This window comes from Castor canadensis, chromosome X (genome assembly GCF_047511655.1).
Source record: "Castor canadensis chromosome X, mCasCan1.hap1v2, whole genome shotgun sequence".
Lineage (NCBI taxonomy): Eukaryota > Metazoa > Chordata > Mammalia > Rodentia > Castoridae > Castor > Castor canadensis.
In genome coordinates, this window is record NC_133405.1 from 54784143 (window position 1) to 54856231 (window position 72089).

Genomic DNA, 72089 nt, shown 5'->3' on the forward strand with positions numbered 1-72089 from the left:
AAATACATAAACAAACAAACAAGCAAAATTGTCTCTACTGGAACTGTCCTGGCAAATTCAAAGGCAGATAATATGATTGTTCTACGAAATCTTCTCCTGCAAACTAACAACAAGAACACAAATCACAACTACATCTATAGCTTAACTTTCTTATGGTTTAACCTACATGATATTTGGATAAAAATTGCTTGTAGTCACATCATACTGAATGCCACTTTTAGTGAACTGACTTTTAGTTTTAAAACTTTCTATACTTCTGCATATTAAAATGTGTTTTGACTGAGTATGGATATTCTGTTTTCTATAAAATTTTTGAACCAAAGTGGACACTTTTTTTTAATAAAATTGTTTTTGGAAAATTAGGCAGGTTATAATTGCAATGTTCCCATGACATTTTAAAAATGCTGTTTCACATTGCAGAAACAAAATGTTTGCATTAGAGCATGTGCTTACCACCTGTAAACTGTTCATTGAACCAATGCAGGTGGATATTAAAGAGGACTCCCTCCAAGCCCAAATCATCATTGTTACATCATGAATTTATAGTATTTATGTAAAAACACATGATGAGTCTCCTCTATACCGTCCCCACCCACAATCCCCTACCTCTTTTTCAACATTGTCCTGTAGCCATTGACAGCAGAGAAATGAATTACATCTAAAGATAAATGATTTCCTTTCATAATAGGGCATTATCAGCACAGCTGCACAACTTTGAGGTTCTGTGTCCACACACAGATGGTCAGGCTGGAGGAAAGAGAGCATGCAGATTTCTAGTTTTGTGTTCTCCTGGCTTCTCTGCTGGATTGGCTAGGATGCCCTAACAGCTGTAACTCTGCCAAAATAGCTGAAATTCACTAATCTTTCCAAAGACATGATACTTGAAACATTGGAGCATTCAACATACTTGGGGAAGTTCCAGAATCCAGGTATGAGCCAAGAAAAAAACTCTTGAAATCTTCCCTAATAATGAATTTACTGATCTTTTAATTGCACTTTTTGCTTTCTTTAAAAGCTTTTGCACAGATCACCCTAATAAATCTAATGTATGTGTTAATTCAATTGAGAAAGTTTAGGATTCATTTACACTTTCCAATTATATCCTCAATCTGCAATTCAACACCCTTCCTTTGAATGTTTTGAGTCAGAAAACAAGACCTCATGCTGTCAGCCAGCTTTGCAAGGGAAAGATCAGAGACAGGCAGAGCAGTTCAGACAAATCAGAGAATCCATGGAGCTTTTTGTTTGTTTCAAGAAATGAATCTTGTGGGAGATCGAAGCATGTACAACTTGCCATTCAGCAATAGATAACCATGAACAGGAAAGCTTCATTTCATCTTTCTTTCCAATGTCATGCAGGTTATACATGTGTAAACCTCAAAGCCTTTGTCAATCCTGAGAACAGAATCAATTTTGCATTTGTTTTGTTTCAAAGGACTGAGATAAAAACTTTTCCATGGACTTAATATTAGCAAAGTTTTAATTATCCTCACTTTTTACTTCACCCTACTTTCTGCCTGGGCTTTGGTGCTAGCTCTTTCATCTTGGTTGCATTCCTACTCTGCAATAGAGAAAATAGCAGCCTCTTTCATGTTGAGTAACTGACTACTTGTCAGATCCAAAAGCACATATGTAAATTAATGCATTCTTTCTATACTTCATTGAAAGGCTTTCTTCCATTCTTCCAGCATCATGATGTATAGTGCACAGTTCATGGTGTGGGTCTGTAGAATGGAACTTGGACTGGAAGTATGTTTTGCTCAAGCATGTATCTTTATTAAGCTCCTTCAGTGCTCAGAGTACTGTAGTAGGTATTGAGACATTTAGAAAAACTCTAAGAGACTTAAGCTTGGCCTTCAGAAGTTTTCAAATCAAAGGAGAGACAATAAAATATGCTTGAATAATTTTAATATGAAAGTAATTTAAGGGTCATAAACACCAATAGAAAATGCTCAAAGACAAAACATTAGTTAGGAAGAGACTAATGCAGGGTCCATGGTAAACATCTTGAAACTTAGGTTTGGCTCTAATATAGAAGCTATAAATTGATCGTGTGAATTTATATATGGAAAAATGGCACATTCTATATGCTGTAGTTGTCTCTGGTCATTGCACAAAACTACAATCATCATGACCACCATCACATCATATCCAAGACGCAACAAGGTACTGAGAGTTTAAGACTTCTCAAAAGCAATGTCTGAAATTGGGGCACTGACATGTCTGCTGAGGGAAACAAAAAGAGATGAACATAGAGTATGTAGTCTTGTGGAAAATATCTTTAAGATTCACTCAGTATTTCAGGCAAGTCTTAATTTAGTTTTACAACTAAAGGGAAAAAATCAAATTTGAAGCAAGGTTAGGTAAGTCCATGGCAAGTGATTTCAGTAGTCAAGGAGGAAAAATACTGTGTGAGCCCTCTTTTATATTTAAGTTGCTCCATTGGTGGAACAAGTTTCCTTCCTCTCAAATTACTTTACTTTCCTTTTAAGGAACTCTGATTTTTTTAAAGGACTCATTGAGTGCAGTGTGATATGCATGTGTTAGTCGACAGAATTTTTATCTTGAGTTGCTTAGCATAGCTTTGTCTTGTCAACAATTGATCGCTAGTGCTAGAGCATCCATTTCATCATAAATAGTGAATTTGAACATACTTAAGTCAGCTTTTGCTGTTATCATGAGTCAGGTTCTCACCATATAGCTTAGGTTGGCCTTGAACTTGCTATGTAGCCCCAGACTTGCCTCAAATTTGCAATACCCCTGCCTCTGCTTCCCAAGTGATAGAATTGAAAGTGTGCAGCACTATACTTGCTTATGTTATTTATAATGAAATATACAAATCAAGAATTTCAAGGTATTTATTCCAAAGGGCCATTGATGTATTTTAACTATTTTACTGTAAATACATTTTAAATCATTTTTAAAGTAGTTGCACATTCCTATACACCATCTTTAGCAAGCTTATAAATGTATTATCAGCCCTTTATAACTCTTGGAAAGCCACTCTTTAAAATGAAACATCCCTGTCTCCAGTGTAGCACCTTTTGCTAAATGTAGACCTAGCCTAAGAAGCAAAGTGCAAATTGACAAAAACATTTTTATTTTAAAAAATATGAGGATATGAAAACCCCTTTCATTTCTGGACAAAGCTGTTAGGGAGAAATACTATTCCCGGTGTGCTCAGCAAAGAATAGTTAAGCATTACAGTTCAGAAACTCCAAATATTGGCTATATATATATGTTCCCCATAATTGCTGCAATATTTATATATATATATATCATATATATATGTCATTCTTGTATTTGGAAATTTAAACAAACCCCTTTTCATATACAGTCAATACTCAAATTCTTGTTAGCTCATCTCAGATGATGATCTCAGGAAAGCTCTTCTCATTTAATTATGCAAATGTTTTCCTCTTTGAGAGACTTTTTTCTAAGGACAAAGTTGAAAGTATGTACTAGCAGAAAAGTAAAAACTTAATGTGACACTATATATTTTCTCTTTCACTCTATTTCCTGTATAGTCTCTACACAGACCACAGAATAAATCTTGATCTTTAACTATCATAAAAGAAACTAGCATAATGGAGTTTGGGAGCTAGAACTGGTATTTGAGTATTATGATTCCCTTTATAAGATTATTGTGAGCTTAAATGATATGTTATAGATAACACTGTTGTCATAGTTACTAGCAATAAACAAATAACTTGATAGCTTTATTATATTTCTATTTCATTTGTACTTATCCCCGTACCTGAAGGGTTAAGTAAATAATAGGCCCTAATTCAAAGATCTGGCTAGAACAATATAGGCAATAAGAAAATTTGTTTATTTTTGTGAAGTGTCCAAAAGAACTTCCCAGGAGCAACTAATGTTTGGATAGATGACAGAGTTTTGTTCCAGGTAGAGTTATGACAGCTTGTACAATTTGCAGCCAATGGGTTTATTTTTGAAATCCTTCCACATTGGGTTACATTCAGTTTTATAGCATGTGTTTTACTGATTAAACACTTGAAATTCAACACAGCTTAGCCAAGTCATAAATGCTTCCCTTAAAATAAATAGATCTTGAGGAACCCAAATCAAAATAGTTTTTCTGATCACTTTCAATGGGTCCATTCTGAACAGTAACCTCACACTTGACTTGGTCCCATCATCATTCAGTATCACTGGGTAAAGAGAAAGGCCCAAGCGTTGCTGTAAAGCGCTAATCTTGCATTGCATGGGGAGAAAGCTGTTCAGTCTGCTGCTGCTGCTTCTGCCATTGCAGTGGAATGTAACAAAGTGACATGCTCTCCTTCTGCAGTTAATGAGTGATCTCTCTGGACTTAGAGTTGTAACAAGGGTATAGCTGCTGCTTATACCCTGACTTTAAAGTTTGCAGTCATGAGACGTGTGGTCTAACATTAGAGCTATGGCCCTAACATTAGAGCTATGGCCCTCATGTAAAAAGTATGACTCTCTGGAGTATCCCAGTAAGAGACTCCTCACACTTGTCTCTTTTCTGTCTGTTCTTTTCTTTTTCTTTTTCTTAAATCAACTTCATGAAATTGGGATGTGGCCAGCTTCATCAGAAAAGGCAAAAGAATGAAATTCCCTACAGTGCACAAAAGTCTACTAGAAGCTTAGATATAATTTGTACTGGTTATAATCTTATATGTGGAGCTCAGTCCTCACTCTAAATGGGTGTGTTTAGATTAATTTTTCTCAACTTGCTACACAGTTCTTAAGATTCCATCATTATTTGTCTCATATGTCTTTTTCTTTGCAATTTCCATACTCACATTTTTGCCATCATTGTTTCTAAGAAATGAGAGCATGTCTTGTTCCTCATGTGCTTGTCAAGTAATGCCTTCCTTGTTATCATCAGAGGGAGGCCTCTGGGAAGTAGTATAATATATTTGCTAATAAGCAACCAAACTGTGTTGAAATGGAAAACCAATTTCTTTTTTAAAATCCAATTGATTATAACAGTGCCCAAGTTTCAAGCCTGGCTCCATGCATTAGCATATATGGAATCTTTAGAAAAGAAAAATTAAAACATTAAAAGACATTCATAGAATTATCTTATTTTAGAAAGGAATAAACGAAATAACTTTTAGTCATTTCCAAGATGTCTGCCAGTGTGACTAAATCTTATCATTATTCTTTCTGTGAGACTAATTATACCGCCACTTGCTAATATTTTGCAGGGAATACATTGGGTCCTTACTTATATATCCTCTGGCAAGGAAATGGCTACAGCTTCACATAGTATGATATTTCCCCAGATGAGGGATCTAAAGAAGGAATGACCCTTAAAATTCCTGAATGTTTGTTGTATGTCCTTATGACAGAATAAGGGTGAATGTCAACTTAGCCCAGCATATAGTTTTCCAAGCAATATTCACTTGAAGTTTAGATGTCACAAAACAGCAGAATTTCCCATCATTTTCATACTTCAGGGCTTTTGTAACTGATGGGGGTTGGAGAGAGAGTAAAATGGATCAGGTAGAGCTGTACACAAAGAAACTGATAGGTACAGTTGAAATATATAAGCTAGGTGTCTCAATATGAAGAGAAAAAAATACTACTAAAACACTTTGGCATATTTAATTATTTTTCCAGCTGAAGCATTGAATATGTTTTGGCAAGTCCCTTCTAATGGGGAAAGATTTTTCACTTGATAGAAGTGTAGACAATTGGAAAGTAGAAAGATCATAAACTGTTTTCCTTTTTGATTATTAATTATAAAAAAGATTGGAGAGAGAAAATAATGGACTTATGTTTTTTCTCTGTGTCGCTACCTCAGCCTTCCCTTTTCACATTTTGTCTTTAAAGGAAAAATAAATTGAAAAAGCATATAAGAGGAAGGAAACAGATCAGTTTAAAATGCCTAGAATATCAACTCACTTGAGCCTATGCCCTAATATTGAATTTAACCTAGCAATCCACACTGGAGAATTATTCTAGCACAGCAAAGTTCAGTTTATTTTTTGTTGTTGTTGGTATTGTTTTAACTTGCAAAAGAAATATAGATTAAAGAGAAAAAATAGCTGAAGAATCAGAAATCCTGCGTTCTCTGTTTAAGGATAGAACAAAAAGAATAGGTTCAAAAGGTGGAAGATGAAATTTAATTTAAACATTAGAAGGCCATGAAATTTGGACCATAATCCAAACCAAAGTGACTTTAATTCAATTTCTAACTCCTACCATATCTCTGATACTCAGTTTTCTAGTCTGTTAAGTGGGGTTTATTTTGCCTCATTTATAGGATTTCTGTGAGGATCAGACATGATTATAAAAAGACTGATACATACCAAATATGAATCAATCAAATAATATCCATTATTGCGATCCATAAGTTTATACCTGAAGAATTCATAAAATATTAATATGCCTACTCTCTGGCTCAGGAATTCCCAAAACCCAATCCACATCTAACCAAGAAACACAGTACTGCTGAATGAATCTTTGTCACATTACAGATATCAGCGAAAATAAATTGTAATTTGGAGAGTGATGGGTATTACAAGGTTACATGGAAATAGGTAAGGAAAAAACACTTTCAAACCCCTGAAAGACTAGAAAATGACAGAGGCTCATCTTTTCAAAATATTTTAATGTCTTTTTATCTAATGTTGGTCCCGCTGAGATTTGGTGATATTGCAGCTGCATGTTATTTGCAACTGCAATGTCTTTTGTATTTTCCATAGCACACAACTTAAGAACCTTAAAATAAAGTTGGATGCCAGAATCTGTGGAAAGTCTAGAATCTATGTAGGTGCTGAGAACCTTTATAAGGTCATTTTCAGCCCAGCTGGTTATTTGACTCTACGATTCCTCTCAAAGGTGGATGAGGGAATTTTGCCTCATCATTTCTCTGCTTCCTTGCCTGTAAAATAGAAATAACAATAACTTCCTGATTCTTACTTCATGAAGAAAGTTTTTGTAAATTCTTTTGCAATGAAAATTAGAAGTTAAAATGAAGTCATTAAAATAAAGTCTCAGCTTTCCTATATCAGAAAATATGTGCGGAAATTACATTTTTTAATGGGAGAATTAGTCAAATGAGAGGGATAAGCTCTAGATCAATTTAAGTTTTCTGGTTTCTACTTTGCATTTTGTTATTTCATGGAAATATATATCTAGAAAAACTCAAGCTCTTTGTTATGATTCTGTGTTGTTTTTACCTAATGACAAAGGTGAGATAAATGAGGAAGATGGGAAATGTTTTTTTTTATTCATTTATTCATATGTGAATACATTGTTTAGGCCATGCCTCTCCCTGACCCTCTAATGCCTCCCTCTCCCCCACAACCTCCTTCACTTTCAGGCAGAATCTGTTGTGCCCTTATCTCTAATTTTGTTAAAGAGAAGACATAAGCAATAATAAGAAAGACAAAGTGTTTTTGCTAGTTGAGTTAAGGACAGCTACACAGAGAGATTCTTAGCATTGCTTCCATGTACAAATGTGTTACATTCTAAGTTGATTCATCTCTGTCCTTTTTCCTAGTTCCTGATCCCCTTCTCATATTGACTTCTGTTGCTATAAAGTTTCTGTATTACTTCCTCTGCAGTGGGGACATCAAGTACTATCATGTTTTGTGTTTCTTACGTATCGCCAGTCCTCCTGTGTGTGCTTTCCCCTTATCATGTGTCCCAAGTACAACCACATTGCTGTATTTGCCCTAGATCTAAAGTCCACATATGAGGGAGAACATATGATTTTTAGTTGCTCAGAATGATATTCTCCAGTTCCATCCATTTACTTGCGAATGATAAGATTTCATTCTTCTTCATGGCTGAGTAGAATTCCATTGTGTAAATACCACATTTTCTTGATCCATTCTTCAGTAGTGGGGCATCTTAGCTGTTTCCATAACTTCGCTATTGTGAATAGTGCTGCAATAAACATGGGTGTGCAGGTGCCTCTGGAGTAACCTGTGTCACATTCCTTTGGGTATATCCCCAAGAGTGGAATTGCTGGTAGCACTAGTTTGCATTCCCACCAGCAATGTATGAGGATTCCTTTTTCCCCACATCCTCACCAACACCTGTTGTTGGTAGTGTTTTTAATGATGGCTATTCTAACAGGGTGAGGTGGAATCTTGCATTTCCTTTATGGCTAGAGATGGTGAGCACTTTTTCCTGTGTTTTTCGGCCATTTGAAATTCTGCTTTTGAGAAAGTTTTGTTTAGTTCAGTTGCCCATTTCTTAATTAGTTCGTTGATTTTAGGAGAGTTTAGTTTCTTAAGTTCCCAGTATATTCTGGTTATCAGTCCCTTCTCTGATGTATAACTGGCAAATATTTTCTCCCACTCTGTGGGTGGTCTTTTCAGTTTAGAGAGCATTTCTTTTGTTGTGGAGAAGGTTTTTAGTTTTATTAAGTCCCATTTGTCTATACTTTCTCTTAGTTGCTGAGCTGCTGAGGTTCTGTTGAGGAAGTCCTTGCCTATACCTATTACTTCCAGAGTGTTTCCTGCTATTTCCTGTACCAACTTTAGAGGTTCGGGTCTGATATTAAGGTCCTTGATCCATTTTGAGTTGATACTAGTACAGGGTGATAGACATGGATCTAGTTTCAGTTTTTTACAGATGGTTAACCACTTTTGCCAACAACATTTGTTGAAGAAGCTGTCCTTTCTCCATCTTATATTTTTAGCACCTTTGTCAAAAATGAGGAAGGCATAGTTGTGTGCATTCATATCTGGGTCTAATACTCTGTTCCACTGGTCTTCATGTCTTTTTTGTGCAAGTACCATGCTGCTTTTATTGTTATTGCTTTGTAATATAGTTTGAAGTCGGGTATTGTGATACCTCCAGCATTGCTTTTTTTGTTGAGTATTGCCTTGGCTATTCGCAGTCTCTTGTGTTTCCATATAAATTTTAGGGTAGACTTTTCATTCTCTGTGATGAATGTCATTGGGATCTAGATGGGAATTGCATTAAACATGTAGATTGCTTTTGGTAGTATAGCCATTTTTACTATGTTGAGTCTACCAATCCATGAGCATGGAAGATCTCTCCACCTTCTGTAGTCTTCCTCGATCTCTTTCTTCAGGAGTTTGTAGTTCTCCTTGTAGAGATCATTCACATCTTTTGTTAAGTTTACTCCTAGGTATTTGATTTTTTTTTGAGGCTATTGTAAGTGGAATTGTTTCCATATGTTCTTTCTCAATTTGCTCGTTGTTGGTGTATAGAAAAGCTAATGATTTTTGTAAGTTGATTTTGTATCCTGCCACCTACTGTAGCTGTTAATGGTGACTACTAGTTTTTGGGTAGAGTATTTTGGGTCTTTAAGATATAGGATCATATCATCTGCAAATAGGGATATTTTGACAGTTTCTTTACCTATTTGTATTCCTTGTATTTCTTCTTCTTGACTAATTGCTCTGGCAAGGATTTCCAGTATTATGTTGAATAGGAATGGGATACTGGGCACCCTTGTCTCGTTCCTGATTTTAGGGAAAATGGTTTCAGTTTTTCACCATTAAATATGATGTTGGCTGTAGGTTTGCATATACAGCTTTTATAATATTGAGGAACTTTCCTTCTATTCCTAGTTTTCTTAGAGATTTTATCATGAAGTGGTGTTGGATCTTGTCGAAGGCTTCTTCTGTATCTATTGAGATGATCAAGTGGTTTTTGTCTTTCCTTCTATTAATGTGCTGTATTACATTTATTGATTTACGTATGTTGAACCACCCCTGCATTTTTGGTGCATGATCTTTCTGATATGTTGTTGAATTCAGTTTGCCATTATTTTATTGAGTATTTTTGCATCAATGTTCATTAAGAAGACTGGCCTATGGTTCTCCTTTTTGGAAGTCTCTTTGTCTGGTTTTGGGATGAGTGTAATACTGGCTTCATAAAATGAGTTAGGCTGTTATCATTCCCTTTCTATTTCATGGAACAGTTTAAGGAGGGTTGGTATCAGTTCTTCTTTAAAGGTCTGATAGAATTCAGCAGAGAATCCTTCAGGTCCTGGACTTTTTTTTTTTGGGAGACTCTTGATTGGTGCTTCAATTCCTTTTTGTGCTAGAGATCTATTCAGGTGATTAATGTCCTCTTGGTTCAATTTTCATGGTCAGAAATATCTAGAAATCTGTCCATTTCTTCAAGTTTTTCAAATTTATTAGAATATATGTTCTCAAACTAGTCTCTGATGAGATCCTGGATTTCCATGGTGTTTGTTGTTATTGTCCCTTTTGATATTTTATTTTACTGATTTGGGTTTTTTCTCTCCTCATTTTAGTCAGCTTTGCCAGGGGTCTATCAATCGTGTATTTTTTCAAAGAACCAACTTTTTGTTTCATTGATTCTTTGTATGTTTTTTTTGTTTCTATTTCATTGATTTCAGCTCTTATTTTTATTATTTCTCTCCTTCTGTTTGTTTTGGGATTTGATTGTTCTTGTTTTTCTAGGAGTGTGAGATGTAGCATTAGGTCATTGATTTGAGATCTTTCTTTCCTTTTAATATTTGCATTCATGGCTACAAACTTTCCTCTTAGGATTGCCTTTGTTGTGTCCTATAGATTCCGGTAGGTCATGTTTTCACTTTTATTAACTTCAAGGAACCTTTTAATTTCCTCTTTTATTTCATCAATGACCCATTGGTCATTGAGCAATGAGTTGTTCAGCTTCCAAATCTTTGCATGTTTTTTGCTATTGTTTTTGTTGTTGTGTTCTAGTTTTAGTGCATTGTTATCAAATAGAATGCATGAGATTATTTCCATTTTCTTATATTTGCTGAGGCTTGCTTTGTGCCCTAAGATATGATCAGTTTTGGAGAAGGTTCCATGTGTTGCTTAGCAGAATCTATATTGTGCACAATTTGGATGAAATATTCTGTTGACATCAGTTAGGTCCATTTGATCTATGGTGTGATTTAGATCTAGGATTTCTTTATTGATTTTTTGTTTGGATGACCTATCTATTGGTGATGGGGGGCATTAAATTCTTCCACCACCACCGTGTTGGAGTTTATATATGTTTTTAGGTCCTTCAGAGTATGTTTGATGAAATTGGGTGCATTGACATTAGGTGCATATAGGTTGATAATTGTTATTTCCTTTTGGTGTATTTCCCCTTTTATTAGTATGGAATGTCCTTTTTTATCTTGTTTGATCAATGTAGGTTTGAAGTCTACTTTGTCTGAGATAAGTATTGCTACTCTTGCCTGTTTTCAGGGACCATTGGCTGGTAAATCTTCTTCCAACCTTTCATCCTAAGCCAGTGCTTGTTTCTGTCAATGAGATGGGTCTCCTATAAGCAACAGATGGTTGGATCTTCCACTTTAATCCAGTTTTTCAAATGGTGTCTTCTAGTGGGGGAATTAAGTCCATTTACATTCAATGTTAACATTGATAGTTATGTAGTGATTCCTATCATTTAGTTGTCTTTGTTGTTTAAGGGTTTATTGTGTGCAGCTGAATCAATGTTACTCTCTACTTTCTTGCCCTTTCTTCTCCTGTGGTTTGGTACTGCCTGTCCTTTCATGGTTTTGTATGTTTTCATTTTCTGTGTGCATGATTCTTTGAAGAATATTTTGTAGTGGTTGCTTGGTGGTCATGTATTGTTTTATCTTCTGCTTATCATGGAAGACTTTTATTGCTCCATCTACTTTGAATGATAGTTTTGCTGAGTAGAGTATCATAATGTTGAAGCTATTTTCTCTCCATGCCCAGAAAACCTCACTCCATGCTCTTCTTGCTTTTATTGTTTCCATTGAAAAATCTGCTGTGATTTTGATGGGTTTACCTTTGTATGTTATTTATTTTTTTCTCTCTTACAGCCTTCAATATTCTTTCTTTATTCTCTTTGCTTGTTGTTTTAATGATAATATGTCGGGTAGTTCTATTTTGTTCAATTCTGTTTGGTGTCCTGGAGGCTTCCTGTATCTGACTGGTCATAGTTTTCTCTAGATTTGGGAGATTTTCTGTTATTATTTTGTTGAATATATTATGAATTCCTTTTGCTTGCACCTCTTCTCCTTCTTCAATGTCCATGATTCACAGGTTTGTTCTTTTGATGGAGTTGGTATGTTCTTACATATTCCTTTCACAGGTTTTGAGTTGTTTGAGTAATAATTCTTCAGTTTTATCTTTAATTTCCATTTCATCTTCAAGTTCTGAGATTCTGTCTTCTGCTTGTTCTAGTCTGCTGCAGTGGCCTTCAATTGTGTTTTGTATTTCTGTTTCTTTTTTTTTCTTGAGGTTTTCAATATCATGGGTCTCTTCCTCTTTAATATTGTCAATTTTCATCCTTAATTCACTTATCTCTGTATTTATGTTGTTCTCTGTTTCAGTTTGGTATTTATTTAGGCCTCTATGAGTTCACTTATTTGTTTTTGTGTGTTCTCATATTCTTTGTTTTTATTTTCTTAGAATTTCTTGAGTGCCTCCTGTCTGTTTTGGTTGACCTTGTCTAGTATCATCTCCATGAAATTCTCAGTGATTTCTTCTTTCAGGGTGTCCTTGTGGGCTTTGTTTTGTTCCTTGGGATAGTCTATCTTTGTTTTGTTGGAGTCTTGAACTGGTTATCCATTTTCTTCATTTCCCTCTGACTCCTGTACTAATTTATTTTGGGGAGGAGAATGGTTTCTGCCCTTTTTCTATCTTCCTATGATTCCACTTGTTGCTGTTACTGTCCCTGTTCTATGTGTGATTAGTATTAGCTAGCTTACCATAGTAAAAGTAATGATATCTAGAAGGAAAAATTAATAAGAAAAAGAGAGAAAATAAAGGAAAGAAAAAAGAAAAAATAGATGATCAAAGAAATCAATAGGGAGAGATGGTGTACTAACCAACAGTGAACTAAACAAGCATTTAGAAAGAAAGAGAACAAAGAAAAAAGAAAAATAAATAAAATTTAAATAAAAAATAAAATAATAATAATAAAAAAAAAATCCCAGGTTCAAGAGCAATGAAGTTTCAGTCTTAGTAGTTCTGGTATCAGTCCTTCAGCATCCAGTCCTGGTGTTGATATTTAAACAGTATCTCTGTCAGAGTCTTGCCATGTGGTTGGGTCAGGAGACAGCTTTGTGAACCACTATCTGTCCTGTTTCAGGCAGCAGCTCATCTGCCACCTACTGTCAAATGTCTACTATTTCATGCTTTGTTTACTAAAGTTTCATATGGAGAGAAGCTTGTTCCTCCTTCTCATTTCTCTGGTGGAGGGCAGTGTCTGCCAACTACTACTGCAGGCTTTGTTTACTAAAAGTTCCCAGGGAGAGCAGGTCATTGCCCCTTTCCCCTTCTCTTGGAGGGATGTGCCTGCGGGCTACTATTGCAGGCTTTGTTTATAAAAGCTCCTTTGGAGAGCAGTTTTTTGCCCCTCCCCGCTTCTCCGGTGGAGGGATGTGCCTGAGGGCTACTTCTGCAGGCTGTGTTTACTAAGTTCCTATAGAGAGCAGCTCATTGCTTCTCTTCCTTTCTCTGGTGTAGGGGCATGCCTGCTGGCTACTTCTGTTGGGTTTGTTGACTAAAAGTTCCCATGGAGACAGCTCCTTGCCCTGTCCCCTCTGCTATGTGTCCTTTTCAGTTCCTTGTTTATTATTCAGTTTTTTTTTTTTTTTGCAGGGTGGAGGTCAGTCTGTCCAGGGGGCTATGCTGTTTTATCCCAGGGGTGACTATGGGAGTAATGCATGCTGCTTATTTGCTCACCTGTTGGTCTGCATCTCCAAAGAAGATTTAGAGCCTGTGTCTGGCGGTGTGGGAGCCCTCCTGGTTTCTCAGTGTAATGTGACATGGAGAAGCTTTGTGCAGGCTGGGAGTTCAGGGTGTCAGATTTTTGCTTCTTCTTGGTGGTTTTTTTCTGCCAAATGTGGCTCCAGTGTCTCACAAAATTTTTGATTCACGGAGCTTCCTCCCTCTAGTCACCATCTTGGATCTCCTGGAAAATGGGAAATGAAAGGATATATTTTGGGTGCATCAAGTGTAAATAAGGGTATATTAATGAATTTGATAATGTTTTAAGTATATTTGTAAAAAGGTAATATTGTTTAGTGGTAATGGCATGGACCTTGGTGTCAAATAGTCCTGAATTTGATTATTAGCACTGAGACAATGAGTAAAGTTATTTAAATCTCTCTTTGGTATGCAGTAAACATTTGATGATAAGTCATAGCATTTTAAAAGTCTGTTTCTAGTCTTTACCATTTGTAGCTAACTAGACATTAGAAACAAACCAAGCAAAAGTCATACTGAGGTATTAACTAGATGCTAATCAGACTTTGGAAAAATCTTCCAAGCAGAAGCAATAGTCAAATATAAAAGAAAATTTGCTGGGGGAGTATAGGTGAGGTAACTCTAATTAGGTGATATTATGCAGCAGTTATCCTCAAATGGAAGCAGAAAGACTGGCAGGAAGTACCCACCCACTAAAAGCCCATGAGCAGCATTGGCACCTCCTTGATTGCATGGCTGGCTTTGATCTTTCAGATCTTTACGAATGGCCAGGTTTCCCACTGTTTTTAGAAGTACTGGAGTGCCTTCAGTTAGTCTCTTAAGATATATCTATATAGATATAGATAGATATAGATAGATAGATAGATAGATAGATAGATAGATATAGGTATATATATATACATACATATATTTCCTTCTTAACAACCTTTAATGGAAATTGCAACAAAATCACAAGAAGCTAGCTCCCATGAGGTATCTAGTACTTGGAGATTTGAAGAGTTGAGAAAAAGTTCAAATAAAACTCCGAGTTTTTGAGTTTTGCCCTTTCCTAGAATTCTCTCAACTCATCAAAGCCATGTCAGACTAGTACTCAATTTTAACAAGCTGCAAGTGTAGCAGACTCTTTGACTTTGCTAAAACTTGAATTATCACTGGTGTGGATCAGCACTCTTTGTAATCAAATGCTTTTTTGAATTGGTCCTTTGTTATCCTAAATCAGTTCTGCTGACCAGAGTCTCCAGACACTGCCCTACAGGTTATGTACTTTTCAACTCCAGGGGATGCCAGTCACAGACTGTAAAATTGACCCCCTGGAGTTGTACAATCTACCAATGGTGCTGATATTTATACAACCTACATTTGGGACCAAGGACACAAAGCAAATTTAAAGTAGCCCTTTAGTTTCTTAGTAATATTTTGAAAAATATTTAGAATTAGATCTTTACACTATTTTTTAGTTTCAAAGAGCAAGGGTTAAGCAAAGCTGATGAATAGGATGTTACTTTATCTCCATAAGTACTAATTGGAGGATTTAAAAAAATTGACAGTTGAAATATGAACACAGTAGGAAGGATGTTGACATCTAGTTGCATATGGAATATGCAATATGAAATATTTTGAGCATATTTGGTGTGGCTTCCAGTTTGTTCTCAGAATTACTTCTATAAGTCTTTGATTTGAATTAGATTAGTTTGAAGATAACACTTGTTTGAAGTATATTTCTCTGTGGACCTGTATCTTTAAAGCCTCCCTTTCAGAGATCCATCTGGTGGCATTACAGAAGTACTTGAAGAATGGCATACTTTTCAATTGATATTGTGGAATGAAGGAGGAGATAGTGTTGCACAGAGATTGATATACCAAGAAGATAGAAGGTAGAAACAGGCTGAGATTGGACAAAATGTGAATATTGCAATATCATTAATCTAAATCTTTTATTCTCCAGCAAAGTTTCACTGATCACATGTTATACACAATATACTATGAAAGAAAGAGTTGACTGATTAATGAATTTCAATCATAGAGTCAGTTATTATCATATAGTTGGTAAGTACATCGACTCTAGAGTTAGGTCATTTAATTTTGAATCCACTACTTCCTAAATGTGTAATTTTGGAAAATTTAATTCAGTTCTCTGAACTTCATTTTACTTGGAAATCATAAAAGTAATCACCTTATAAGTTTGTTATGAGCTTTAGGTAATGCAATTCATGTGCAGGACTAATCTCAGTGCCCCACATCTCTCAATAGACAGCCACATTTATTGCTACTATAGTATTGATAATAATTAAAAATCAGCAAGTAGCTGGCTATATGTCAGTAATTCCAGCACTTGGGAGGTAAACACAAGAGGATACTGTGTTCAGTGTCAACCTGGGCTACATAGGGAGTTTCAGGCCAGGCTCAGCAATATGGTGACACTCTGTCTCAAATAAAACAAAACAAAGCAAAACAAAACAAAATGAGTCAAGATGTTAAGAATATGAATTCTGGAGCCAAAATGGATTTGTATGCTAGCTTTACCACTTACTGCTATATGACCCTGTTATTTCAGTTTCCAACTCATGTAGTCATTGTGAGAATTAAATGGGATTATGCATTGAAAGTTATTTTAAAACTGTATTATCAATTATATTCATTCAATAGATAGGAATTGGGATAAAGAAGATGGCGGCTAGAGGGAGGAAGCAGAAAGCGAGCCTCCTATAGTGAAATCTTGGAGAGATGCTGCAGACACACCCTACAGGCAAAACCACCAAGAAGAGGCAAAACTTTGACCCCTCCACCCCTCCAGCCGGCGCAGAGCATCTCCACTTCACGTGAAACGGAGAAACCAGGAGGGCCCCCAGGCTGCCAGTCGCCTGCGCCCAGATGGCTTGGGAAGACGTGGACAAGGTGTGCTTCACGGTACTGCAGTACTCCCACAGACAACCGTGGGCAAGAGCAGCATAGCCCTCTGGACAGACCGACCTCCACCTGGGGAAAAAAGAGAAACTGAGTAATAAGCAATAAGAAAATAAAGACACTCAGGAAAGAGGGTGGGGTGCACTGAGAGCCGAAGATTGGGGGAAGAGAAATCCTTCCTGGAACTGTAAATAAACAAGCCAGGCGGGCCGGAGAGGCTCCGGCAGGAGCGGGGGCATGTGCCCAGCAAACAGGAGTGGGAAAGCTTGTGAGAGTGGCTGAGGGAGGAAAACTCCACAGGAGAGGAGGGAAGACTCACTTCCCATGTGAGCTGTAAACAAACATGGTGGCTGGCAGGAGCAGCAGCACCGCCCAGTAATCAGGAGCGGGAAAGCTTGTAAAAGTGGCGGTGGGAGGAAAACTCCACAGGAGAGGGGGGAAGACCCACTTCCCACATGAACTGTACACAAACACGCAGGCCTGAGAAAGCGGGTGCAGTGCCACCTCCCCCAGTGTGCTTGGAAAGGGGAAAGCTTGTAACAGAGGCTCGCGCACAGGAGAACTCTGAGTAAACAAAGTCTGCAGGGCCAGGTGAGTGTAAGCTAACCCCTGAGATCTGCATAAATAATGCCGCCAGCAACAGCTGGCTGACAGAAGCGGGCAGGCAAGCCACAGTTGCAGATACCATTCACAGGACTGTCTCCAGACTCTTTTTTTTTCTCTCTCCCTACCTTTGATGAGAAAACAACCGAACTACACCTGCATGCTGAAAAACTTACTAAAACTGTATTGCATTTGAACTTGGGACACTTTGTGGGTTTTTTGGGGTTTTTTTTGTGTAGTTTGTTCTACTTTATACATCCCCTTTGATGAGACAACTACAGAACAACATCTGAGTCACCATCTCCAGGACTGGAGACTGAGATGGACACCAAAATTATTAAGACTGAAACTTCATTACATTTGAACTTGGAGGTTTTTTGTTTGTTTCCTTGTTTTTGTTTTTTTTTATTTTTCATTTTCTGTTTTTCATTTTGTTTTATTTTATTTTTATATATGTTACTTTCATTTACTTATTTCTTATTTTCATTCTTATCTTTATTCTTTTTATTTTTTATTTTCAATCTTCTCTCTGTCTCTCTAAGGCCTGTTCAGCTTACTGTCGATTAGTACACTAATACTCCCTGTTCATACCTTTGAAACTGTCTTGTTTGATTCCTTCTTTTGTTTTTTCCTAATTGTCTGTTTTTCCCTTTTCTTTAACTTCTTGCTTTCCATCTCCTCTCACCCCTCCATTCTAAATATTACCATTGTTATTATTGCAAGCTAGAAAATATTTAATTGCACACAGTACAGGGACAGTAACAACACCAAGGACAATGACGGGAAGACAGAAAAAACAGGGAAACCAGTTTCCCCACAGCAAAAAATTAGTACAGGAACCAGAGAGAAATGAAGAAAACAGATACTGAGATCCAGACTCCAACAAAATGAAGATAAACTATGTCAAAGAACCCAATGAAGCCCACAAGGATAATTTAAAAGAAGACATACTACAGGTACTCAATGAGAATTTTATAGAGATGATACTGGATATGGTCAACCAAAATGTACAGGAGACACTCAAGAAATTCCAAGACAACAAAAATAGAGAATTTGAAAAAGTAAAAGAAAAAATAAAGGAAACCATAGAAGCACTGTATAAACACCAAAGTGAAACAGAGACACGATTAATAAACAGATAAATGAACTCAGGACAAAAATAGACAACATTAAAGAGGAAACCACCCAGGATATGGAAAACCTCAGAAAAAAGAATGAAACAGAACTGCAAAACAAAATGGAAGGCCAATCCAGCAGAATAGAACAAACAGAAGACAGAATCTCAGAACTTGAAGATGAAATGGTGATTAAAGGAAAAACCGAAGAACTATTAATTAAACAACTCAAGACCTGTGAAAAAAAATGCAAGAACTCACCAACTCCATCAAAAGACCAACCTTGAGAATCATGGGCATCAAAGAAGGAGAAGAGGTGCAAGCGAAGGGAATTAGTATATTCAACAAAATAATAACAGAAAATTTCCCAAATCTAGAGAAAGATATTCACATACAGATGCAAGAGGCCTCCAGGACACCAAACAGACCATATCAAAATAGAACTACCCCACAACATATCATCATTAAAACAACAAGTTCAGAAACTAAGGAAAGAATATTGAAGGCTGTAAGAGAGAAAAAACAAGTAACATACAAAGGTAAACCCATCAAAATCACAGCAGACTTCTCAACAGAAACATTAAAAGCAAGAAGAGCGTGGGGTGAGATCTTCCGGGCCAGGAATGAAAGCAACTTCAACCCCAGGATACTCTACCCAGCAAAATTATCATTCAAAATAGATGGAGCAATAAAAGTCTTCCATGATAAGCAGAAACTAAAACAATATGTGACCACAAAGCCACTACTTTGATAAGATCCAACATCATTTCATGATAAAAGCTCTAAGAAAACTAGGAATAGAAGGAAAGTACCTCAACATTATAAAACTATATATGAAAAACCTGCAGCCAGCATTATACTTAATGGAGAAAAACTGAAACCATTCCCTCTAAAATCAGAAACGAGACAAGAATGCCCACTATCTCCACTCCTATTCAGCATAGTATTGGAATTCCTAGCCAGAGCAATTAGGCAAGAAGAAGGAATAAAAGGAATACAAATAGGTAAAGAAACTGTCAAAATATCCCTATCTGCAGACGACATGATCCTATACCTTAAAGACCCAAAAAACTCTACTCAGAAGCTTCTAGACATCATCAATAGCTACAGCAAGGTAGCAGGATTTAAAAACAACATAGAAAAATCATTAGCATTTCTATACACTAACAATGAGCAAACCAAAAAGAATGTATGAAAACAATTCCATTTACAATAGCCTCAAAAAAATCAAATACCTAGGTGTAAACCTAACAAAAGATGTGAATGACCTCTGCAAGGAAAACTACAAACTTCTGAAGACAGATTGAGGAAGACTATAGAAAGTAGAGAGATCTCCCATGCTCATGGATTGGTAGAATCAACAGAGTAAAAATGTCGATACTCCCAAAAGTAATCTACATGTTTAATGCAATTCCCATCAAAATTCCAATGACATTCATTAAAGAGATTGAAAAATCTACTGTGAAATTTATATGGAAACACAAGAGGCCACGAATAGCCAAGGCAATACTCAGTCAAAAGAACAATGCTGGAGGTATCAAGATACCTGACTTGAAACTATATTACAAAGCAATAACAATAAAAACAGCATGGTACTGGCACAAAAACAGACATATAGACCAGTGGAACAGAATAGAGGACCCAGATATGAAGCCACACATCTATAACCAACTTGTCTTTGACAAAGGAGCTAAAAATATATAATGGAGAAATAGCAGCCTCTTCAACAAAAACTGCTGGGAAAACTGGTTAGCAGTCTGCAAAAAACTGAAACTAGATCCATGTATATCACCCTATACCAATATTAACTCAAAATGGATCAAGGATCTTAATATCAGACCACAAACTCTAAAGTTGATACAGGAAAGAGTAGGAAATACTCTGGAGTTAGTAGGAAATACTCTGGAGTTAGTAGGTATAGGTAAGAACTTTCTCAACGGAACCCCAGCAGCACAGCAACTAAGATATAGCATAGATAAATGGGACCTCATAAAACTAAAAAGCTTCTGTTCATCAAAAGAAATGGTCTCTAAACTGAAGAGAACACCACAGAGGGGGAAAAAATATTTGCCAGCTACACATCAGACAAAAGACTGATAACCAGAATATATAGGGGACTTAAAAAACTAAATTCTCCCAAAACTAATGAACCAATAAAGAAATGGGCAAGTGAACTAAACAGAACTTTCTCAAAAGAAGAAATTCAAATGGCGAAAAAACACATGGAAAAAATGCTCACCATCTCTAGCAATAAAGGAAATGCAATTTAAAACAACACTAAGATTCCACCTCACCCCTGTTGGAATAGCCATCATTAACACCACCACCAACAACAGGTGTTGGTGAGGATGCAGGGAAAAAGGAACCCTCTTACACTGTTGGTGGGAATGTAAACTAGTACAACCACTCTGGAAAAAAATTTGGAGGCTACTTAAAAAGCTAAACATTGATCTACCATTTGATCCAGCAATACCACTCTTGGGGATATACCCTAAAGACTGTGACAGAGGTTACTCCAGAGGCACCTTCACACCCATGTTTATTGGGGCACTATTCACAATAGCCAAGTTATGGAAACAGCCAAGATGCCCCACCACTGATGAATGGATTAAGAAAATGTGGTATCTATACACAATGGAATTTTATGCAGCCATGAAGAAGAATGAAATATTATCATTAGCCAGTAAATGGATGGAATTGGAGAACATAATTCTGAGTGAGGTTAGCCTGGCCCAAAAGACCAAAAATCGTATGTTCTCCCTCATATGTGGACATTAGATCAAGAGCAAACACAACAAGGGGATTGGACTTTGAGCACATGATAAAAGGGAGAGAACACAAGGGAGGGGTGAGGATAGGTAAGACACATTAAAAAATTAGATAGCATTTGTTGCTTTTAACGTAAAGAAACTAAAGCAGATACCTTAAAAGCAACTGAGGCCAATAGGAGAAGGGGACCAGGAACTAGAGAAAAGGTTAGATCAAAAAGAATTAACCTAGAAGGTAACACACTCGCACAGGAAATTAATGTGAGTCAACTCCCTGTTTGGCTATCCTTATCTCAACCAGCAAAAACACTTGTTCCTTCCTATTATTGCTTATATTCTCTCTTCAACAAAATTAGAGATAAGGGCAAAATAGTTTCTGCTGGGTATTGAGGGGGTGGGGAGGAGAGGAAGTGGGTGGAATGGGTGGTAAGGGAGGGGGTGGAGGCAGGGGGGAGAAATGACCCAAGCCTTGTATGCACATATGAATAATAAAACAATAAAAAAAAACAAATTCATCAAACTCTAAAAAAAAAATATACATATATATATATATATATGAATTGTAATTATTAGATTATATGTGTGTTTCCTCCTGTAGTTGGTTGAATGTGTCCCCACAAAAGATGTCTGTTTCGTAACCTACACCCCCTCACAATGTACATATGATCTTATTTGGAAATAGAGTATAATTAAATCAAGGTTCTTAAGGTGAGATCATCCTAGCTTTAGTGTAGTTCCTAAATCCAATGACTAGTGTTCTTAAAAGAGAAAGAAGAATAAAATTTGAGACACAGGAAAGAAAGAAGATGGAGGCAGATTTTAGACTTATGCTACCACCAACCAAGGAATGTGAGGAGCCAATGGAAGCTGGAACAGGTAAGGAAGATTTCACCCCTAGGGCCTTCCAGAGGAATGATAGACCTGCTGTCATCCTGATTTCTGACTTTTGGTCTCCAGAATTGTGAGAGAATAAATTTCTGTTGTTTCAAACTATAAAATATGAGGCAAATTAGTTGTGGCAGTCCCGGGGGGATAAAAAAAAAAGCTAGGTAACATCACCTTCTATTTTGAGAAATCTACCTTTAAATAGTAGAAAATAGAAAAAATAGCAAACTTTTCAGCAGCATGCTGTATTTTTCAAGTTTGAATTTTTGTGTGTATTCCACATGTTTCCTGATAGAAACAATTGGAAGGCTCTTATACTCTATACAAATGTACTTAAGGATTTAGATTCATCAATTTGTGAATATTCAACATATGTAGCAAACATTTTTGAGTGCCTATTATGTATTAGGCATTTCACAGAAAGCAATGATGTAGTCTTTATTATAAAGGAGCTCTCAATGCAGCAATTTGAGTGAGCAGGATTTTAGCAATATGCCACATGAAGATGATGAGAACTTGGGAGCCGTTTACCTTAGAAGCTTCCTAGAGTTTCATGGGATTCTATTGATATTTGTTTCATGGGATTCTACTGATATTTTTTGGAAAATGCATATTACTATGTCCTCTTGACAGATCTCTTGGGAGTTGTCCAGGCATCTGTAATTTTTAATAACCAGGCATAAGTTCTTGGGCTGACATTTCAGAGTTGCTGGGTTAGTCCAACTCTACTCCCCTGCAGAAATACATCTATAGTATTTCTGTCAAGTTTGTTTTCTTGCCTCTGTTTTAAAACTTCTAACAACAGAATCTCACACTTTGTGAGTCAATTGGATCCTTTGTTAACACAAAGCATTACAAAATTGTTTCATATATTGATCTGTAATCTAGCTTCTCTTGGTTTCTGTACACTGGCTACAGTTCTACCTTATTGAAAAATGATGAATAATCAGTCCCTAAATGTTGATCCCTTAGCACTTATAAGCCTATCCTTTTGCTTATCTAAGCTATATATATCTAGATTCTCCAAATGTTACTCATAGTGACTTCATTTCAGACCCTTCACGTTCTTGGGTAAGGTCTAGTTTATTTATTTCTGTCTTGAAATTTCATTGTGACACTGAACAATGAAAAGTCCAATATGCTTTACATGGAATCTGGACTTAAACGAATATAGCTTATTGCTAACAACTTATTTGTTCTGTTTGTGTTACTCACGTCATCCTATTTATTTAAAGTCAAAACCTCAGGTCACTTTTTTCATAAACACTGCTTATAAGTCAAAATTCCCATCATCTATTCTTTCTCAGTTGAATCATTAAGATCAGGACTTACTTCAAATTTATTGTTATAATTTTATTAGTATGTATTAATTATGCAAAATAATGCAGTTCATTATGTCATTTTTCATTCATGTATATAATGTACAAAGTCACCCTCCATTATTCACTCTTGTCCTCTTCTCAAAAAGCACCCCTTCTACTCATGTTTTCTTTTCCAATCTAGATTCTGCATATGAAAGAAAACATATGATACATCTCTTTCTGAGTTTGGCTTATTTTGTTTAACATGATGATCTCCAGTTTCTCCATTCTTCCTTCAAATGACCTAATTTCATTTTTTTATGCCTAAATAAAACCATTGTGTATTTCGGGTCATCACTCAAAGCTTTGATAATGAAACTTTTAGTTTCAATTTACTTTTTAAAGATTTTTTAAAATCTACAAACCTGGTAAGGAGTTCCTTATTAAGTTAGGTATGAAGAACCATAGCATGAGATTAAGAGAAGGACTTGGGATTTAAATCAATTAAACAAGACACATCATACTGAGCACAGTCTTTCAAATCTATAATCCTAGCTACTGAGAAGGTAGAGATTAGAATTAATGCATTTTGAGACCAGTCCTAGCAAACAGCAAGACCCCATCTCAACCAATAAAAAGCCGGCTATGGTGGCAAGCATTTGTCATTGCAGCTATGAGGGAAGTGTAAGTAGGAGGACCACAGTTTATGCCAGACTGGGCATAAATGCACAACCCTATCTAAAAATGTCCAAATTTAAAAAAAGGTTAGGCACACAGCTCAAATACAACCAAGCATGTGGCCCTGAGTTCAAATTCCACTACAGGTAGCAAAGCGAAAACCAATCAAATAAACAAAAAACGAATACACATCAATATCTGGGAAAATAGTTCTCCTAGGAAGAATTAAGGTCCTTGAAAAGAAAAAAAACTGATTGCAGCAATCAAGGTACATAATGAAGGTCACTGTTAACTATAGCATTGTTAACATGAAAGAGAATAGTACCATGTATTCAGAGAGATAGATAAGGCTAGATCATTTAGGGAATTTTTGTCATTTAGGGAATGGTATGTTTGGATTATATTATAAATGCAATGCAAAGCCATTGGAAGCTTTATATTATTGTTTGAAGTTATCTCTTATTGCTGTGTAGACAATGGATTGTAGATTGCAAAAGCAGAAGCTGAAAGGTCAGTTAGGATGGAAACTTAGAAGACAATTGCTTGGACTAGGGTGGTGGAGAGTGGGTAGATTCATAATTATGTTTTGGAATTATGTTTGGTAGAATTTGCTAATTAAATGAATGTAAGAGATGAAGAAAAGAGGAAACAAGAATGATTTCTGTAAGTGTTCAATTAATGTTAGTATTATTGTGTATGTCTCCATCCTAAGTAATAGATAAGAATATTTGGGATATGATCTGGAGATTCTTTTTCTAGCATGATAAGCATTTTATTCAACACTCTTTAGTCTGAACCATTTTATTCTCCTTTTGAGGCCACTAATTATTACAAACAGATCAAATTGCCTGGTAGAACTCTCTAGTGTCATAGGCGACTATGGGTCTTCTAAAATACTCTTTCCAAATGCAGGTTTTGGCATCAGTGATAGTTCAAGGCAAGGTTATTCCTAGTCTATGGTAACAATTTCTTTTAAAATTACTAAGAGAGAGAGAGACAGAGAGAGAGAGAGAGAAATAGGGTGTTAGGTTCTGTTCTAAGAATTTAACATATTATACTCCTCATAAAATAATATTGTCTCTTTTCTCCTTTTGGAGATGAAGAACCTGAATGAACTGAAAGGTTAGAAAAATTGTCTAATATATACATGTGGCTCTATGTTTGCCATGTGCCCTTTCTCATGACTATCTATTTATTTGATATCTAATTCTTTGATATTTCTTATATTTTAAATGTTCTTTATTTTTAAAATTATTATAGTAATAAATGATTAAATATATGATAATATTCTAAGGTTATGTAGAATCCAGAAATGTAGGTATAACTACTTCAGAAGTCTATTCCAGTCTAGAGCCTCCCTGAGATTTGAGGTTCTGGCTGTAGTATCACTTAGCATTAAAAAGCTTTTTAAACACAAAGTTACTTCTGTGAGCCTTCTGATGGTTCACTCGTGGAATGAGAGACAGTCAGTGTGCCTTCTTGGATGACACACATTTCCACACAGGCTTCCAATTATATTTGCACTTTAATTACAAGTGAATGGCAACTTAAATTTAAGTTTGTTTTTGTCAATTGCAAATTTACCTAGTGGAAGCAGAGATCATGTCAGAAACCTGGGATGGCAGTGACCATAGCAAAAGTCTGTCTCCATTCATCACAGCACTGAGTCAGCAGCAGTAACCAAGCAAAGAATTGCTATTCTAGTAGTCTGGCTGGGGCCAGGCTCAGATTGAAGTGTCCTACTACTCGCAACCCCGCAAACATGGTAGGGCATCTTGTTTTATGCTAATCATGAAGTGTTTTTTTCAGATATGGCTTACTGAACTTCAACAGATTTCGTGGCAAGTGGTTTACTTTAGTGGATAGTGTGGTGGAGGCATGGCTGATGTGGCAATCTACGTCTGACTTCTTATCATGGTCATATATTACTGTCTTTTTTATCCCTTTCCTAGTGGAGTAGCTGCTGCTGCATGTACCACAGGATAATGGCTATTATTTATATAGCAATTTTCATCTTTAGTGTGCATTACAAATACTGACACATTAATCCTCAGAAGTATTATATAGTGCCTTGAGGAAACATCTACCCCTTGCATTTCCAAATGAATTGCATAAGTTCATGAAATACAATCAATGGATCATCAGTAAGTTGGAGCTATATTACACAAAATGATCCACTAGTACAGGAGCTAATGAGTGATGGTCACAGGTTCAGCTTACAGAACATTAACAGAGCCTCTGCAGGGGAGGTATTTACAAACCAATCTTCTGCTTCTAGGTCTCAGAGGACTCCCCTTAATAATGACTGGCATTTCTTCACAGCCTCTAAATGTGTCCAGCTGGCACTGTGCAGAGTTCTCAGGTATAGTGGATTGTTTTACTTTACTCCGTCTGTCAATGTTTCCTGAAAGGGCATATTTTTCTATGAAAATATTTTGATAAAACTAGCAGTGAAGTAATACCATTATCCTGTATTATGTCCAGGTCTCACTCTGTCCTGCCTCACTCACTGTCCACTGTTCACTTACATTGCACACACACACACACACACACACACACACAAAGACTTTCAGAATCTGAGAGAAATGAAGTGCCAAGTACAGTAGCTTTTCATTTTATTCTAAACATCTCCAGGGGCATTTTAAGGGCCCTATTGTTATACAGAACATTCCCTAATTGCATTGTCTCTTTAACTTCATTGCTGTGAGGTGGGAAGGAGCTATTGTTCAAGAGTTTAAATCAAGGTGGAAAAAGTTCAAAGTGAGAGCAAATCTGTAACATGCAATTACATAAAATCTGAATTCACTTGACTGTTGTGTTGATAAACCAAAACATGACTTAGATCATTGTACTTGAAATACTTCCGCTGACTCACTTTTCTGATTAGCATATATCTCACTTCCAGAGAATATGTCATGCTATATGGGAGAATAATCCTGAAAAGGGCTTTCTTTTTTAATCCTCTATAAGAAAAGTTCATCCCTTAAATAACAAACTTCAGAATTTGCACTGGGCACTCTAAACAGTCAAATAATTTATTTAATATTTAATTACACTGTGACACTACCTGAAATGTGTTTTATTTTTTCATTTCAGGTGTATGAATTGTGCCTGTCTTCTTGAAAGCAATAAGAATGAACTTATTGTAGTTATAAGAAATGGTGTCAAGTATTCATAATATTAAAGGAAGCAAAATAGAGGTACAAGTTTCAGAGTCATGGGCCTTATGTTTGTAGGGAGACAATAGTAAAGATTATTAGAAAGCACAAAGTTCTAATAATTTTATTAATGTCCTAAAAACATCTTTCCTATATAAGAATGGATAGAAGTATAAGACCAAGAGCATTAATTTGAAAAGATCTGGAGATCTGGAATTAAAAAAAAAAAACAATCATATTCAACTCTTCCCTGAAAAAAACTGCCTGGATAATTTTGCTGGTCAAAGTTTTCAAGATTTATTGTGGGATAATCTCTCATTGTGCAACATGTTAAAAACTAGCAGTTTTAGATTTGGCTTCAGGTGTGAATCCTCTGTTTTGTTGTTGGACTTGACTTTCAAGCTGCATTTTTGATTAAAGCACATTATCTGGTATGTGAGTCCTTCCATGAGAGAGCGATGTTTATGTAATGAAGATAAAACAGTTGGATAAGCTGCAGACCCAGAAAGAAATGCTGGAACCCTGATGAAGGGAAGTTTGTCAGAAATTCTCTTTCATTTCTTTTCATCACAAATATAAACCAACTGGTACTGTGTCATGTGGTGTTTCCAAATATTATTTATAAGCCAAATATTTGATCAGTTTTTTACATCTACCAAGAGATCTCCTAGAGAAAGCAAGCCTGGGGACAACAATAGAATTGTTTTAGTGCCTAGCAAACCAGAATTTTTATGTCCAAATTCAAAGAGATTAAGCTCTGCAAGTTTCAGAAAGACTTCAAGAGAAAAGGAATTGCTGTGTGAAAGCTCATTACAAAAGTTTACAATAGAACTATTGAAGAGTTCTAGGAAAGACAAAAGATATGTTTTATTTTGTATATGAAATAATTTTACCTCAATTTAGTGACTTCGCTGCTTTAAGAAAAATCACTAGTACAGCAATACCTTTGTATAAACATTATTTACTATCATACCAAACCTGCTTATGCATACATCTGAATAATATTGTAGTTTGAGGGGAGTGGGAATTTTGGGAAAGGGAGTTGACAAGCAAATTTGAACACCTGTATGAGATAAAATGTCAGTTAGCTTTTTAATTTTAACCTAAGCCATTACGTAAACTTCAGCAATATGGTGCCCACTCATTTGACATTTCTAATTCTCCCAATTCATGTATTCAGTTGATTCAATTAAATAAATTATTTTGAGGCAATTTAGTGACATCCATTTGCCTACAAAGATTGTGTCGAAGGTGAAAAATGCATTACTGCCAAGCCTTTGTTTGACTGCTTTTTATGTTTACTTTGTTGTGTATTTTGGAATGAATTAACTTGCATAACATCAATAAATTCTATGTAATATATATTTTTCATCAATTTTAGTAATCACCAAGTACTTATTGACTGTTTAGCCAACCCAGAAGTCTTAGGTCCTAACAAAATGCAAATATGCACACTTTTTTCATTTTTTATTAGCATAAAATATTTGTACAGGGGAGATACATTTTGACATTTACATAAATGCTTATAATGTACCTTAATTCGATTCACCAACTCCATCATTCTCTCTCAACCCCTTTCCCCCTTCTTAGAACAATTTCAACAAGTTCATTGTTCTATTTTCATACACTTATACACAAAATGCAACCACTGTATTCACCCTCCTTCAACCTCTCTGTTTAACCTCCCATTCCCACTGGTACCCACCCTTGGACAGGACCTTTTTTACTTTCTGTCCTTCATTTTTTTAAAGTGTGTAACAATTATTCAAGGGAGATTCACACTGGTATTTCATGCACATACAAATTGTGCTTTAATCAGATTAACCCCCTCATTTAAACATACTTTTTGAAGAGGAAAATGTTGCATACAGAAAATAGAGACCAATGAAGTGCTTCAAAACTACTAATTTTATTAAAAAGAAAAGAGTGAGATAAACATACGACAGGTACTTGGGAAAATTGTTGTGGTAGCACTGGGCCATGAAGTCAGCTTTTAAGAAGGGGTTTGCCATTTCACTATGGATCTGCATATCAAAAACTCATGTTACTTAGTTTAAATAGATACAGTATATAATTTTATATGTCAAGAATGAATAAAAACCCATTCACAAAATAGTGAAAATCATGCATTTGGTTTAGATAGGAAAAATGAGCTGACAACATTCATATAAGGAAGCTAGCACAAGAAACACATAGAAGATAGATAGAGTGCCTTCTAGGGAAGAGTAGAAAATAATTTGGTAGAGAAGGATTAGAATATTCAGGGTCTAAAAATCATCACAAATTTTTAACTTGAATGGCAAGATGTGCCAATTATACATTTGGATTGTAGATTTTCTACTATCAAATATGTCATTACAGGGTGCAAAAAGTACATTGTGTAGTATAAAGAGTGGTAGCAATATAACAATATCCAACTTCCCTGTACCAACTTAAGAAGCAGAAAACCAGCAGCAATTTAGTTCCTCTTTATTTTGTATCCCAATCACATCACACTTACTTTACTGTAGTTGTAAATATAATTCTAAATTTTGTATTAATGACTACCTTGTCTTTCTTTAATATTTTAATTCCTATCTGTATAATCTTAAACAACATATTTACTTTTGCTTGACTTTGAACTTTATGTAAATACTATATTGCCATATACATTATTCTGTGATGTTTGTCTTCTGTATAAAAATATATTTTGAAGATTCATGCTTCATACATACTGATGGCTACAGCTATGGTTCATTAAAATATTTTACTGCTCTATAGTAGTCCATTGTGTGAGTATGAAGCAATTGTTTTATCCTGTAGACTGCTGATTTATTATTGGATTGTATTTAGGTTTTGTTCTCATGATTATTGTTGTTATGAGCATCCTTGTATGTGTTCTTTCTAGTACACCTTGAAAGAAATGTTAGGCAAGCTTTGGGTTATTAGATAATGGCTCACATGTTCAACTTATAGATATGCCAAAATTTTGTTCCACGGAAATTTATTCTTCCACAAGCAGAATATAAAAATATCTACTGCTTTGTATTGTCAATACTTGATATTGTCAAACTTTTCAACTATTACCAAACTGATGAGAACAAACTGTATTTCATCACTGTTAATTTCCTTTATATCAATGATGAATAAGGTTGAGCTTATTCATAGGCCATTTTATTTCCTTTTCTGTGCAATATCTAGTCATTTTTCTCTGCATTTTTCTGGTAAGTGGACATAATTTTTTTATTGATATGTAAACATTTATATAATGTTCTGAGTAATAATTATTTGCCTGATGTATGCAATGCAAATATTTTCAGTGTGGTTTGAGTTTTAGCTCTAAGTATCTTTAGGAACAGATTTATTTTATATTTTTAGTTAAAATTGTCAACCTTTCCCTTTATAGTTTGACATTTGGATTCTGACAAAGAAGTCCTTCTCTACCTCAAGATTATAAAAACATTATCCTATTTTTATTTTTAACATTTTTATAACAATGGTTCTTAAATTGTCATACCCTGATCATCAGCAGCAACATTACCTGGTAATTTGTTAAAGATGCAAATTCCTGGTTCCAACCTCAGACTTAATCAGAATTTCCACATAAAAGGTCCCTAACTCTGTGTTTAAACAACCCCGCTTGGTGATTCTGATGCATGTAAAATTTGAATAGCATTTATATTTTTAGATAACACTTTGGTTCTTGTATATAATGGGAAATAGATACTATCTCATTTTTATATGGATATCCAGTTCTCCAGCATCATTTATTGATACTGTCTTCAATACCACTTCTACATACATCATATTTTTTTACATATGGAACTCTTTAAGGGTTCCAGAAATTGCTTTTGGAATAATCAATATTTAATAATATTGAATATCTATTCCTAAATTTCTTTTTTAGACTATTAATACAGTAGATTCATTGATTAATTACCAAATATTGATTCATTTATTTCACTTTTCCTAGTTTCTTAAGATGGAATGTTGACTTCAGACCTTTCTTTTACTCTAGTATATTATGCATTTCCTACAAAGTACTGCTTGAACTGTATCTCATGAAGTTTGATACAACATATGTTCATTTAATCTAGTTCAAAACATTTTTTTAATTTCCCTTCAGATTTCCACTTTGATCCATGTTATTTAATTTCAAAATATTTGGTGATTTTCCATATCTTTTTAGTTATTAGTTTTTGTTTTGTTCTATTAGCTTAGGGAACCTACTGGTTATGGTTTCAACTCGTATTTTTTTTTTGTGGTACTGGGGCTTGAACTCAGGGCCTAAACCTTGAGCCACTCCACCAGCCCTTTTTTGTTAGATATTTTTGAGATAGGGTCTTGCGAACTATGTGCCTGGGCTAGCTTCGAGCCATAATCCTCCTGATCTCTGCCTCCTGAATGGCTAGGATTACAGGTGTGAGCCATGGGCACCTGGCTAAACTCCTATTTCTCTGAGATGATATAGTATAATTCTAGATAACCTCTTCAGGTCTATCTTCTAGGTCATGAACTTTCTATCTGTATTTAGTACAATGTTGCAGTTTCAAATGCAGCTAACACCCCAAATAGTTGGTTGTCATTTTTTTAATTTTAAAATTTCTAGAAGTTCTGATTATAATTTTCAACTACACTTAGTTGAAAATTACATTACAACTAATTACATTAGTTTTTATATTTTCTTCCTCCTAAATTTAAATTTCTCCTTTGTTTCTTTATATACATCTCACATTTACTTCTGTTTTCCAATATTAGATAAACACAGTGACTTTTGGTTTCATTCTATTGTGCATTTTATCTTTCCCAGTAGTTCAGATTCATGTTGTGATTTATGATTTTTGGACAGTGTAATGATAATTTTATTGTAACTTTATTTGTTAATTTTTTTCCTGAGAATTGGGTTGGAATCACACTCCCTTAAGTGTAATCTTTGGCTTTGTCACTCAATTATGGGCCCTGCCATCACAACACACCTATTAAATTAAATTGCTAGCTTGAAGATTTTGGATAACATAAGTACTTGAATTTGGATTCAGATTGCCTTAAAGGTTTCTGTGTAGATTTGAATTCTCTAAGAGAAAACTTTTTTTATTTAACCAATATCAAATTTGAGGTAGATAATTTCTTTTCTATCCCATTCTGTATGTCAGATTTGCCTTTTATCCTTTTACTTAATGTAAAGTTTAGGGGTCCCAGAATTATGTGGATGTTCTCTTGTTAGTCATCCACTCTTGGACAGGCTATAGATTTCATTTTATGTCCCTCACTTCACACAGCTACTATGACCGAAGCTCAAGTCCTCCTCAGTATCAACAAAACTAAACAAGCAACAGTAGAACACAGAACAAAATATGTCTTTGGTTCCTTTTTCTGCATGGGATTTCTACTTATGCTTTGTATTTCACTTCTGTGACTTTTTCCCTTTTATGGCAATTCCACAGTGTTTGTAAAGTTCTTTTAAAATATTTTTCCTTCAAATTAGCTATCTGAATCAAGAGAGTTGTTAAGAGTATCATGTCCAAAATAATTTAATTAGAAACGTAGTTTTTGACCATGGAAGGAATACCATAAAAATGGCATTTGAGGACTAGTAGGCAGTGGACTATGGGGTAATTAAAGAAAGCCCTTTCTCTAGGTATTTTAAACTAACCAGTTTTTTCTGTATAAAATCATAAAGACCATAATATTTTATATGTTCTAAAAATTGCAACACATGATATCATCATATCCATTCAGTCAGATTATAATTTTAATGGATTTTAGGCCACATTGCTAGACAGTGAATCCTATAAAAGGTCTCATGAGATATTTATTTCATCGCCTTTGTTAGTTTAATGTAGTTTAGTTGATTTACATCTCATTATCTACTTGCATCTAGTGTAATGTAATAAAGATATGACAAATTTTAAGAACTCACTGATGGCTAAAGTAAAAATTAGTGCCTAGAAGTCTATCTAGAAATGACTTTATAGGTGTAATGCCTGGGTGAAAACTACCTTCTTTAAATATTATCCTCTGAATTTGTATCTTATTTTCTTTGTAATCTTAGTGAAACAAGAGTTTATGTTTGCTCATGTAACTCTCCCACTTATGTATCAAGAATAGTATTGTATTCTTTCACCAAGGAGACATCCAATCTGGGAGAGTATAGATCTTTGAAAATTGCTTTTGAAATCTTTCCCATTTTTGCCATATACATTACACTTTTCAAGAATTTGCAGTCCTTATTTAAACATTTGTGTCCTAAAACCCCTTTGAGATAGGTTATTTCCGGTAGTCAATCAGAAGTTCTAAAGAATCCCTCTGAATCTCTTAAGAGGTCAAATGCACATATTTCAAACTGGGAATGAAAGTGCTGGGTATGTAGTTATATGGGTGCCCCTTGACCTTGGCCTTAGTCCCTATATATTGTATTACTTGCTAGAATTAGAAGTTTGATGATATTCTTCTTAAGGAAAAGAGCAATTAAAAGGTTTAAGGAAGGCAAACTTATCTGCTGAGTTAAATATATAATATACAATGACATTATATCAACATGAGAATATGATATGCATGTATGGTAGAAAAGTGTAAAATCTTATAATCATATCAGCAAACTAAAAGAAAGAAAGGAAAGATACAGCTTAAAGAAACTAATGTGATTGCCAATAAAAATAAATAAATAAATAAAAAGAATGTGATCTCAGGTTGCATTCAGGTGAGTGGCAGATCTATTCATACACTACACTGCAATAGGGTTTTTATTTGTAAGTACCAAAACAGACACTAACATAGGAGAAAAAATCCAAGAGAGAGAGGGAAGAATGAGAAAAAGAGAGAAAGAGCAAGAGAGAGAAGCAGGGGATATTGCTCTAGAGAAGCCTAGAAATGGAGTGGGGAAGAGGTGATGAACATGAGTATTGCTTTGAAATATCAGAAGGACTCAGACAGAAACTAATGTGTCTGGTTTTAATGCACTGAAGTGCATTGTAGTGGAAAATGCACTAGATAGGAATGAAAGGAACCAACTTCTACTTCCACCATTGCTCATATTTATACCAGAGTGGTATAAATTGTAAATTGTGCAGATGTAAAATGAGAACATTCATCTTGATGGCTAAGATCACTTTTAGTTTTTATTTTTTATGATATAATAAAAATTGATTGATAAAAGAAAAATTTTCTAGCATGATGCTTTATGGAAAGGAAATGGGCCACTTCTAATAATAGTGAGTTTAGAATCATTGGGAGTATTTAAGGAGAAAGATAGTGTGGAAGGGATTCATAGACTGAGTAAATAGTTGGACTAGATTATCATTAAATATTTATTTATCTTAAGAGATTTTGATGTGGAAGCAAAGGTAAAAATATATTTGGAAGCAGTTTTTAATTAAGAGAACAATGCTGTTAGTTTATTTTTTCAATCAGTTTAACATTTGAATTGGTAGATTGAGTAAAGTAGATTGCCCTCTCCAATGTGGGAGGCTCTCATCCAACCCATTCAAGTCCTGAATAGAACAAAAAGGAAGGATATGGGAGAATTTCCTCTTCTGACTGTCTTTGAGCTGGGGCATCTCTCTTCTCTTTTTTTGGGCTCAGACTAAAACTTGTGCTATTGGTTCCAATGCTTCCCAGGTCTTTGAACTGCAATATAGAAATACAGACTAGAAATATAGCAACAGTTCTCCTGAGTCTCCTGCTTGCAAATTACAGGCCTTAGGATTTCTCAGCAGCTTCCATAATGTAAGCTAATTCTTCTGTTTGTTGGTCTGTCTGCCTATCTATCTATCTATCTATCTATCTATCATCTATCTATATGTATATACATACATAAATATAATACATAGCATGATGGTCCTTTTCCCTGGAGAACCCTGATTAATTCTATAATGAACTTAGATTTATAGGTGATCTTGTAAGGCAGTATGAGAAATCCTATAAACTAGTGCTGTAATATTTACACAATTTATTGATACTTTGTACAAAGAGCAGAAATCTAGGATTAAATACTGACTTTATTATTAACTTTTTCATTATCCATCTTATGTTTTTATATATAAAAATATTCACTTATCAGGGTTTGTGCAGCAAGTTCCCTAGAATATTGCCTTGTACATTATAAGACTCAAAACACAGTAGCTGAAAATATATGTAAAAGTTCAATATCATTAGCCACTGGAGAAACGTAAATCAAAAGTGTGAGGGAATATTACTCACCCCATTTAGAATGGCTATTTTCAAAAAGACAAAAAACAAATGCTGAGGATATGGAGACAAGGGACTATTATCCTCTGTTGGTGAGAATATAAATTAGTACAACAAGTTTTGAGAACATTATGGAGGCTCCTCAAAAAACTAAAAATAGATATACCATAAGATTGATCTATCCTGCCTCTGGATATATACCTAAAAAAATGAAATCAACACACCAAAAAGATACCTGCACAAATGTTTATTGCAACACTGTTAACAATAGCTAAGATATAAAAATCAACCTCAGTGTTCATCAGTGGCTGAATAGATAATGAAAATGTCATACATACAAATAATGAATTATTACTTAGCCAAAAGAAGAATGAAATCCTTTCATTTGGAGCAAAATGGGTGAAACGAGAGGATACCATGTTAAGTGAAATAAGCCAGACATGGAAAAACAAGTATGTGTTTTTTTCATATGTGAAATCTAAAAAAAGTTAATTGGAATATAAAATAATAGTGACTAGAGGGTAGACAGGGTGCAGGGTGGCTAAAAGGAGGTAGATAATGAGCGTGAAAACACCATTAGATAGAAGGAATAAATTCTCACATACTGTACCACAATAACACTATAGTTCACAAGAACCTATTTTACATTTTATGATCAAGATGACAGAAGCTCAAAGGGTCCAAACACAAAGAAATGAAAAGGAAAGTTGGCTGTGTGGTGTGTGCTGTAAGTGGTAGAGTACCTGCATAGCAAGTGTGAGGTCCTGAGTTCAAACCACAGTATTGCTAAAAAAAAAAGAAATGATAAGAGGAAAAAAATGTTAATTACCTTGATTTGACCAGTGCACAGAGTATGTATGTGTTAGAATGTCACACTTGCATTCTGTTAGTATGTACAATCATTAATGTTTTAAAAAATTCATCTTAACTTAAAAAGACTGTAGTGTTTGATTAGAAGACACTTATTTTAGCCATTGTCCATAGTCCTTGTGAGGTCTGACTGGAATCAGATAAAAATGACTTCTCATCTGTCATCTCCCAGGCAATTTATGAAAACACTCCTAGTCTCACCTTCCCCACCCATAAAATAGGGATAAATGATAGCACCTACCTCCTCAAGTTACTATGAGGAATGAATACAATAATACACATAATGTTCTTAGTGAACATTTAGTGTTATTATCATTAATCTACACAACCCCTAAAAGCGTGTCTAATTAGTAACTAATATCTCCATGTTTTAAGATTTTTACACAGCCATCACTTGATTATGCTTGGTAAGGAAAAATATAAATAACAGAAAATAATAGGTGACTTACATACACACACATACATTTGCTTACAATATAGACAGACATGCATATTTTCCATCTTTTCCTCTGTGTATGCCTTCTGTTCCTGCTGCTAGCAGTGCATCAGCCTGCATGAAGAGAGAGGGGGAATTGAAGGGTGACTGTGTGCAGCCAGGGGAATTAAGACCAGAGCAGCAGAAGGGAGAAGAGTAACAAGAACATGGAGGTGAAGAGCTCTGAGACCTCTTGACTTCATCAACATATGTCATTAAAAAGTGTAGATCATTTCATGGCAACGTTTTCAGATACTTTTTTAAAGAATGAAACATTTCCATTCCTACGACTGTATATTTACAAAGATACAGACTAAGAGTATACAAAGAAGGCACAAAAAGAATGCAAAAAGTGATGAAGTTTGTGCATTAACCCTTTCTATCTCCTAGCTCCGCAAAAGTGCCTTCACAATGAAGTTGGCTGAAGAGTCTGTATGTGGGTGGCAGCAGGGGAGGAAAATCTGCCAAAGCTTGAGAAATCAAACATAAATAAAAGACTTTTGCCAATCAATGTTTCTGAAATTTCTTTTTCCATTTAACAGTTACCAACAATCAACAAAACACTTCTGAGTTCAGTTGAGTAGATGAGCTACAAATCCTGTCTCTTTTACACTTGAGTACAGAAAGAACTCTACTCAAAGAGCTGTGACTGCAGCTTGAATAAAAACATGGCCAGAGATAAGGTTGTTTAAGAAAGAAAATCATTTCCAAAAAACAAGAAAACAAGAGAGAATAGAAAGAAAGAAATGGATAAATCCATTAAAGAGAATATAATCAAAACTTAGCAGTCTCTCATAACTTTCACTGTAAAAGAGATAGACTGTGTGAAGCAAGGGACTCATTATCCTTCTCCTGGCTAGTAATTCATAGAGAACAAAAACTGGGAATGGGGTAGTGCTGTCTAAGAGAATTTTAGTCAGATTCATGCCCATTAGTTAGCACCACTTACTGTTTACATAATAGGGAGCCAGTTAAAAGAGTCTCACAGTGTGCTTTAGAAGTCATTCCACAACACTATGCTTAATGTGCAATTGACCACAGTAGAATTTCTTCCATTTCTATACATTTTGCACTTTAGACACTAAAACCAGTAACGTTGACAGAAATCACTCCAGAGAGAAAGGCTCATCATCCCAAATTTAAAAATAAAAGAATAACAGAAAAGCAGCAACAGAAAAGACATGTAACCTTTAAAGCATTTCAAATATTTAAATATAATTGAGATAAACTTGGATTTTTGAGTGATAGAAAACATCACATTAAACTCATTTTTCTAGGAATAAATTCTAAGTCCTGTGTGCAGGTTTCCTTCTCAGTGAAATTATATATATATAAACTTAGGAAAAAGCCACACCAATAATAATAAACCCATGTAATATTTATTGTAATTATTAGCTGTTATTAGACTATATGGAAAGTGTGTATGTAGATATGTGTCTTTGTCCACAATATTCCTGTGAGGTGGCCTTTTCTCCTTGTGTTTGTCAGCTTTAGGTAATTATGAAAAAATGCCTGAGATAATTAACATATGAGCAGGAAAGGTTTAATTTGGCTAATCACTTCAGAGGTTCCATTCCAAGATTGGGTATACACATTGCTTTTTGCTTTGGTAAGAGTGCTGCATGGCAATAGCAAGGAATGCATGACAGAGAAAATTACATCATGAGTCAGAAAGAAAAGACAAAGAATAAGAAACCACAATCCCCTTCAAAGGCATACTCCCAATGACCTAATGACCTCCCACAAGGTCCCACCTCTCAAATATTCCACCACCTTCCAAAAGCACCACCTTAGGGACCAAGCTTTCAACAAATGGGCCTTTTGGGGACCCAAAACTCAACATCCTAAGTATAGTATCTCCTTTTGCAGATGAAGGCACTGAATTAAAAAATAGGTTATTTAACATCCCCCAAATCATGCATTTAAGGAAATGAGAGCCTTTTAATATTAACCCAGATCTTGCTGACTCCAAACACATATACCTTTCCAGCATGGCTGCTGTAGACACCAGTGTTTTCTCATTACTGACCATTGACAACAACTTGTCAGCATATGTGTGGCTCAAATGTTTCATACTTCCAAAGTGTGCTCAGTGATGGAAATGTTTCCTCTTATGCTCTCTTCTCCTATCTGCCAATTCTCACACATTCCTTTTAGTAATCATTTCTAAAGTCAGTCCAATGAGGGAGGGAGGAAGGATTTCATTCACTGTCAAAGGGCAAAGATGATGACACTGTCTATACATACTTCCATTGAATAGGGATCAAAAACCCTGGAAGGATAAATTTGTCTTCTGAATGATTTAATTTGTTCTCACAGAAGAGCTCTAATTTTATCCTATCTTATGCCCTATGTATAATTCTTCAGTAGCTATCATTCTAATCTTACCTACAAGAAGTTTGAATACATTGAGTTCAGGGAATATGTTTATACTTCTTTTATTTTATAGTTCTTAACTAATGCCATAGTGTTGAACAAAGAAAAGAATATTTACTATGGACTTGACTTGATTGATTTAAAAAGAGAATGATAGAAATACCAAATCAGTTGACTTTTATTGGACAAAATCACTATAAAATTTAGTGGCTTAACTCAACAACCATTGATTTAATTTGTGAGTCTGTATGTTGGCAATTTGTGCTGGGCTCATTTGAGCCACTCCTCTGGGCTCAATCATGCCTATGAAATCAACTCTGAGCCAACTAGGCAGTCTGTTTTTGGGGGTTGGTTGTTTGTCATGTTAGGTAGAAAGAGTACAATAAGGATGCCTTAGTTTGTTTTATTTAGCTATAACAGAATGCTCCATACTGGGTAATTTATAATGAACAGAAATTAATTTGGTGTTGGCTTTGATGCCTGGAAAGTTCAATATGAAGGTGCCAGCATGTGATAAGGCCCTTCTTGTTGCATCATCTCACTGCCAAAGGTAGAAAAGCAAGAGAGCATGAGAATGAGGTAGCAAGAGTGAGCTTAACTCACTTTTATAGCAACCCACTTTCACATATAACTAATATACTCCTGCAATAATGACATTAGTCCATCAATGAGGGCATCTCATTAAACCTATCTCTCAACACCATTGAAAAAAGGGTTAATTTTTTGTCACATGAATTTTAGGGGACATATTCACACCATAGCAAGGGGTAACTAGGGTATGTGTTTCTCATTATCCAGAAGATAGGCCTAATATGATTCCAGGAGTGAGAGTGAAAGTATTATAGACTTCTTAAGTCCTAGAGTCAGAACTGGTTTAATATTGTTTTTGTCATATTAACAAACAAAGTCAAAAGGATAGTTCAAGTACCAGAGGTATCTGCTATCTACATATTTATGAGGAAAATCAAAAGGTTTCACAATCTACTACAAATGGTTCAAAATCATTGCACACTTATTTTGTGTAAGCTTTTAAAATTTTATTCATATTAACTCTCATTGGAGGTGTCATGTAACTTGGTCAAAGTCACAAAAGTAAGTGACTGTGAATGTTTATCTTGATGGTTGGCTTAATTGGATTGAGAAGCACCTAGGAGATAGTAAAGCACACTTCTGGAAGTGTCTTTGTGGGCATTTCCAGAGAGCATCATGTAAGGATAGAAGATCAACCCTGAATGTGGGTGGTATCATCCAATACGCTGTGGGTACTAAAAGAGCAAAAAGGGAAGAACGATACCAGACATGTAGCTATTGGATTTAGTGTTTTCCCTGCTGGATTTCAGTTTTCTTTTGCTCTAATTTCTCATTTCTGTGACCTACTCCTCCTTTTGGAAAGGAAATGTTTACCCTGTGCCATTGTATGTTGGAAGTATGTAACAGTTTTTGAAATTTACAAGGATTCATGGCTAAGAGTGTGCTTTGAGTCTCAGAGAAGACTTAGGGCTTGAACTTTAGAGAAATACTGAAACTGTTGGAAGAAGGAATTAGTGTGTTTTTGGTTTTACACAGGATAGACTATGTCACACTAGTTAGAATTATGACATTGTTGTCTTTATTTGGAGACTACTTATGGTATAAAGAGATATATTTGGGTATCCTTGACAAGGGATGAACTCCTGATGTTAATCTTCATTGTCCACTTGATTATATTGAGAAATGCCTAAACAATTAGTAGAGCACACCTCTGAGTGTGTCTGTGAGGATGTTTCCAGAGAGAATTAACTAAGGGGGCAACTTTTCCTGGATGTGAGCAGCACCATTCAATAGGCTTAAGGCCTTGATGGAACAAAAGAGGGAAGAAGGAGAAAGCTTACTAGCACAGGCATGCTCTCTCTCTCTGTTCTCAGTTGTCATAAAATGAGAGTCTCCTTTGTCACCTGATCCCACCACCATGATGTTTTGAGACCTAACAGGCCCAGAAATAATGGAACCAGTCAACCTTGGAATGTAACATCCGAAACTATGAGCCAAAGTAAATCTTTCCTCCTTTTAGTTGTTTTTTTTTTCAGGTATTTTGTCACAGTAACAAAAAAGTCTAACACAGTGACTCAGATCTCTTGAAATCTAAATGCCATACTTTCCCTATTAATTAACACTGTCCCTCAATTAAAGACTGAGAGCAAGAAACTATATCTGAACAAACTTGCTCAAAATGTAATTTAAATATACTTTTTTTGGATACCATAACATAAAACAATGATTTTCCCTTATAACTTTCAATGCATTTTATGTTGCAGATAAACCTAGTCTAAATTCTAGATCCCCACTTACTAGTTCTGAACAAATAATATCTTTGAGTTTCAACATTCTCACCTACAAAATGGGCACAGAAAAAATTCCTATCATAAATATGTGATGATAATTAAATTAATGATTAGGCAATACTCAGCATAGTGTGGCAAGAGCAGAGTACTATATAAATAAATATATATATATATTTATGTGTTATATATGTATATTCTCTGTATGTTTATATATATTTAAGAAATTGCTTCCAAGTAGCATATAATGACTTATTCTTTAATATATCAAAGAAATAGAGTATCTACAAAAGTAAAAATATTAAAGATGAAAACATACAAGAACTATGGTATAGGCTTTTCTATCCCATCAATATAGATCCATCATTTTCAGATTTTGTGGGCCTTTCGCTATTAGAGATGGATTGTAAGAAGGAATGCCAAAAGAAATGGAGGTTTAATTTAAATAGGTGTATTTTCTACTGTGAGTCCAGAAAAATGCGTTGGTGCTGAAACTTTGACATTTGGAGAAACCTGCCTTGTTGAATAAATGTATATGCAATTATCTTCAAAGGAGGGCTCCATTTTTGGAGTATCCTCTAACTTTACAATTGTTTCTATTAGAAAGTAATATATACTAAGAAATTCTCATGACTCCTTCCTCATTTATGAGGTGAATTTTTTCTGGAGTATTTCATTTTTATGGCTGTGTAAATGATTTTTGTTTCCAAATTTAAAGATAAATATTTTAAGTAAATAATTGAAATAAAATTGAAAGGCTCAGAGATCTAAAAAATAGCTACCAAAAATATCATATCCCTTTTTAGAGAAGACATTTCTCAATGTGTTACTGTGTTAGTCTTATTTCCATGTAGCATTTCAACAAGAAACATCCCAGGTTGCCAATATTAATGTTATCTCTTAGTGCTATAATTTCTAAGTAAAAATTTTCTACCATTTTAAAGAGATAATCACTACTTCAAAAGTTTTAACAGTAATATATTAAGAGTTCCACCTGCAATACTCACTATAATTGTCCCCAGTATCTGGGTATCCATTTAAACTCTCTCAGCTTATAATTAATAAGGAGTGTAATAATAGCCTTCAAAACTCTTCTTACCAAGAACCTACTATGGCATAAGGAATGCATACAAAAATTTCAAATGTTAAAATATATTGTTTTAGACATCTTTTAATTATGACTAGCATCCTTCTATACTTCACAAAGAATAATAGCCAAATAAAATGAATGAAAATGATCTCCTGGGATTTCTAAGTACTTTCAGAATAGCTCTGATATCTACTAATTTATTTGATCCTACCTTATGTTGTAGGGAAGACAATTATTGATAAACCTTTATTATCCATATTTATTCACATTAATATAAAGCTTAATATGAAATTTCTGGATCAAAGCCAATGTTTCTTACTTATAATAATGTCATTGGTTCTCCTTTGCCTGAACTATCCCAGGGCAAAATGATGAGAGGCATATGTCTCCCTCTACATAATGGAAATGAACTTTCAAAATTAGAATCTTGGAGCTTTAATATTTTCCCCTCCTCTCCTGAGAGAGACAGACACTTAACCTCCCTAATGTAAACAAATTCTCCGTAGTATGGTGGAGGGCAGACTCTGTGTTCTTAACCTCAGGAATAAAGGTTGAGGGTAGGGAAAAGAAAATTTTCTCAGAGTTGACAAGACTTGTAACTGAATAGAATGTGTTATAGGACTAATTATGTCTAAATCAAAACGTGGTCAGTAATCTGGAATCACTGTGTCCATTCTTGCTTATTCGTAACAAACTCACCCTATATGTCTCTTCTACTCTTCCCAGTATTTTCTACCTATTTTCCTCTTGGTGTTTTTCTATTGATCCATCTTCCAGTTTCCAATCTTCTTTTCTTCTTTAATCTGTTAAACCCAAACACATTTTTAAGTTCAGGTAATACGCATTTTTGATTCTAGAATTTCCATTTGAGTTTTTAAAATTCTTTTAAAAAATTTTTATTAGCATGTAATAGTTGTACAAGGGAATTCACTGTGATATTTACATATGTGCTTACACTATATCTTAGTTATATTTATCCCTTCCATTGTTCTCTCCCTCTTCCTTCCTCACTGCCTTCTTAGAACCACTTCAACAGGTTTCACTCTTCTATTTTCATATATGAATACAAGATATATCTACCATATTCACCTTCATTCACCCTTTCCTTATGCTCACCCACCTCCCACTGGTACCAATACCCAGAAAAGAACTATTTTACCTGTTTACCCTATTTTTTAAAAGTGTACATTGATGGTTCAAGGAGATTTCACCTTGGTACTTCAACCCTGTATATATTGTGCTTTAATCAAATTAATGCCCCATTACCCTTTCAATGACCTGTGGTTCAATATATTATATTATATTCATACAAAACGTCTATTTTTTGAGAGGGTGTTGGTTGACACAGCATCTCTCTATGTAGTTTAGGCAGGCCAGGAATTTGTGATCCCCCTATTTTTGCCTCTCAAGTACTGGAATTACAGGTGTGCACCACCTTTCTTGTTTTCATTTTTAATAGCTTAAAAAACTTTGGAGGAATTTTCCATTTTTTTCATGTATTTTCTCCAACTTTCCCTTTATTTTATCAGATATATTAACCATGATTGCTTTGTGGTCCTTTTTTGATCTTCCCAATAAGTAGATCATCTGTGGGTTTCATTCCATCACTTTTTTAACCTAGATTTTGATGATTTTCCCCTGCACCAGGGCACACCCTTTATGTTTTTACCAAATGTTAGATTTTGAATATAAAAATTTGTATAAGACCTGAATGATATATTTTCCTTTTGAAAGAATTCATTCATTTCTTTCCAATAAATAAAGACTAGAGGCTATGTTGCAGCAAATGCAAGACTGTAACTATTTTTGAGTCAATTATTTTCCAACATAGCCCTTTGGTGATCCAAACAGAGATAAGGGTTGACTGGCAACCCTATCCATCCAGCAGGTATTTGTCTCCACAACACCATAAGATTAACAAAAACTCTGAACTGCTTTTTCAGAAGCATTGTGTTTAGCTTAATAACCTCTTGCCCTTATTTTAGAAATTGGCAAAGGTGAGGCTGATGGTATAGCTTAGTGGTAAAGCACAGTGTGTCATAATCTGAAGCTTTTGGTCCTGACTGAATTGATCAAAACACCTGGATGATATTTATGAATCCATTCTGAAACTAACAATCAGGAATGAGTACACTAGAATATCTCTGATGCCTTTATCAGCTCCAACATTTAACAATTTTATTATAATTTTTATTAGATGACAAATAATGAAGTTTTGGGGATTCTGCTATTTTCAAATTTCACTTTGGATTAGTGAAAACCTCACCTTGTTTATCTAACCCATTCCAAAATGCAAAAACAGTTGTCTTCTTTTGCACTTGATTTTTAAAGTCAAACAAAAATCTATAGAGCATTTGGTTTTATCAGCACTCCTGCTAATACCACAGCCTGCAGGAGTTCTTAGTTTTGTGGTTATTTCCCTTTTATTTACACACAAGTGAGTGAGTGCAATTTTAAAATAATGGCTGAAAAGCAAGAACTCTTCATCAGATTAGCAATTGCTTCAGATTTGGTGACAATACTTCCAGAGTAAGTTCAATTGACACATATAGGTCTCAATTTTGTCTCTATGTATGAAATTTTCCATCAGCAAAAACTTAGGTGATTGAGGTACTATATGGAAAGAAAATTCATCTCCCAGAAGAAACATACATTACTTACATGCCTGTCATAATATAGTGCCTGTCAAACCATCATACACTATTTCTAAAGAAAGGCCTTCAAGTATTTAATGTTTATAGCACAGGAGCCATTTCATAATATGATTCCCCTCCACTGAGTCCTGTAGCCCCAAATAGTTTTAAATTTTAAAAAGATAAGGATACATTTGGACCATTTCTTCAAAAGCAATTATTTTCATGGTCTCAATTTGAAATAAAAATTACCGCTCCAGAACGAAGAACCTAAGACCACAAGTTGAGGTGCTGCAACAAAAGCCTTGTGTCTGTCTGTGAGTGTGTGTGTGTGTGTGTGTATGTGTATAAGAGAGAGATCAAGTTGATACTTAAAATTAACTGTTGTCAATTTGACACCAATACCTATCTCCTTAAAACATATATAATCTCCAAATAAAAACAATAGCACAATTATAATTCTACCTGAAATGAAACATCCATCATATAACTAAAAATGTACTGATCTCTTTTCCAGAAAAGAAGACAAATTCCTTGAGTGATGCTAATTCTTTTCCTGACCTCTTATAACTTAAATACTGTGACATAATATTAACAATATCTAAACCGTGGTATGACGTCAACATTACATAAGAGAATAAAAAGAAATCAAAGATACACAATATATTTATGTATATATAAAATGTATCCATAAAAATGAGGAAATTCTATGACACTACTCTTCTTTCTATAACTGATCATACAGTCTTAGCTGATATTTATTACTGTATTCCACTACCCATTCTTTATTCCCTTTGGGACTTTAGCAAGTACCTCATATTCACAGTTGGTGATGACCCAAACCTCACTCCTAAAGAATCTGAGCTATTCATAGTTCTCCCTGGATTGAATTGCTGTTTTTCCACTGTTCTTAATCACAGAGCATGGTAATACTAAGAAACTGCCTAGTAGATCTCTTGCTTTTGAAACATATATTTTCTTAACTCCATTGCAGAGTTCTAGTCCAAATTTTCCTTGGTCATTTGGATCAGTCACCCCAGCTAACAATGTAATTCCCTTTTTAGCCTGTTTGACTTTGAGTCAAAAGGAGCTTAAAGTGATCTAGTGGCCATTTTAGCCTCAATTTCAAATGAATCATTGTTGTGTCTCTCAATAGAATCATCCCTCTTTCTGGAATCAAGACCTTTAGGTCAGCAGAACATAGGCATGGAAACAAAGCAATATTTTGCTACTGAGTTTGTATAATAGTGAGTAGTACTATTCCCATTTCTACCCCTTGGTTCCTGGACCTATGAATCCTGGCTTTCAGGAAAAACACTATACACTGGATGCTGATTCAGAGCATATACAGAATTCTGGAAAGTCCAAGAGCCTGCAAGTTATTGTAACCTAGCTGGCACCATAACTTAGTCTTTAAAAAACTGTTTCACTGTAATATCAAGCACCTGCTTCAGGATAGAGGAGAACATGTTAAGACCAGAAAATTCCATGGGCATTGGCCATGGAATCGATCCAGTTTTAGTTCTGTGAAGTGAGTTCTTAATCAGAAGCAATATTGTGTGAAATATCATGATGGTGGATAAGACCACCATCTTATAAGTCCATTTCTGTAAGTACAGAGATGGCAATTTTAGCAAAGGCATTGCAGGCAAAGAAGGCAAACCCATATCCAGAGTAAGTAGTTATCTTAGTAAAGACAAAATATTGCACCTTCCATTAAGGAAGCAGTCCAATTTAATCAACCTACCACCATCTAGTTACTTGATCACTAAAGGGAAAAGTGCTATAATCAGGATCTCAGTGTCAGTCTCCACTTTCAGCAGATTAGGCATTTGGCAGTGGCCATATCTAGGTCAATCATGTTGAGTAAGAATCCTTACCTTAACACTTTGTTTACCAGTCCATTGGGTAATGACAGGAGGGACCAGAGAGAGAGGCTTAATGATATCCACAGCACTGGTTATTCTATTTGATTGGTAAAATTCTCCTTTGCTGAAGTCAATTATTTGGTGAGCATTCACATGCAACACACTTATCTTTGTATTTGTGCCTACTCAGAGAAGTTATTGCATGAACTTTTCCAAATTTTTATTACCTATTACAATCATATTTCTTCTTCAAGTCCCTGAATATCCAGCAAAATCATTGGCTGTAGTGCACAAATCAGTGTTTGACCACATGTCTATCCATTTGTCCATCCAAACAAGGTACACAGCCAGGTACAATATGTTCTCTGTATACTGAAGAATTTCCCTTTGGGGATGTGCCAAAAGGGTCTGGTAGTGCTATTAATGTCTGCTTTCTAATAGCGTGTGCTTATCATGCAGAACCATCTTTAAATCAGGCCTAAGTATTCTTTTCATCAGATAATTAACCATAGAGAACTCCCCATGAAGCTATGGATGTAGGCTGGGAGTGGGGATATGTGCATTGAGCCACTTCTTTAAGTTATTTACTTGTGCATTCAGTGTCTGCTCATAACTTATCATGAATATACCATTTGCATTTGATAACCAAATGTAATGCTGTGGTGCATGACCCTTTATGGGTTGGGGGATCACATAACACATAAATCATGATGGGAAACTCAAGATGCAAAGGAACATGGTAATTCATTGTCAAGTATTCAGTCCTTCTAAAGCTCATTAGTCAACCAAGAGTTATATCTCAATAGGGGCATAATTATCTGAGTATGGTGGCAGAGCCTCCTCCAAAATTCTAAAGGGTCGTGGTATGTTTCACCTTTAGAGATCTGAAAATGTCTCCAAATAGCATTCCTATCTGCTACGTACAGTTCAAACTTCACTGGATCCACTGAATCATATAGTCCAAGTGGGAGAACAGCTTGTACAACCTCACTCAAACCTATCAGCTCCATAAGGAATATATTGCCTCCAAGAGGCAGATAGGCTCACAAGTGTTATTACTCTTTCTTGGTTTTGGAAAAGGCCCAATGCCCCAATCTATCCTTCATCTTAGAAGGAATACCCAATGCTAATTCACACCACTGAATATCTAGAAATTTTATTGAAGTGGAGACCTGTAAATTGTAGTCAGATTTATTTATCACCCTCTAACACAAAAATGTCTTAGAATACCTGGTATTCTCACTCATGAGATCTGATCAGCACATTGTCATCAATTTAATGGACCAGTGTGATATTTTGTGGAAGAGAAGTCATCAAGACCACTGAAAACTAAATTATGACATTGGTCTGGATAGTTGATATGCTCCTGAGGCAAGAAAGTCAATGTGTGTTTTCTGTGCCAACTGAAAGCAAACTGCTTCTGGTGGTCCTTATGGACAGGGACGAAGAAGAAGGATTTTGCCAGATCAATAACTGTGTCAGGTTCTAGAAGATGCGTTAATTTGTTAAGGCAGCAAAAAACCCCACATCTATTACAGCAGCTGCATTTAGAATCACCATTTGGTTAAGCTTATGATAATCTACTGTCCTCCAAGATTCATCTGTCTTCTGCACAGGCCAAATAGGACACTAATCTCTGTAAATCCTCCAGGAATACAGCATTGCTTTAGATTTACAATTTTCTTAGGTAAGGGTAGTTCTAATGGCTTCCACTTGATAGATCATGGAACCAAAGAGGGCTTTCTGCAAGCTGCTGAAGCATTTTGGATGCAATGACCTATGGATCCCTTTGAGATATACCTGAGCTAAACTGCATTGATCACCTGGCCTTTATAAGTCTAAACTCGAATTGAAGGGCCACAGTGATGTTTTGGATCACCTGGAATCCATGCCATTATAAAGTTGCTGTCCATTAGTCTCTTAGTTCTCTGATTATTTTATTTTATACAATGCACAATTATCTCAGTAAAAGGCTGAAACAAGATTAACCATACAAATTTTCAGTAGTGTACTAAGTAAGCTCCTTCCTCCATTGGACCTACTTTTCTATTTAAGGGATTCTGGGACTGCAAACCAGCTCAAATCTGACAATTGATCCATAAGTCATGGCTCTGTTTTTGTGATTCAAGTTAGACATTTGTTTACTTGACCTGGAAATTTTCTGCTGATAAACAGTTCACACAATGGAACATCAGTTCTCCCTTTATTACTAAAAATAAAGATGTTAATGTTATTATAGAAACCCCACAGCCAATTCAGAATATAATTCATAAAATTATGTTCCCCTTGAACCAGTCTAGGTACCAAACTCTGTGTTAGGCAGAAGCACCTAGCTTTTTATAATATCCCTAGTGGTCACAATGTACAGTGCTTATAATGTGCTGATGAATTTTGTTTACTCATATGTTGTTGGGGATCTTTGCATCCACATTCATCAAAGATATTGATGTAGAGTTTTCTTGTAATGTCTTTGGCTTTGGTAGTAAGGTATAGCTGACCTCATAAAAGGTGGTTTGAAGCATTCCATCTTCATCAACTTTTTGGAAGAATTTCTTTTTTTTTTAATGTTAATGTTTCATTTATTTGTTCATTTAGATGCATTTAAAAATACAACCAATCAGAAAACACACAAAGAAATAATTTAATTCTCCATAGAAATATTTTTGATTCATTTATTCTCATTATTGTTGTGCTGGGTTGAGGTACATTGTGGCATTTACAAAGGTTCTTACAATATATCAAATATATCATACTTGAGTTCACCCTCTCCACTGCTCTCCTTTAACCCTCCTCCCCAGATTCCTGAAACAGTTTCGACAAGTATAAGTTTTGCATTTTCTTACATGTGTACACATTATTGCCAACACCCTTTTTGGGCAGGACCTGTTCTGCTCTCCTGTTCTCCTATTAAGAATTTCTTAAAGATTGGTTCATTAAAATAGAGTTCTCCAGTGAAGCTATGTTGTCCTGGGTTTTTCTTTGTTAGAAGATTTTAAATTACTGATTCATCTCTTTCTTTATGATTCATTTTTGTTAGGCGGTATGTTTATAAGAATTCATCTGTTTCTATTGGGTTAGTCAATTTGTTGGCATATTAGTTCTTCATAGTAGCTTCTTATAATCCATTTTATTCTTTTTTTTTATTAGTTGTACTCTTTTTTCATTTTGGAACTTATATATTTGAATTTTCTGTTTTTCTTAATTAGCCTCACTAAAGTTTGTTATTTTTGTTAAACTTGTCAAAAAAAACCCCACTCTCGTTTTTGATGATTTCATCTAGCTTTTTTTTTATCCCCTCTTTCATTTACTTTTGTTCTACTCTTTACTAGTTGCCCTTTCTGCTAATTTTAAGCTTAGATTTTTGTTCTTTTCCTAGTTCCTTGAGATGGAAAGTTAGGCTATTTATTTTAGAACCTTCCATTTTTAATGTAGGTATTTACCATTATGAACTTCCCTGATAGTTCTTCCCTGTTAGTTTTGCTCATGTCATTACTTTAGGTATATTGTGTTTACTGTTCCTTTGTCTCAAGATATTTTTTAATTTACTTTTTAGATTCTTTTAACACATTGGTTGTTTATGAATCTATTATTTAACTTCTGCATATTTATAAATTCTCTTACTGTTGATTTCTAATTCCATTCCATCATGGTCAGAAAATATACTTGCATGATTTCAGTCTTCTTAAAAATTCTAAGGCTTGTTTTGTGACCTAACCTGAATTCTCTCAAGAATAGTTTATATTAAGGGAAATGTGTATATATTCTGTTGCTATTGGAATGTATTGTGTTTGCATATTGTGTCCATTTGTTCTAGAGTGTTAAGTCTTCTGTTGCCTTAGTGATTTTACATGGATGTTCTATTCATTATTGTGAATAGGGGATTGAAGTTTCTCAATATTATTGTACTACTATCTATTTCTTTTTTCATTTATATCAATTTTCGCTTGATGTATTCAGATGTTACTATGTTGGGTGCATATATATGTATTTATTATGTATTCTTTGTGAATGAATTCTTTTACTTTTGCATAATGTCTTTATTTGTCTTGCATGAAAATTTTTTACTTAGGGCTTATTTTGTTTGAAATAACCATAGCTACTTCTCTCTTTGGGTTACCATTTATATGAAATATCCTTTGCCATCCCTTTACTTTCAGCCTAATTATGCCCTTAAATGTAAAAGGTTCAGCATTCCACTCCACCCCTACTGTCAGTGTTAGATTACAATTCATTGTGTATGCTTTTTAGTTTTGTTGGGGGAGTTCAACCTGCCCAGGGACTGCACTGGATTATGTTCCCAGGGTGTGGGTAGGGGAGTGGTGTGTGGTGCATGCTGCTCAACTGTTGGGTCTATACAGGTTTATGTAAGAGGCTTTGAAACTGGTTCTTGGGGAGAAATGGCATGCTGCTTTTCTCAAGGTAGACACTTCCTGGGATTGGGTTCAGTGGCATAGAGAGGCTTTCCATGGGTTAGGGGTCCAGGATGTCACAGAGTTTGATTCTGGTTGATGATCTGTCTTCTGCTTATTGAAAAAGAAAAGGGAGAAATGGCCAGGGGGGTTTTCTCCCAGAGCAGATATGCCTTGCTGTCTGTGCAGTGCCAGGATTAAAGGCAATTAAATGCTATTTTAAAGGTCCATCATTTAATTTTATGTGCACCTAGTGTGTTGGCAGTTATTATTTTGGCTAATAGCAATCAGAATTACCCAATTGTAGCTCTCATGTCTTGAGGTAGTTTCTGGAGTCACAGAGCTCAGAAATTCTGATTCCCTATACTAACCACCATCTTGCTTTCCTATATTCATTCATGTATAGAAAATACATCAACCATATTCACCTTCTTAACTTCCTTTTTTTATCCTTCCCTTCTTATATGTGACCTCTTCTTACTGTTACCTGCTTTTCATAATATTTCTGTATTTGTATTAGGTCTATATTCCACATCTGAGAGACAACATGCAACCTTTGGCCTTCTTAACCTGACTAACTTCACTTAAGACGATGTTCTCTAATTCCATACATTTACCTACAAATGACAAAATTTCATTCTTCTTTCTGGCTAAATAAAATTCCATTATATAAAGATATCATATTTTCTTAATCCCATTTTCAGTAGTGAGTCATCTTGGCTATTTCCATAGCTGGGTTATTGTGAATAGTGTTGCAATAAACATGGGTGTGCAGGTGACTTTGGAATAACATGAGTCTTATTCCTTTGGGTATATCCCTAGGAATGGTATTGCTGGATCATATGGCAGATCTATTTGGATTTTTAAGAAGCCTCTATATTGTGTTCCATACTGGTTGCACCAGCTTACATTCCCACCAGCAGTGCATGAGTGTTCCTTTTTCCCCTGCATTCTCACCCCAATATTTGTTGTTGATGGTGTTCTTGATGGTAGCAATTCTGACAGGGGTGAGGTGGAATCTCAACATGGTTGATTTGCATGGCCAGGAATGATGAGCATTTCTATATGTGGTTTTTGACCATTTGGACTTGCTCCTTTGAAAAACCTCTGGTCATTTCATCTGCCCATTTCTTCATTGGGTGATTTGTTTTTGGGAATTTAGTTTTCTGAGCTCTCTGGAAATTCTGGTTATCAATCCCTTGTCAGATGTGTAGCTGGCAAAGATTTTCTCCCATTCTGTGTGTGGTCTCTTCAATATAGAGACCACTTCTTTTGTTGTGCAGAAGTTTTTGAATTTCATGTAGTCTCATTTGTCAATCCTTTCTCTTAGTTGCTGAGCCATCTGAGTTCCACTGAGGAAGTCATTGGCTATGACGATTAATTCCAATGTATTCCCTGCTGTTTCCTTTCAAAGTTTCGGGTCTTATATTAAGGTCCTTAATCCACTTTGAGTTGATACTTATACAGGGTGAAAGACATGGATATAATTTCGGTTTTCTACATATAGATGTCCAGTTTTCTTAGCAACATTTTTTGAAGAGGCAGTCTTTTCTCCATCATATCCAATAGTTATTTTAATACTCTATTTCTTTTACTTTTATATAGGAAGTAAATGTAATCTAAATACCATTATTAGAGTATTTGAGCATTCTGGGATTATTTTTTATATTTTTACCTTTACTAGACAAATTAACATTTTCACAGGGTTTTGTATTGCTTTTTTATTTCTTAAAATTTTCTTTCACATGTATTGAATACATATATTAATGAAGACTAGTGTGATATTCCTATCCATGCATAGTGCATGCATTGATCAAATCCAGCTTCCTTTTAGTCACCACCACCCCCTTTCAATCTTTAGTAAGCACTATTCTGAATTCATATTGACTATATTTTTCTTTAGCCTGATTTTATTTCAACTTGAAGAACTCACTTCAGTATTTATTTCATCTCTTGTTTAGTGGTGATAAACTCCCTCAGCGTTTGCACATCTTGGAAAGTTTTGGTTTATCCTTTGTTTTAGAAAGACAATTTTGCTAGGTATTTTGCTCCTCTTTGACAATTTTATTCTTTCAACAATTTGAATGTATCATCCCATTTCTTTCTACTCTGCAATGTTCTGTTGCAAAATCTGCTGATGGCCTAGTGTAGACCCCCTGGCATATGACAATTCGCTTTTATCACGATGCTTTCAAAATTCCTATTGACTGTTTTTTAACCCGTGTATAGGCCATACTTGCCTGTTTTCTTATTTGTCTCTTAACTTTTGTCAAAATTGGACATTTTGTATAATGTGATATAGCAATTCTGTAAATCAACTCCCTACCACATGTTTCTTTTTCTTGCTGGGTTCTTTGTCTTTTTAGTGTTACTTACATATTTAATGGCTTTTAAATTAATTGTGTAAAGTCTGTATTTCATGTAGTTTGAATCCACTGAAATCTCTGTTCAGTTTGATAACTGGACACCAAATAGTTGGTCAGAAATTTCCTCAAATATCTTATATCAATTGGTCTTATACACTTTCCTGAGAGGGTCTTATACACTTTCCTGAGAGGCTCTGTGATTGTTTTGCTGTGTGACTTCAATACTGGCAAGTAATTTATAGAATTGTTTTGATTTTCTTTTCTTGCTTATTCAGGGCCTCAAGATCAGCCACAGGTAAGATGTCAGGGTGTTCTCAGGTCTTTCCTTGACATGTACACTACTCTGTCCATTTGTATAGCTTTCTAGATTTCCAGAAATAAGTCAGAGCTTTTGAAAACCTGTATGGACATCATGTTACCAGATTTACCTTTTGAATATTTGGCTGGACTCTTGTTTGCCTCAACTAATATCATAGCTTTTAGGTGGCTAAAACATTAAACAATTGTAGCTGCTTGTTTTCTGAAAACACCTTGGGGATAAGCATTTTCCCAGGGAGCAAGCTCTAAGCCATATCAAATAACAAGAATACTCTGTGTATGGGGCTTTTATAGGAAGCTGCAATACAGGTCAAATTGTGACAATGCTCTAGGGATGAGACATTTTGTCAGAATTTCAAACCTTGCTTCCTTCCATCCAGTGACTAAAAGAATACTGTTTTTTACATCTACCATAGAGCTGAGGATAGGTAAATGAGTAAGCCAAATTAAAAATCCCACAAACCTGTGTGGTGGGATGACTCAAGTGGTAGAGTGCCTGCCTAGCGAGTGTGAGGCCCTGCGTTCAAACCCCAGTATTGCCAAAAAAATCCACAAACTCTTCTATTTTCATTGAGTTCCAGTAGTTTTTCTTGTATAAATTCCCTCCAGATCATTATAAAACTTTGGTTAAGTTGTCAAGTTGTGAAAATGTTGATCTTTATAATGCAATCAGTGTTTACATTGCTTTTATAGAGCAATAGATTTCCAAAGGTCTTCATTTCATTATTGCAAAAACCTCTAGGATGATTTTTAAGTCAAAATATTATACTATTTGTTCCATCTTTATATATATATATATATATATATATATATATATATATATATGTATACAAAATTTTTCCAACCTGTTAAATGTTATGTGTTGATTATATTGCATATTAACCTATGCAGTTATATCCTTCCTCAAATTATTTGACTTACATTTTGGAGTTGGAGGTTAAACAATATCTTACAGGGCCCTACTAAAGACCTCCTGATAAAGAATTTTCAGATTTCCATTATTCATTTGCTTCTGGTACCTGCCCTTATCAAACTCTTCTAACCCCTACTGCCGAAGGATAAATATCTAACCATATATCATGTCCTATTTCAGCAAGACAATATTTTATAGGAGACTCTCAATTTACAACCTCATGTTAATATTGGAGTTGCATCTTTTACACACTTAATGGAAGTGGAATTGTATAGTTCCTTATTGCAGAGTTGGGCTAAGAGAATAGAGACAAGGTTGAATAAACAATTAATTCTTGCAATTCTACTCAACAAGCATATGACTTGGAGTGATTGTGAGATGGTACATGTCATTCTGATGCCTTCTGCTAGTCTGAGTTGCAACATACCCTTTTTAATGCAAAACATCTTGCCAGGCTCAATGTGTTTCTTGCTTTTTACCATATGTATTTTTCATGCAATATGGCTCTTACATGCAATATAACTGTTTCATCTGGTGCTCAGTGGAAGACACAGCAATACGTTCCAACTGGAGAGGCAAATTGGCTTTGGTGGACTTACTGGGAGATAGTGTGTAGCTCTTAAATATTGCACTTTCTTAGGATAATTATAAACTATGTTCTATTTATGATTTAAGAGCCAAATTTATAATCTATTTTCATATTCTCAGCTCAGATACATCTATACCATATAACAAAACTTGGTCATTCTAGGAAAATCATGCATTGAACAGTGGCCATAGCCTCTATTTTTATTTTACTTTGTATTTTATTCCTATGTCTTGGTAAGAAAATATAAGCCACCCGAGAGAACTAGCAGGAATTCTGTCTTTTTGAAAATGAAGTTATCTTTCTTCATCAATATGGTGCTCTTTCCTGCAGGTAAATGAGATATCTAGCTCAGTTTTACTAGACAAATTCAAAGCTTTCTAGAATTCTGCCATTAGGTAACAAGCTCATCGTGGTGGGCTCTCATAAAAGTTGATTATAAACTAAGCACAAGTTTAATAAAAACTTGTCTTTCTATAGCACAACATTATTTGAATCCAGAGCCAGAACTGAGCAATAACCTCAGTGCTAAGCATTCGGTGATAATCACACTCTCCAATATAGATCTGTAATTCTTATAAATAAACTGCAGGTTTATTGGTAAAGAACACTTGGTATCTGCTTATTTTTTATTACTCAAATTTGAACTCATAGCCTTGTACTTGTTTGAAAAACACTCTATCTCTTGAGCCATGTCCCCAGCCCTTTTTGCTTTTAGTTATTCTTCAAATTGGGTCTTGTTTTTTGCCTGGGATAGTGCTCAGACATTATCCTCCTACCTATACCTCCTGCATACCTGGGATAACAGGCCTGTGCCACCACTTATAGCTTGTTTTTGTTGAGATATGCTCTCACTAACTTTTTGCCTGGCTGGCCTTGAATCATAATTCTCCTGATTTCTGCCCTCGGAGTAGCTGGAATTACAGATGTGAACCATTGCACCATTGGTATATTAAAAACAAATGAACATAAATCAGGCAAGATAAAGTGTTTTTTTTTTTTTTAGTTCTCTGCTGGACAGTGTTTGTCTCATAATGTCCAGCTCAGAACTACCTTGTGAACTTGTTAAAAACATAGATGGCTTAGCTTCATTGTATCTCCAACCTTCTGAGATATCCCCAAGATTATTCTGATATGAAGTACAAGGTGAACAGGTAACTCTATTATATTAGATAATAGAGTTAGTATTATATTAGATAGTTCTAATATAAACCACAATTTGAAAACCACTGTTCTGGGAGCTGTGGTTACCTTAGAAAGCAAAGGTGATTTGTTTCATAAAGCAGTGAGAAAGGCCTTTTCTTTCCATCTTGCTATGCTTTACTTTGTTAACAATAGAGGTCTATTTTTTTCTACTTAAAAAAGTTCATATCTCACCATTCAAATTTGGATCGTTTCAGTCTCCTCATTAGTGACCAAGTGATACCATTCCATCACCCTGGTACAAGGCTCAGAGCCTACTCAGTAGGAAGTACTCTACCTTTGCATGAGAATCTTGACACCCGGTGTCCTAGTTGTGGGTTAAGAATAGTTTCACGTGAACTTGGTTCAGAGGAGGACTGTGAACTGGCTGCAGAGCCACTTATTGATTTAAAAAATGTGTGGCTTGCTCTCCAAAACAGTATTGCTGCCACCGTGTTTGTGAGTCACTTTTACAACAAGAAGAACTGGAAAGAGAATTGTTTTTGAAAGATTTTATTCTACTAACTCTTATCTCCATCAGCTGTTCATATAATTGATGCAACATTATTGTCATTGTCAGGAAATATTCACTCCACTAGAGACTTGTCCTGGTGTGAGAACTTAACTTCTCTGTTAAGAGGGTTACTGATGGATCACCAACTGCGTTAGGTAAAACATGTTTATGGATTTTAGGTAAGTTTTCCCAATTCTGTACACTTTTGTTCAACTTTTGAATGTCTCTTTGAAATGCAAAATGAATACATGTTATAGTACAGGCAATGTGGCCAGTTCTACATTAGAAATTTAGTCCATCTGTTGTGCTAACTTTTGGTGAAACAAAAATGCATCAAAGGACTCCAGCACTTGGAGATACATTCAGAAATTAATTTGACAGCTATCCTAGGTGCACCTGAAGTCACTTTTAGTGATAATCATCCACATACATTTTACTCAATCCTTTTCACCTGCAGCTTATTCTCATTTTTTTTCTCTTTCTTTGGTATTGATACTGGGGTTTGAACTCAGAGACTCACACTGCGTAGGCAGGTAGTCTACACCTTGAGCCATGCTCCCAGCCCTTTTTCATGTAAGTTATTTTTCAGATAAGGTCTTGCTTTTGCCTAGAGCAGGCCTGAGACCATGATCTGCCTATCTTTGCCTTCTGCATAGCTGGAATCACAGATGTGCACCACCATACCATGCCCTGGCCCATATATCTTTATTTCCTTTCTACCTTTTCTTACTGCTATTGGTGTCAAAGATATTTCAAAAATATTACTTACACTGTTAAATAGTTCATTTTTCTGAATATAAGACTGCACTGTCTTTTACAAAGATACTGAGGTATAGCAAGAATTACTTAGGTCGTTAAACAAACTTGGTTATAAATTCTAGCTACACAAGTAGCAATGCAACTTTAGACATGTTCTCAACCTGTCAAAGCTTCATTTTTTGTGTGTACAATAGGATTCAGAGTTCCTGAAATATAGCATATATTAAAGGATACCACTACTTATAGAAGTCACTTTGTGAAAGTTGCCCCTAAAACTTATTAATTATTGAAAGAATTGATTACTTAGCTTTCTACATGAGAACATTCATTATAAAACCAGGAAGACAATGGAGTTCTGTAGTTGGTAGTGACTGAACACAACATCACAGGCACAGTATCATGTATGACATTTTTCATGGCTTGATTGGAAGCATTTTATGCAGATTGACAGAAAAGCGTTATTGATATTAAGATCATTCATTTTGAATTTTTTAAAGATAGAATATTTGAAATGAGGATTGTCACAATAACTCACCAAAAGCACATAATTTTATACTAACTCTATTTCCTAAAAATAGACTAATACATCTTTTATTAGATCTCCAGGTCCAATTTTAGACTAGAAAATGTGATCACCTTTGTTTCTAGGAATCAAGGAAGATGGTAGAGTAATTTACCCAGAGCTTTCTTGCAAGCCAGAGCAGTATACAAGTCTCAGTGGGAAAAAGTGGTTTAAAAGATAGTGTGCTAGAGATTAGTCTTAAGGAAGAGGTCAGATACTAATCTACTTTATGTATACTTCCAGAGCCCAATCCTGATATGTTACATCTACATGTTTCTAAATGAACTTTCTTCACAGCACTTTTGATTAATAAAGATATTGTGTTAAGTATCATTAAATGCTCTGCACCTTACAAAAAACATTTTAAGCTGGACCAAGTCATTTAATAGTCAGATCACTGATTTAAAGAAAATTGTAAGGATTTAGAGCTATATTGAATATATCAGCAGTCACCTCTCTTTCCTTTCTTCTTCTTTCATTCTTTACATCACTTACTACCATATTGGATTAGACAGAAGGGTCAGGGCAAATGTATCATCTAGCCTCTGTGAAGTTCCAATGAGAAGCAGATAATCTATTTGGGAATATGGGCCAATGAAGAGGCCCATGGAACTATGTGAGCTTGAGACAGGCTCCATATATCAGGAACCTTGGGGAAAGAAACAAAAACTGTCAGTATTTTGGGAATTATTTTTATTTAATAAAATGTGAATATTACCCATAAAAAAAGCTATTTAAAAATGCATTTAATGTACTTTTATTTTGTAGCATCTACGCTTATATCTAAAACATTACCCAGTTGGGCATGAATGGGCTATATACCATTTAAGTTCTTATGACAGCAAATAAGATAACCTATCTAAATCACAAGAGTTTTATATTGTTCTGGAAATCCAGATACCTGTGATTCATTCTACATATTCAGCTGAGCATGGACCAAAATGAAAAAGGAGATAAAATGCAGCTTAACTATGAAGTAAGCATGTTTTTATGATGAAAATAGTAACAAAGATGTTGTAAATGAATAAAATAAACACTTTAAATAGGCAACACATGCTTCATTATTTTTTCCTAGGTCAAAGAAAGTTAGGAGGGCAGAGAAGCAAAGGTTCCATTATTTTTTATCCATTAGTTTTCAGGAAGAAAATAACTTCTGTTTTTATTTGACCTTATATTGATTGAGTTCCTCACATAGAAGTTCAAAATCTCTTTTGTCTATTTCCATCCACCATAGATTTTTTTTTTGCAATCTTATTTTCTTAGCAAAAGTTTCTTTCAAAGGAAAAAAATCTCTAATAATCACAAAAGATGATAGAGAATGGCGTTTCTGTTTTCTGTGGGGTAAAAATAATCTATTTGCAAAATAATTTGTAAGCTCAATCTAAAGGTAAGTTTGTCCTGGGCAGGATAGAAGAGCTAATATAGAAAAGAAAAGAATTATATTATACCAAAAGAGAAGAAGGAACCTAGGAATTCTTGGTGGGCATATTTTTCCTCATGAATCTTTTGACTTATTGCAAGATTTCATCAAACATATATGTAGGATGTATGCATAAAACCCCCAAATCTGGATCCATTCATACCTCCTGAAACATCATATTTCCACCTCAGTGTCATATTCATTAATTCCTAAATGGGACTTCAAAATGTAGTTATTTTATAGTTGACAATGATAAATTGTGGTTGAGGGAAATAAGAATAATTTTTCTAATCTACTTATTCTGTATCTCCAATACAAAAAAAACCATGAACTTGAGACTGATCTTTGCAAAAGAAATGATTAAATCCACTAGCCTAACAAATTGCTAAAGTTATAATCACAGTACTATGTACAGCCAGCTATGTGCTCATTTAACCTGCATGACTATTGTAATTATGTCCAGATTTTTTAGTTCTTCATAATTACTTGTGAATATTGTTCTTGCTAAGCTCTATACATACAACAGAATAAGGACAAATAGGTCTTACAAGCATTCATTTATTCAGAAAATATTATTAACAATCTTCTATGAAACAAACTCTGTGCTAACTAGATATATAGGAAAATAGAAAAAAAGATGAATAAATGGACAGGAGGGGAAGAAAAGCAAGAACCCTTACCTCCATGGAGCTTTCAGGCTAGTAAAGGTGATAAAATAATAATAATAATAATAATAATAATAGTGCATGCAAATTATCAAATGTGATATGTGTTGAAAGTGAGAAATATAGCATCCTCTTCATGAAATGGAAGAATTTGACTCAGGGAGATCAAAGGAAGACTTCCCTGATGTGACAACTGAAAATTTAAGAAAGAAAAGAAAACATCAAAATAATGGAAGAAGAAATGAAAGAAGCGCATTTCTTGGATTTCTTTCTATTCTATATATGCACCAATCTGCATTCCTTGTTTTACAAACTGAGATGAACCGAACAATAACCTTAATGATATCTTTACTTATCTAATCTGAAGCAACCTTTAGAACCAAAGCCAGTTCTAAACTGCCTTCACTGGCATCTTTTCTTCCCAGCCATTTTCCAAGCATCTAGAAAGCCAACCTACATTCCCACAATAAACTTATTCTAATACAAAAAGCTCTTATCTTTGAGAGCTTGTTTGGAAGTTCTAGCAGGGGAGCACAGCTACACATATACTCTTGAATCCTTGGACAAAGGATTGTCCTCCTCTTTAACCAAGGTTGTCCTCTTTTACCAAGCATGTGATGAGAGAGGAAGGAAACATGTGCCTAGACAGGCTGATCAGCACATCAGTCCTGGTGATCAATGGGGTAAAAGACATTGAAGTCAGATGACCCTCATATCAGAAATGCACCTATTCTCACACAAAGGTTTGGGTATAGAGAAGAAAAATAAATAATCCCTTTATTCTTTCCATCCAAAGGTGATAATCCTTGAGAGCTAAAATAGATCTTCTTTTGTCTCGCTCTCTCTCTCCTCTCTCTGATACAAACTTACTAAAATTAATGTTAATAAGATGAATATTTTTCATATGTTGGTTCACAGAAGAGCAAATATAAAAATAACTAAATCAACAATATATTTTAACTCACTTATCTCATTAACTGAAGCATAAAATCCTATTTTCCCCATATATTTAAATATAAGCTCTCTTATTTCCAGATACTTGTTTTCTCTTTCCTTCTGAGCATGCATGTGAAATAATACACATTATATTATTTTGTCAACTGTATATTATACCTAGTATAGATCAGTATTTTTTAAAACTTCACTTTGTCTTGTTATTAATTTTTAAAACTCTTTTCAGATATAGGGATAAAGTAATTTGTAATTTTGTTCCAAAACATAATCTTTTAATATTCTCTTTACTCCTGAAACTGTGCATTCAAAAACAACATTGAGAGTAGAGTACAAGTCAGTTTCTTAAGTAGTCAAAGATATAATCAATGATTGCCTAATTTTAAATTAATCTTCTTTAAGTGATTTCCCATCAAGATTTAGCCATTCTTAGTTTAGCATTCTGTCATTCACTTCCCTTCTAGGCCTATCAAGGACTCACTTCTTTACTTTCCGCATTCAGTATGCATTAGATGTTCTTGTTTATGTTCAATTTATAATGTGTCTTGCTTTAACTATTCAAATGTACATAATTTAGGTGTCTCTTATACTTTTGTGAATGATTTGTTTTCTATTTTCTGTGGCTTTTCCATTTGTATTTTATTTCCTTACATAGATCTTTGACCTTTTCTGCCTTTTTCAGACCATACTTTTAAAAATTATTCATTTATTCACATGTACATACATTGTTTAGGTCATTTCTCTCCCCTGTTCCCATACCCTTCACTTTCCTTTCCTCCCCCACTCAGTTCCAGCCAGGTTCTGTTCTGCCTTTATCACTAATTTTGTTGAAGAAAAGACACAAGCCTAATAAGGAAGACAAAGTGTTTTTGATAGTTGAGTTGAGGATAGCTATACAGAAATATTCCTAGCATCGCTTTCATGTACAAATGTGTTATGACCCATGTTAATTCATCTCTAACTGATCTTTACACTGCTTCCTGATCCCCTGCTCATGATAATCTGTCGTTTTAAGGTTTCTGTATTAGTTCCTCTGGAGTAGGGACATCAAACACTTTCATGTTTTAGGTTTTCTACCTATTCCTATATCTCCTGTATGTGCTCTTCCCTTGTCATGTGATCCAAGTCCAACCACATTGCTGCATTTGCCCTAGATCTACAGTCCACATATGAGGGAGAACATATGATTTTTGGTCTTCTGAGCCTGGCTGACCTCACTCAGAATGGTGTTCTCTAGTTCCATCCATTTACCTACAAATGATCAATTTCATTCTTCTTCATGGCTGACTAAAATTCCATTGTGTACAAGTACCACATTTTCTTGATCCATTCATCAACAGTGGGGCATCTTGGTTGTTTCCATAACTTGGCTATTGTGAATAGTGCTGCAATAAACATGGGTGTGCAGTTGCTTCTGGAGTAACCTGTGTTGCATTGCTTTGGATATATCCCCAGGATTGGGATTGCTGGATCATATGGCAGGTCTATGTTTAGATTTTTAAGAAGCTTCCAATTTTTTTTCTAGAGTGGTTGCACCAGCGTGCATTCCCACCAGCAGTGTACAAGGGTTCCTTTTCCCCCACATCCTTGCCAACACATGTTGTTGGTGGTGTTTTTGATGATAGCTATTCTAACAGGGGTGGGGTGGAATCTTAGTGTGGTTTTGATTTGCATTTCTTTTATGGCTAGAGATGGTGACCATGTTTTCATGTGGTTTTTGCCATTTGAATTTCTTCTTTTTAGAAAGTTCTGCTTAGTTCAGTTGCCCATTTTTTAATTTGTTCATTGATTTTAGGAGAGTTTAGTTTCTTAAGTTCCCTGTATAATCTGGTTATAAGTCCCTTGTTTGATGCATAGCTGACAAATATTTTCTCCCACTCTGTGGGTGGTCTCTTCAGTTTAGAGACCATTTCTTTTGTTCTGCACAAGCTTTTTAATTTCATGAAGTCCTATTTGTACAACCTTTCTCTTAGTTGCAGGCTGCTGGGGTTCTATTGAGGAAGTCCTTGCCTATACCTATTAGTTCCAGAGTGTTTCCTGCTCCTTCCTGTAGTAACTTCAGAGTTTCAGGTCTGATTTATCGAGGTCCTTGATCCATTTTGAGTTGATACTTGTACAGGGTGATAGACATGGATCTACTTTCAGTTTCTTGCTGATGGGTAACCACTTTTCCTAGCAACATTTGTTGAAGAAGCTGCCTTTTCTCCATCATATATTTTTGGCATCTTTGTCAAAAATGATGTGGGTATAGTAGTATGGATTCATATCCGGGTCCTCTATTCTGTTCCACTGGTCTTCATGTCTGCTTTTGTGCAAGCACCATGCTGTTTTTATTGCTATTGCTTTGTAATATAGTTTGAAGTTAGGTATTGTGATACCTCCAGCATTGCTTTTTTGCTGAGTATTGCCTTGGCTATTTGCGGTCTCTTGCATTTCCAAATGAAGTTTAGGGTAGATTTTTCTATCTCTGTGATGAATGTCACTGGTATTTTGATGGGAATTGCATTAAATATGTACCTTGCTTTTTGTAATATAGCCATTTTTACTATGTTGATTCTACCAATCCATGAGCATGGGAGATCTTTCTGTCTTCTGTAGTCTTCCGTGATCACTTTCTTCAGGGGTTTGTAATTCTCCTTGTAGAGGGCATTCCCATCCTTTGTTAAATTTATGCCTAGGTATTTGATTTTTTTGAGGCTATTGTGAATGGAATTGTTTCCATATATTCCTTTTCAGTTTGCTTGCTATTGCTGTATAGAAAAGCTAATGATTTTTGTAAGTTGATTTAGTACCCTGCCAACTTACTGTAGCTGTTTATGGTGTCTAAGAGTTTTGGGGTAGAGTTTTTTGGGTCTTTAAGGTATAGAATCATATCATCGGCAAATAAAATATTTAGACAGTTTGATTGTCGATTTGTATTCCTTTTATTTCTCCTTTTTGCCTAATTTCTCTGGCTAGAAATTCCAGTACTATTTTGAATAGGAGTGGGGATAGAGGGCACCCTTGTCTCGTTCCTGATTTTAGGGGAAATGGTTTCAGTTTTTCACCATTAAGTATGATGTTGGCTGTAAGTTTGGCATATATAGCCTTTACAATGTTGAGGTACATTCCTTCTATTCCTAGTATACTTAGAGCTTTTATCACAAAGTGGTGTTGGATCATGTCAAAGGCTTTTTCTGCATCTATTGAGATGATCAAGTGGTTTTTGTCTTTGCTTCTATTGATGTGCTATACTACATTTGTAGATTTACATGTGTTGAACCACCCCTGCATTTTTGGGATGAAGCCAACTTGGTCATGGTGTATGATCTTTCTGATGTGTTGTTGGATTCAGTTTGCCATTATTTTATTAAGGATTTTTGCATCAATATTCTCTAAGGAAATTGGCCTGTAGTTCTCCTTTTTGGAGGTGTCTTTGTCTAGTTTTGGGGTGAGAGTTATATTGGCTTCATAAAATGAGTTAAGCAGTGTTCCTTCCTTTTCTGATTCAAGGAACAGTTTAACAAGACTTGGTATTAGTTCTTCTTAATCATTTGATAGAATTCAGCAGTAAATCCATCATGTCTGGACTTTTCTTTTTTGGGAGATCTTGATTTCTGCTTCAATTTCTTTTTGTGTTATAGTTCTATTCAGGTGATTAACATCTTCTTGGGTTAGTTTTGGGTGTTTGTAAGTTTCCAGAAATATGTCCATTTCTTCAAGTTTTTCACATTTGTTAGAGTATAGGCTCTCGAACTAGTCTCTGATGATTTCCTGGATTTCCATGGTGTTTGTTGTTATCTCCCCTTTTGCATTTCTGATTTTACTGATTTGGGTTTTTTCTCTTCTCAATTTAGTTAGGTATGCCAGGGGTCTGTCAATCTTATCTATTTTTTCAAAGAACCAGCTTTTTGTTTCATTGATTTTTTTTGTATGAATTTTTTTGTTTCTATTTCATTGATTTCAGCCCTTATTTTAATTATTTCTTTCCTTCTGCTTGTTTTGGGACTTGCTTGTTCTAATTTTTCTAGGAGTATGAGCTGTAGTATTAGGTCATTGATTTGAGATCTTTCTGTCCTTTTAATATATGCATTCATGGCTATAAACTTTCCTCTTAGGACTGCCTTTGCTGTGTGCCATAGGTTCTGGTAGGCCATGTTTTCATTTTCATTAACTTCCAGGAACCTTTTAATTTCATCTTTTATTTCATCGATGACCAATTTGTCATTGCACAATGTGTTGTTCAGCTTCCATTTGTTTGCATGTTTTTTATTGCTGTTTTTGTTGTTGAGTTCTACTTTTAATGCATTTTGGTTAGACAGAATGCATGGAATTATTTCCATTTTCTTATATTTGCTGAAGCTTGCTTTGTGCCCTAAGATATGATCAATTTTGGAGACAGTTCCATGGGCTGCTAAGAAGAATGTGTATTGTGCAGAAGTTGGATGAAATATTCTGTAGACATCAGCTAGGTCCATTTGGTCTATGGTGTGGTTTAGTTCTTGAGTTTCTTTACTGATTTTTTGTTTGGATGACCTATCTATTGTTGATGGGGGGTATTAATTTCTCCCACTACCACTATGTTGGAGTTTATATATGTTTTTAGGTCATCCAGAGTATGTTTGATGAAGTTGGGTGCATTGACATTGGGTGCATATTGGTTGATAATTGTTATCTCCTTTTGGCGTGTTTCCCCTTTTATTAGTATTGAGTGTTCTTCTTTATCTCATTTGATCAATGTAAATTTGATGTCTACTTTGTCCGAGATAAGTATTGCTACCCCTGCCAGTTTTCAGGAACCATGGGCTTGGTAAGTTTTCTTCAAGCCTTTCACTCTCAGACAGTGATTATTTCTGTCGATGAGGTGGGTCTCCTGTAGGCAGAAGATTGTTGGATCGTCCTTTTTAATCCAGTTTGCCAGTCAGTGTCTTTTGATGGGGGAATTTAGTCCATTAACATTCAGTGTTACATTGATAAGTACGTGGTGATCCCTGTCATGTAGTTGTCTTTGTTAAGAGTTTGATTGTGTGTAGCTGAGTCAATGTTTCTCTTTACTTTCTTGCCTTTTCTTCTCCTGTGGTTTGGTATTGCCTTCCCTTTCATGGATTTGTTTGCTTTCATTATCTGTGTGCAGAATTCCATGGAGAACCTTTTGTAGTGGTGGCTTGGTGGTCATATATTGTTTTAGTTTCTGCTTATCATGGAAGACTTTTATTGCTCAATCTATTTTGAATGATAGTTTTGCTGGGTAAAGTATCCTAGGATATTTTCATTCGGTGCTTGGAAGACCTCACTCCATGCTGTTCTTGCTTTTAATGTTTCTGTTGAGAAGTCTGGTATGATTTTGTTGGGTTTACCTTTGTATGTTATTTGTTTTTTCTGTCTTATAGACTTCAATATTCTTTCCGTGGTCTCTGTACTTGTTGTTTTAGTGATAATATATCATGTGGTAGTTCTATTTTGGTCAGGTCTATTTGGTGTTCTGTAGGCTTCCTGTACCTGAATGGGCATAGCTTTCTCTAGATTTGGGAAATTTTTTGTTATTATTTTGTTGAATGTATTATGCATTCCTTTTGCTTGCATCTCTTCTTCTTCAGTGCCCATGATTCTCAGGTTTGGTCATTTGATGGAGTCATTGAATTCTTGCATTTTCTTTTCACAGGCCTTGAGTTGTTTAGCTAATAATTCTTCAGTTTTTCCTTTAGTTGCCATTTCATCTTCAAGTTCTGAGATTCTCTCTTCTGTTTTTTCTATTCTACTGGAATAGCCTTCCGTTGTGTTTTGTATTTCTGTTTCATTCTTTTTTCTGAGGTTTTCCATATCATGGGTTACTTCCTCTTTAATATTGTCAATTTCTGTCCTTAATTCATTTATCTCTCTGTTTATAGTGTCTCAGTTTCAGTTTGGTGTTTATTTAGGGCTTCCATTATTTCACTTATTTGTTTCTGAGTTTTCTCATATTCTTTGTTTTTGTTGTCTTGGAATTTCTTGAGTGCCTCCAGTACGTTTTGGTTGACCATGTCTAGTATCATCTCTATGATATTCTCATTAATTACTTGTAGGGTTTCTTCTTTCAGATTATTCTTGTGGGCTTCATTGGGTTCCCTTGTATAGTTTATCTTTGTTTTGTTGGAGTCTGGATCTGGGTATCTATTTTCTTCATTTCACTCTAAATCCTGTACTACTTTATTTTGGGGGGGGAGAGTGGTTTCCATCCCTTTTTCTTCTTCCCATACTTCCACTAGGTACTGTTTCTGTCCCTGCACTATGTGCAATTTAGTATTAGCTGGATTGCAATATTAATACTAACAAAATCAAATTAGAAGGATAAAAAAGAGAAAGAGAAAGAAAGATAAAAGGAAGAGAGAAAAGAGGAAAAAAGGAAGAAAAAATAGGAGAGATTGTGGATGATCAAACAGTATACCAGGCAGCCAAATCTGTAAAGAAGGGAAAAGAAAATAGAAATGGGAGAGATTGTGGATGATCAAATGGCAAACCAGGCTGCCAAACCCTTAACAAGTGAGGAAAAAAAAAGAAAAAAAAATCACCAGTTCTGGAACAGTTGAATTGTAGGCATTCTTAGTTGTTTTTACTCCTTTAGCATCCAGTCCTGTCTGTGTCTCTTAGACACGTTTGGACCTCTCTAGTGGTGGCCTGAGTGGGAGCCTGGTAGAGTGGTTATCTGGAAAACATGTAGATCTGGGGCCTGGCTCTGCCCGAGGAGCAGGGATCCTGGCTGTCTGGAGGATGTGGTTGTCTCATGCCAAGCTTGTTCCCGGCCCTGAGTGGCAGGGGATACCAGGAGGGCGTGGCTCCTGTCATCCCACATGGAGCTGGGGCCCAGCAGAGCATAAGGGGTGGGGAGGTTGAGGGGCAGGGGTCCCAGCTGAGTGTGGATCTGGCATAGCCCAAGAACCGGGAGTCCTGGCCAGATGTGGATCCAGCACTGGGCTATGGTACAGCACGGCTTGAGGAGTGGTTTTTCTGGTGGTGGTGGTGCATAGATCCAGTGCAGAGCTGTGGCCTGGTGTAGCCTGAGGGGCAGAGAGCCCAGCAGAGTGGAGCAACAGCTCTGCAGGCCTATCGGGTGGGAACTTAGCAGGCTGGCTGTTTTTTTATTAGATCATAGCGTGGAGAAGCCTTCCACAATCTAAAGGTTTAGAGTGCAGTATTTTTGACTCTCTCTGGTGCTTTACCTCAGCCAAGTGTGTCTCCAGTGTCTCTGCAGAGTCCCTGGCTCAGGAGCTCATGAGGTCTGAGGCTCTGTCTCAGTTCCCATCTTCAAATCCTAGATCTCTCTTCTACTTAGAAGTGTATCTTTATCTAAATATTTTCACTTCAGTTAAAGGTTGATTCATAATAGAAGGTCTAAAAATAATATTAATTTAATAAAATCATAGTTATCAGTTTAAATAAGCAGCAGAATATTTACTTATTGGACTATCATTAGCAATTAAAATGATAATTATACAAACCTTATAAAAACAGTTGGGTGCTTATAGGCTATAAAGATAAAAAGAAAAGGAAAGCTATATAATATGATATGTTCTACTACTATTGTCTTGTAGAAATAAAACCAAATACACTATATAGAAAAGTACTGGAAGCATATATGTAAAAATGACATGATTATTTCTGGGTATTGGGACTATATAGTGACTTTTTTCTGTTTTTTTCTATTGATAACTTTATTTATTTATTTTTATTATTCATTTATTCACATGTGTGTACATTGTTTAGGTCATTTCTACCCCCTGCCTCCCTCCCCAACCATCTCCCCCTTATCCCCCTCGCTTCCAGGCAGAAACTGTTCTGCCCTTATTTCTAATTTTGTTGAAGAGAAGGCATAATAAGCCCCCAAAAGAAAATATGCAGACATTTAAAGGACCAAAGTGATTTAAACCTGTTCTTTTGATAGCTCCTTATATATATTTTTTGATGTATTTGGTAGCTCAGATAAACAAATATAATTTTATTATCACAGCTATAGGAAAGGTTTTGGTTGCTGTTTTTTAAGCAACTCTTCTATTTTTTTATTATTCATTTATTCACATGTGCATACATTGTTTGGGTCATTTCTGCCCCCTGCCCCCTCCTCCATCCTCCCCCTCCCCCCCTCATTTCCAGGCAGAACCTGTTCTGCCCTTATCTCTAATTTTGTTGAAGAAAAGACATAAACATAATAAGGAAGACAAAGCATTTTTGCTAGTTGAGCTAAGCATAGTTATACAGAGAGATTCCTAGCATTGCTTTCATGTACAAATGTGTTACAAGCCAAGTTGATTCATCTCTAACTGATCTTTACACCGGTTCCTGATCCCCTTCTCATGTTGCCCTCTGTTGCTTTAAGGTTTCTGTGTTAGTTCCTCTCAAGTGGGGACATCAAATGCTTTCATGTTTTGGATTTTCTACCTATTCCTATATCTCCCGTATGTGCTCTCCCCTTGTCATGTGATCCAAGTCCAACAACATTGCTGTATTTGCCGTAGATCTAAAGTCTACATATGAGGGAGAACATACGATTTTTGGTCTTCTGAGCCTGACTAACCTTCCTCAGAAAGATGTTCTCCAGTTCCATCCATTTAGTTGCAAATGCTAAGATTTCATTCTTCTTCATAGCTGAGTAAAATTCCATTGTGTATAAATACCACATTTTCTTGATCCATTCATCAGTAGTGGGGCATCTTGTTTGTTTCCATAACTTGGCTATTGTGAATAGTGCTGCAAGCTGCCAAAAATATATGATGGAGAAAAGACAGCCTCTTCAACAAATGTTGCTGGGAAAAGTGGCTATCCATTTGCAAGAAACTGAAACTAGATCCATGTCTATCATCCTCTACTAGTATCAACTCAAAATGAATCAAGGACCTTAATATCAGACCTGAAATTCTGAAGTTAATACAGGAAGGAGCAGGAAACACTCTGGAACTAATAGGTATAGGCAAGGACTTCCTCAATAGAACTCCAGCAGCTCAGCAACTAAGAAAAATGATGGACAAATGGGACTACATAAAATTAAAAAGCTTCTGCACATCGAAAGAAATGATCTCTAAATTGAAGAGACCACCCACAGAGTGGGAAAAAATATTTGCCAGCTATACATTAGAGAAAGGATAACCAGAATATACAGGGAACTTAAGAAACTAAAATCAATGAACCAATTAAGAAATGGGCAGCTGAATTAAACAGAACTTTCTCAAAAGAAGAAATTCAAATGGCCAAAAAATGCTCAGCATCTAGCCATAAAGGAAATGCAAATCAAAACCACACTAAGATTCCACCTCACCCTGTTAGAATACCCATCAACAAAAACACCACCAACAACATGTGTTGGTGAGGATGTGGGGAAAAAAGGAACCCTCATACACTGCTGGTGGGAATGCAATCTGGTGCAACCACTCTGGAAAAAAATTTGGATTCTTCTTAAAAATCTAAACATAGATCTGTCATATGATCTGGTAACCCCACCCTGGGGATATACCCAAAAGAATGCTACACAGGTTACTCCAAAGGCATCTGTATTGATAATTTTAAATGAGCACATTCTTTTCTGTGATAGTTAATGTTTCTAGATGGCCTCTCTAAACAAAGGCTTTCTTAGACAAAACTCTAAAACTATAGACTGAAAATAACAAATTCATTGATTTAAGTGAAGCCAGTCAAGTTCAGAAGGCCAAAAGTTGCATGTTCTCCCTCATATGCAGATTATAGACCTAAAACAAATGCAGCAATATTATGGAATGGTTCATGCTAAGGGGAGGCTGTGCACAGGAGGGATAGGGCAAAGGAAAGAAACCAAAAACTTAAATGTGATTGATGTGCTCACTGTATATGAATGAATATAGTAATCTTTTTTTTTCTTTTATTATTCATATGTGCATACAAGGCTTGGGTCATTTCTCCCCCCTGCCCCCACCCCCTCCCTTACCACCCACTCCACCCCCTCCCTCTCCCCCCCACTCCTTCAATACCCAGCAGAAACTATTTTGCCCTTATTTCTAATTTTGTTGTAGAGAGAGTATAACTTAAATGGGTTGAGGCCACTACGGAAGTTGACTAGTGAGTAGTGAAGAGGATTGGTAGAAATGAACCAATTTGGGTTATAATTCATATATGCATGGAAACAACACAAGGAATATCCCTGTATAACTATCTTTTTCTCAAACTAATAAAAACAACATGTTTCTCTTATTAGCTTTTATGTTTTTTTATTCTACAAAATCAGAGAACAGGAGGGCAGAACAGATTCTGCCCAGAAGGAGGTGTGGGGTTTGGCACTGGTGGGAGGGAAGACATGGAGGAGAAAGGGGTAGAAGGATGAATATGGTGCAAATAATGTATACACATGTATGTAAATGCAAAAATGATACCTGTTGAAACTGTTCCAGGAATGGGAGGAAGGAGGATGAAAGAGAACAGTGAAGAGGGGTAAATTCAAGTACAATGTATCTGATACATTGTAAGAACCCTTGTAAATGCTACAATGTACCCCATCCAGTACAACAATAAAAAAAAAAGAACATAGGGATAGGCATCTTTTAACCTAGTCTTTAGTAATTCCAGACTCCTCTTGATACTTATGTC